The sequence below is a fragment of the Heptranchias perlo genome, chromosome 8, assembly GCF_035084215.1.
Source record: "Heptranchias perlo isolate sHepPer1 chromosome 8, sHepPer1.hap1, whole genome shotgun sequence".
NCBI classification, from domain to species: domain Eukaryota; kingdom Metazoa; phylum Chordata; class Chondrichthyes; order Hexanchiformes; family Hexanchidae; genus Heptranchias; species Heptranchias perlo.
In genome coordinates, this window is record NC_090332.1 from 35566712 (window position 1) to 35638800 (window position 72089).

Consider the following 72089-nt stretch of genomic DNA (forward strand, 5'->3'; position numbering starts at 1 on the left):
CTAGGACCCAGGGACAAATCCTTACTACAGTTGGAGTATAATGGAGAAGCAGCAGAAAGTAGGGACTCAGGAAATACTCCTGATGGGGAACACGATGAAGACCATGTGTGCTCAGTGCTACCCTGAAACATCACTCAGGGGGCAGTACATTGCTGACTCAAACCAGGCCCAAGATCAGTTACCTGGACCTACAGTACACACATTGGCCCCGATATTACCAGGGAGGCGGGTTGGCAGTGGGCGGGTGCAACTGGGCGGGTGGGTAACCCGCCCAGAAAATCGGTGCATTCCCCACGCGATCACGGGTAAATTGAAGCCACTTAACGTGGCTTCCGGGTTTCCCGTTGGAAACCTGCGCAGCAGGTGGACTGCGCACCCGTATCACAGGCTGTCAGCTGGAGGAGCCCTATTTAAAGGGGCAGTCCTCCAATGCTGCTCCTGCAGCAAACAACCAAAAGAGCAGCATGGAACAGCCCAGGGGAAAGGCTGCTCCCAGGTTTAATGATGCCTCACTCCAGGTCTTACTGGATGGGGTGAGGCGGAGGAGGGAGATCTTCTACCCAGCGAACGGGAGGAAGTGGCCTGCCTCTGCCACCAAGAAGGCATGGTTCGAGGTGGCATAGGAGGTCAGCAGCAGCAGCAATGTATCCCACGGCTGGATCCAGTGCAGGAAGCGCTTCAATGACCTAACTAGGTCAGCTAAAGTGAGTACACTTACTCATTCTCCGACACTCCGTCTTCCACATCACCGCCCCCACCCCACAACTCCTTCTGCACTGCCAACACTACTCTATCACATCACTCCTCACAACCACTCAAACTTCATCCTCCACTTAGCTGCACTTACTCACCTCCCCAGTACGCATCCCACCACTACCACTCAACCCAATCCTTATACAACGTCATGGCTCTGTCTCATACTCACCTTCTGATGCATCACTTTCACGGTCAGCCTCACCCAAACCAATGCATTCAGCGGTTGGCCACATCACCATCCCTCACTCACGCCTCTCTACTTTCTCCCCTTACAGGAGAAGAGAGCTCAGAATGCACAGGAGAGGGCGAAGAGCGGAGGGGGGCTGCAATATCAGGTCCTCCTCATGGACGCGGAGCAGGAGGCTCTCAAATTGAGCTGGACCCTCGAGTGCCTGTCCGTCAGGGACTCCGAGACTGCCACCCGACAAATGGCTGGTGACAGAACTTTAACATTCAGCACTCACAATAGCAAATCATGTTAACATGCCTTGCCATTTTCAGCACCTCAACATCTGTCATCAGGCTTAATATTGCCTTCTGTTCTCTTACAGGGCCTTAAGTGACTGCAGTGACGGCGGAAGGCGATTCCTCAGAGGCCGGCACAACTGAGCGAGCCATCCACCAGCGCAGATACACACATCTTGGTGGGTCCCCATCCTCGCTTAGTTGGGGTTGCACATGGTGAGTCACCACACACATGTGAGCACGAGCAGACACTGGTGGCAGGGGCAGCTGTGGAGAGTCCGTGTCGGTGGGAGCATTCTTCTCCAGGCTCTGCTCAGCTGGACACAGATGCTGAAACCTGGGGGCCATCCATGAAAAGGAGAATGATCGAGGGGCAGCGGCACATTTGCGAGGTGCTGGAACAGGTTCCACGTGCACTCTCTGCAATCGCGCAGAGGATGGAGGAGTCCAACTCCTGCATGAGTGGAATACTGTCACAGGGACATGAGGGCATCTCTGAGATAGTGTCGCGGGTAAGTGTGGGAATGTCTGCGATGGAGGGAAGGCTCGCCTCCATCAAGCTTCAAGCACGGCTCAATAATGAGGCCATTGAGGCCCTGACAACGGCCGTTCAGACTCAGGGTGAGCAACTTTCTGCCGCCTTAAACAAGCAGGCAGATACACTAGCACTGGCCTTACAAGGCTTCACACATGTCCTCTAAACTGTCGTCCAGCAGAGTGGTAGGAGTGATGTGGGCCTGGCCCAGGAGAGGAATGATGGCAAAAGGGGACAAGGGAGTGGGGACGCCACTCAAAGCGCTTCCACGTCTCACCCGTTGCCCCCCTCTCAACCAGTACCCGCAATGCTGCATCCTCACCAGGTGGTCGAATCTGCCCCTGCACAGGTGCAGGTGGAGCAGTCTTTGGAGAGGCTCTCATGGGCACCGAAACCCAGAGGGCGTCGTCCCAAAGCATCTAATCAGGGCATGACCAAGAGCAACCTGCCACTACCTCTGCTGCAGCCACAGAGGAAGCACCACGTAGGAGTAGTCGGAAGCGTAAGGCAAAGGTTTTGTGAGCACAAAGGGGATGCACAAGGGTGTTTGACGGTTTGTCATGTTTTTTATTTATATTTGATTTTTTTTCTACTCACCACTACTGCCACGTCTTGCCCATTCTTGACTGGCTTGTGCAATAAGTCCCTTTCATGAGGTTCACCATGAACACCCACACTTGATGCCACCCATTGGGTCACTCTACAGTGAGTGTAGGTGTAGTTGCATGACTATTTTGTGCAGGAGGCGGGGGAGGGGGCTGGTGTGGCCGCTCCTCTGTCCAGGTGGTGAGGACTGAACTGTTCACACTGTCTGATGTTAGGAGAACCGTTCACATATCAGCGGCTCCCTGGCCTCACGAGCAGCCAGGTGAACTGCGGTTCTGCCCATGGGTTTCTCCTCCTCCTCGGCCTCCTCTTCCTCGGCCTCCTCCTCCTCCTCAATATGGGTGACAGATGTGGATGGGGCATCCTCCAGTGGCACCCCTCTCTGTTGTGCCGAGTTGTGCAGGGCACAACAGACGACTATAATGCGTCCCACTCTGACTGGTGTGTAATGAAGCGCTCCCCCAGAACGATCAAGGCACCTGAAGCACATCTTGAGCAGCCCTATAGCATGCTCAATTGTAGACCTGGTAGCGATGTGGCTGTTATATCGACACTATTGCTCGGTGGTGGGGTTCCTCAGAGATGTTATGAGCCATGTGTGCAGGGGGTATCCCTTGTCCCCGAGGATCCAGCCCTTGCGGGTGTTGGGTACGTGGATGAGGGGCGGGATGTTGGACTCCCGGAGGATGAAGGAATTGTGGAAGCTGCCAGGGTATCTGCCGCACATGTGAAGGAATGTCTTATGATGGTCACAGATGAGCTGAGTGTTGATGGAGTGATAGCCTTTCCTGTTGATGAACAGTCCTGGCTCGTGTGGAGGTGCTCGTATTGCTATATGGGTGCAATCGATTACACCCAGCACCCGTGGGAAGCCAGCCACAGAGTGGAATCCGACTGCCCACTCCATCTGGCTGCGGTCATCCATGGGGAAGTTGATATAGTGTGAGGCCCTGCAAAACAAGCCGTCAGTGACCTGCCTTATGCACTTGTGTGCAGACGACTGAGAGACCCCGGCGATGTCCCCGGTGGCACCCTGGAAGGATCCGGAGGCGAAGAAGCTGAGGGCAGTGGTGACTTCGACAGGTGCAGGTACAAAGATGGTGCTAGGGCCAGCCGGGAGCAGCTTGGCTGCAGATGTCCGCGACCACCTGGCGACTGAGTCTGAGCCTCCGTATGCACTGCTCCTCAGTGAGGTCCAGGAAGCTGAGCCTCGGGCTGTAGACCCTGAGGCGAGGGTAGTGCCTCCTGCGACGCCACTCTCTCTGTTGTTGCCCTCCGTGCTGTTGTGCAGGTGCGTGTGGCGCAGCACTGTGTTGTGGAGCCTCACGTGGCGGAGGTGGATGGCGTGCCTGGCGAGGCTGGTGATGTTGCTCGTCCTCGAATGAAGTGATGAATGCAGCCATGGCACCCCCCATCCTGGTGTGAGTTTGAGGGGGTCCGCAAAGTAGGTAAATGTGTTTGCATTGCAGAGTTCAGGGTATAAATTAATAATTTTGATTGGAAAGACAATGGTGTTGCAGTCAAAACTTTGCCTGAAATGACAGAGTGCCCTGCTGCAATAAATGAGGATTTCCCCCCCACCTGTCAAAGAATCCTTTGCATCTCCCACTGGCTGCTGGATGAAACACGTCTGCTTCAACAGGGAGTGTTTCCCACAGCACGGGAAACACGCTGAGGATCCTTCAAAATTGCACCCTTCCCAAAATCTCCTGTCAATGAGGCCTGTCAAGGACCTCAACTATCTAAATAAGTATGTGAATTGTCATCCCGCCGGCTTTAATTGCCGGTGGGCGTCCTGCATGTGGGAGCTGCGCGCGCACCCGAACGCGTCATTGGGGAACCTGAAAGTGGCCGGGTTGGAGCCAGGCTCCGAACCCGCTCCGGAATTCCCGCATTTTACGAGCCCCCCCTGCCCCCAACGCACCCACTCGGCCATCCAAAAATCGGCCCCATTATTGCTATGTGATCTGAACTCTCCCTCATTGGTATCCAAATCATCCAAAAGTTTCTGGCCTATAAAAATTGCAACTATGAGCTATTGATACTTTTTTTGGGATCGGGAAAAGAGGATATGACTTACAATGTCATTTGAAACAGCAGACCAACTTGAGATTCTTTAGAGAACGCCACCCACCCAGATTCTTACTTGATTTGATGAAAAGGGAGAAGGTATGCCTTCTCTCATAGCTGCCACTAATCTGACTGCAGGAAGAAACCCTCGTAAGGTATTTAATGTAATGACATTAGCTTGTTGTTAAGAGAAAAGACAGTTAATTCGAGTCTTTCTATGAAATAAGGAGACTTAAGGGAAACCATGAATAATGACTGCTTTTGGGTTTTTATGACAAAGGACTATCCTCAAGTAGAGAAACATTGTGGGTAACTTTAACTTTTGGTGATAGTATAAATGGGGCGATATCAGATTGCCCACTTGTTATACACTTCTCACGATTTCTGTTTCCATATGTGGCGACAAGATTGATTGGCCTGCTTTGTGCTCATTATACTCCAACTGCTGTAGTGGGGTTCTGGGTTGTGCAACATGGCTCGGGGACTGTTTAAAGTGTGTGTGAAAGAATAGCTTTTGCACAGTTCATGATACCCGGACAATCCACTGGAGACATTCTCCTGTAGGCATGTTAGCATACTGGGTAATGTAGAGTGTGTGAGTGGAATGTGTGTAATGAGCTCAAGGACTGTGAGCATTCAGAGAAAGGATCTATGGTGCTTAAGGAGAGGCCCGCCCACACCTTACCAGTACCGGCTTTGGACTGGACTCAATAAATGTGTGTAACATCTATCTATTTCTTCCGTTTGTCTTCTACAGAGCATTTGAAACCAATAACCTTTAAATTTATTGAATGCACATTGTATCATTAAAAGCTTGCTTTATTTCACCATAGCTTAGCCTTGCCACTTTGTGCTATTTAATCAGTATAATGATGTACTCCAGGTTTATGGACAGTAAATTATCTCTAATAAAATGGTTCATTAAAAATATTGATATTTGGACTATTTCTTTACACCCTTGGTTATGTTTCCTTATCTATTTGCAACATAACAAAAATATAACAATAACAAATGTGCAAAAGGAATACCATATAAAAATTCAAAATTTATTAAATCCAGTCAGCAAGAATTCTACAGATGAATGCACCATTTTTGTTGTGAATATTTTAAATAAACTCGTACTTTTCAGTGGACAGCAGAATGATCTCCTCTGTGCCTTTATATTTCAGAGACTGCATTTATTAGTAAGGCTTAACCATACGATAAAATTTTAGTCACGATGTCCAGATCGCTACGATTATCATTGACTAGTTCATGGCTTGTCTGATAAACAGGTCAAGTTCTTTGCTTGTAAACAGCACCAAAATAGTTTCAGGGGAGTTTCTAATTGCAACTGATGAACAGTCCATCATATTAATCCTCTGCTATCAGCAGTGCATACTCGCCTGTGCAAGAATAGCCCTGATCTCAGCAGCTCTGCATTCAGCCTTGGATTTGTTTTTCGACGTATTTGGAAACACAGGCTTCTTTGCCTGAGCCTCTGTGGACAAGAGGCAGACATGTGCTGGCTTTATATGGTTTGACAGCATACAATCAACTCGGTTTCTGGGTCATTTTTATCAAGACAAAAACTCATCGCAGGTGGAGTTTCAAACCTTCTTTCCATGTTACATCAGCCACATATAAATTCGAATGAAAGATTTCACAACTTCATAAAATGATGAAAAAAACATACATGAATGGAAGCTGGTTTGTTTTAATTGCGTTCAGTAGACAGTTTGGCTGCACAGCATGTTACTGCTCCCATGCATTGTTTCTTCCATCTAATGGGAACACTTAAATTTCTGCCTACGTTGCCACGTACAATGAGTTTCCAAATCACAGCCCTGCCGCTGGGCAACGGCCAGGAACTTTCCTACAGGCAAAGTAGGAGGAATCAGCAGGTGGGTCACAGTATGTGGTCATGGAGAATTTGCATGAAATTTTTAATATGTGGAATGTGTCATTTCTACGGAGCAGCTGTTTTGAAACTGATTCAACAACAATGTCACTGGGACCATGACTCTAAAAGTGAAGAGTCTGCTACATTTTATGATGGATACATGAGCCTGGAAGTTACCTGCTGCTCACATGTCATTCCTTAGCGACCAGCTCAAGAATGGCTATAGTGGATACCTGAATGTGGTTTGACTGAAACTTGGCTTATGGGTGACGATACCTTGCCCCTCATTAAAGCTGCTCCATGTGGCTCTACTTTCCACCATCTGCCCTGCTCAAAACTGCATGGTGGCGGTGTGGCCCTTATCACCAAATCACATCTTGGTCACTCCCCCTACTCTTCTAGCAACTTTTCCTCCTTCAAGCACCTCACTTTGTTCCATCCCCCTCACCTCTCCTTCAAAATCCTTGCTGTCTACCGCTCTTCAAGCCCCAATCTGAATTTCTCACCGAGATATCCTCCCTCCTGCAATCTCTGCATTAAGTGACTCTTCAGCCTTCGCGATTTCAATCTTCATCTCCACTCCCCTTGCCCTCTTTTCTCTGAATTCACTGCGCCCCTATCCTCCCTACACCTCTCCCTCCACATAAACTCTCCTATCCATATTTATAGCCACTCCATTAACTTTGCCATCTTCAGATGAGGCTTAACTTGACAGTGAATTCAATTTGTAATAATAAATTTAAAGCAATGCCGAAAAGCTGGCCATTAAGTAATACTAAGTAGCCAAAACGTAGCAATAAAATGTGATGATTTCTGCAGCAGGCTTATAATTATGTTGTACTTTCAATATACAGCTTTGAGGTCGTCGGAAAGAAATGAGTTAAGAGTAGAAGACTGGAATGTGTTTTGATTTGAAATGTAGTAAAGTAAGAAAAAAGGACTTCCATTGATCACACCTCTTAAGACATCACAAATCACTTCACACACAATGAATATTTTGAAATGCAGTCAATGTTGCTATGTAGGTGAAGAACAAAAACATATTGCTTCAGATGTTAAGCTGTCAAGTTCTTGGCTTTATAGTACCACCTGCACCTGGCATCATACCTGGCACAAATGAAAATGGTTGTGGTTGTTGGAAGCCAATCATCTCAGCCCTGGCACATTGCTGCGGAAGTTCCACAGAGCAGCGTCCTAGGCCCAACTATCTTCAGCTGCTTCATCAATGACCTTCCCCCCCATCATAAGGTCAGAAGTGGGGCTATTTGCTGATGATTGCATAGTGTTCAGCTCCATTCGCAATTCCTCAGATAATGAAGCAGTCCACGTCCGCAAGCAGCAAGACCCGGACAACATCCAGGCTTGGGCTGGTAAGTGGCAAGTAACATTCATGCCACAGAAGTGCTAGGCAACGACCATCTCCAACAAGATTGCTTAACCATCTCCCTTTGACAGTCAATGGTATTACCATCGCTGAGTCCTCCATCATCAACATCCTGGGAGTCGCCATTGACCAGAAACTCAACTGGACTAGCCAAATAAAGGCCTGGCTACCACAGCAGGTCAGAGGTTGGGCATTCTGTGGCAAGTGGCTCAACTCGTGACTCCCCAAAGCCTCCCCAACTTGGAAACGAAAATCGGTCGGCGTGTAAGCGGGCAGGGTGTAAAACGGGTGCGGTGTAAAACGGGTGGGGTGTAAAACGGGCAGATTGTAAATCAGGCGGGGTGTAAAACGGGCAGGGTATAAAATGGGTGGGGTGTAAAACGGGCAGAGTGTAAATCAGGCGGGGTGTAAAACGGGCAGGGTATAAAATGGGTGGGGTGTAAAATGGGTGGGGTGTAAAACGGGCAGAGTGTAAATCGGGCGGGGTGTAAAACGTGCAGGGTGTAAAACGTGCAGAGTGTAAATCGGGTGGGGTGTAAAACGGGCAGGGTGTAAAACGGGTGCGGTGTAAATCAGGCAGGGTGTAAAAGGGGCAGAGTGTAAGTAGGGTGGGGTGTAAAATGGGCAGGGTGTAAATCGGGTGGGGTGTAAAACGGGCAGAGTGTAAATCGGGTGGGGTGTAAAACGGGCAGAGTGTAAATCGGGTGGGGTGTAAAACGGGCAGGGTATAAATCGGGTGGGGTGTAAAACGGGCAGAGTGTAAATCGGGTGGGGTGTAAAACGGGCAGGGTATAAATCGGGTGGGGTGTAAAACGGGCAGAGTGTAAATCGGGTGGGGTGTAAAACGGGCAGGGTGTAAATCGGGTGGGGTGTAAAACGGGCAGGGTGTAAATTGGGTGGGGTGTAAAACGGGCAGAGTGTAAATCGGGTGGGGTGTAAAACGGGCAGAGTGTAAATCGGGTGGGGTGTAAAACGGGCAGAGTGTAAATCGGGTGGGGTGTAAAACGGGCGGCCGATTCGCTCTTGCCCGTTTTGCGCTACCGCCCAAGACTAATTTCACCCCCAAAGGTGATCACTTTCCCAATTAATGCCAAGTAAGACAGATCACAGACTAATTAGATAGAGTAAGACAGATCACAGGCTAATTAAATAGAGTAAGACAGATCACTGGCTAATTAGATAGAGTAAGACAGATCACAGAGTAATTAAATAGATTAGACAGATCACAGAGTAATTAAATAGAGTAAGACAGATCACAGACTAATTAAATAGAGTAACACAGATCACTGGCTAATTAAATAGAGTAAGACAGATCACTGGCTAATTAAATAAAGAAAGACAGATCACAGACTAATTAAATAGAGTAAGACAGATCACAGACTAATTAGATGGAGTAAGACAGATCACAGAGTAATTAAATAGAGTAAGACAGATCACAGACTAATTAAATAGAGTAAGGCAGATCACAAACTAATTAAAGAGTAAAACAGATCACAGACTAATTAGATGGAGTAAGATGGATCACAAACCCAGTAAACAAGATGATCACAAACCTGTTAAACAGAATAAGTCAGAGCACAAGCCTATTAGGCAGATCACCAACTCAATAAACAGGGACAGATCACAAACCCATTATACAGTGTGATAGATCACAATCCCGCAAACACAGTGTGAGTCAGATACAAAAGCAACATAAAGGGTGCATCTTAGATTCATGAGGATGTTACCAAAGATGAGGAGTTCAAATTATGAAGAGACTTGAGAAGTTAGGGCTTTTTTCAAGATGGATGAAAAGCTTAAGTGGTGAATTGATTGAGACCTTCAAGATTCTGAATTCTTATGATAGGATAAATACTGAGATTATTACCATTGGTTGGCAAGATGGTAACGAGGGGGCTATGGGGAGGGAGCAGGACAGTGGGATTAGTTTTGGATTTCATTAACAAAAAACAAACAGAAAATAATGGACCAAATGGCCTCATACTGTATAATTTTGTGGCTCTCTGAGGGCATAAATTTAAAATAATATCAAAAATAATTAAACGGGTGGTGAGAAAAAATTCTCAGAGGATGATTATAAAGTGAAATTCTCTGCCCTATTGAAGCAGGGTCCATAAAAATTGTAAAAAGGAATTAGATATTTGAAAAAGAACATTAAATATTAAAGTCATTTTTCTCTTCATAGAAAGGATTTGGGAATGAGTTATGTTTAAGTGTGTTTTAAAATAAAGTGAATTCACAGCTGGGAAGACAGAGAAAAGGCCAAATAGATACATGCGCAGTCAGCTAGATCTGGCAAGAAAGCTTGGCACAGAGAGGAGAAACTCAGTCATCTCAAGCCCAGAGCCAGTCAAAATCAGAAGAAAACAATTAACCAACCCCACTAACAGTATGTGGCATGTTTCCATTATTTTTCTTGTTATTGTGAAGGGTTAGTTGTACATTCACTTGTTTGTAAAAATAAGCAGCTGAATGTCATATCTTTTAAATAACTGGAGTACCACAGATCGTATTATGGTATTGGCTAATAAAAGAATCAGCAATTATCCAACACCAATTTAATTCATAAATTTGAATCATTGTTAGACCAACTAGGCTGGATATCCTTCTTCCTGCTGGATAAGGGCTAGGATGGGACTTCCACTAGCTACCCTGAACCTGCCATCTTTCTGGGCCGGAGCTATTTATGTATGCAGGGTGGGCTTCTGGCAGGGCGCTTGCCAGCAAGAGGGAGCCTGCTGCTGTCAGGAAAGGAAATTGCAAGCAATTCAACAGCCGGATCACTGCTGCAGCACCACAAGGAGTGGAGGCCGAATATAAGGGGATAGAAGTATTGAAACCCAACAAAGGACAGAATTTGAGGCCTGAGGACAATGAGAGGTGCCCACTATTGGGCCCTCTACCATGAAGAGTGACATCAGCAGGCCTTCCACCACTGCCCCAGTGACTCCGCAACCTCTCTCCTGGCCGTCCCTAGGTTTGGCGGTGCTGACAACAGAAGGTAGGTAAATTAGCTTTCATTTACACGCAGTGAGGCGGTGAATGGGTGGTCAGTGGCTTTCCCTGCTGAGGCGGTGTGGGGGGTGGGGGAGGCAAATCCAGGTCGGGAACAGGATGTGGTGGTAGGTCTTCCTGCCCAGTTTTCCTTGTTTTGCGTAACAGTAGTATAAGGTCCAGCCCACTGTCTCTAGACATCAGTCAGAACAACTGTCAATTGTAGTTGTTAGACAGGTTTCACTGCAATTGTGCAGGATTAAGAAACCTCTGAAAATATTTAACCACGAATGTGGAAATGTGGGGGTAAATTTCCACGGGGTTCTCCGTAACTTTGGTGGAAGAGCCACGGGAATCCAAGCATTTGTCACCTCCACATTCGACAATTCCAATGCTCTCCTGGCCATCCTCCCGTCCTCCACGCTCTGTAAACTTTAGCTCATCCAAAATTTTGTTGCCTGTATCCTATCCTGCACCAAGTCTTGTTCACCCACCACCCCTCTTCTTGCTGACCTACATTGGCTCCTGGTCTCCCAACGCCTCCAATTTGAAATTCTCATTGTCATGTTTAATTCCCTTCATGACCTGGCCCCTCTCTATCTCTGTAAGCTTCTTCAACCCTACAAGCCCCTATCACCACCGCACCCCCCCACAACCCCAAGCACTCTCCTTTCCTCTGGCATCTTTTCCCACATTCTCTTTGTCCCACCCTCAGCGGCCGTGCCTTCAGCCATCAACACCCATGCTCTGGAATTTCTTCTCTAAACTCTTCCACCTCTCCCTCCACTTTTAAGACACTCCTTAAAACCCACTTCTTTGAGCAAGCTTTTGGTCACTCCTCCTAATATTGCTCAGTTCTTTGGCTCAGTATCCAATTTTGCCTCTGGAAAGCAACTTGGGACATTTTTCTACATTAAAAGCAAGATATAAATTCAAGTTGTTGTTGTTTCCCCTGTTTTCTCTGGGGTTTCCACTGCTCTTCTGCGACATAATGGCAGATGATCGGGAGAACCCCTGTGGAAATTCACCCCTCTATGAAGAGGTGGGGGAGACATCACGCACAATGTGAACTGTATCAGGATCAATCAGGAATCATAGGGTGTGAAATGGATCTTTGGCAGTAGAGCAAAATGGGCAATAACGAATTGGCAGCCCATTTTACACCTCGCCCATTGATATCAATGGGAAAAAAAATTGGACGGAATGTAAAAAGGGCTGCAGATTTGCTGTCGCCCATTGTGCAATCTCACCCCAATACGTTCTGGTGTTACAATCCAAATTTGGTGTCTTCATGGGTCAAATGGTCTTCCTCATCTGTATTTATCTTGTGATCCCAAAATGGAACTAGAGTTCCGATTCATTTCCTGACTTCCTACATTACAGCTTAAAGTCCTACCTCAGTACTCTCATAAAAGTCATTTTTCTTTCAAAATTGATTGCAGTGCTTCAGTGCACTCTGAATCCAAACCTCAGATTACAAATTCAGTGCTCAGCATTCAAATTCTTTCCCAATTACTTCTTCTACAGCAGAGCTTCTACTTCAAGCCAAAGCTTGAAACTGTTAGAGAAATAACACAAAAGCTAAACTCAACCAGCTGTGAGCTTTGTCTGGGTAAAATAAATAAATTCAAATACTCGACAAATTGAACCAATTTTAAAACTGTTTCAGAGCTCATCTATCATTCCGCTGAACATTCCCACTGGCACAGGTGAAGATTCTCGAACAGTTACAAAGAAATAGCAATAACAATAAGGAAAATATACTTTGCATCCAGAGCTCTACCTATTCACTCATTTTACTGTCTACCCCAATGATGCTATTTGGAAGTGTCCACACTGACACATATGAAATATTCAATACTACACATCCATAAATCTGATAAGATGAAGCAAAATTCATACAGTTCCATATAAAAGTGGAACAAATGGGAATTTTTGGGGACTAGGGGGGTTCCTTTTAACAGGGTTTTGCAACATTTATTAAAAATATACTCTCAATAACAGGCTGCCTAGTGTAGACTTATCATGTTTGATACTATGTTCTCCTCTCATTGTATTTTGCAGGAAGCAGCTCGAGAGAGTACAGCTCAGTCATGTGTGTCCCTATCGTTACTACGAGTGTTTTGTGTAATTAGAAAACCTGACAGAGACACAAAAATATACTCCAGATGGTTATACATAATTTTTTTATAAAGAAAATTATACACAGACAACAGTAACACACTGAGATTTTGTGTGAAAAATATTAAATAACATTTTTCCTTAACATTCTGATCTAATATGTTGCTAAGAAATTGCACCAGTACATATGGCACTGTGACCAGAATTTAAATCAAAACTAAAATTGCTTTTCATTGATTTTTTTTCAGCTACGAGCAGGTGCATGTTACTGTCTATTTACATAAGGAAAATGCACCCAGCTCCATCCATTTGGTTTTCCACACGCAAATCAATTATTGCACAATGAGCCTCAAAGGGCATGTAATGGATGAGACCATTTTTAATTTAACTCCCACAATTGTGTTTAACCCTCATAGAAAAATATAACCAGCATCAACAGGACCTGAACACACAAAATAATCATGTTTCTCTTTACAGGTCTTCCTTCATTAGCTTAGTGGAGATTAGTTGCAGCTATGTGCGTGCCGAGTTCCCTCACAGTGACCAATCTGCTTTGGCAACCTTTAGATGAGTTGAAAGGACATTCCTTGGGAAATCTCTAGACCATATCCCCACTCTCATTTTCTTCCCTTCATTTCCAGTTGTTTGTTGCTGTCTATGAACCTGCACAGACCACCAACTGTATAATTTCACAATCAATGACAGTGCAGTCTTTAAGGTTCTCTTTTATCTTCCTGCAGTTCCAGCATACTACAAGACGCTTCAAAGCATCAAGGGGAGATAAACATCTCCTTTCAAAAAAACTGCTGCAAAAAGCCAGCCAAGTCACTTTAGACAACTGTCTCCACCCCGACCAGCTTTGGTGTGAGAATTCGAGGAGTGACTCCGTTGTTTAGGTCTTCTTCAAACTCCAGCAACTGTCCCATGAAATTGAGGTTTGGGGAAATGATTGGTCTCTTTCCTTTAACAAATTTGTAAGCATCAGTCATGGTCATCCGTGTGTGCTTCATCAGATAGGCAATAACAATTGTAGCAGAACGAGAGACACCAGCTTGACAGTGAATGAGCAGCCCCTTACCGCACTGGTGTGCTTCCTCTGAAAGCAAAGGAAACAAAATATGTTACGCTTTGTTGGAAGGCCTTCCAACATGTTCTAATGAGACTGAAAATAATCAGAATTCAATTTGAGTGTCTGAAGACAGATTTTTAGAAATATTAGATTAATAATAACATGAAAATAGGAATGAGAAAGGTTACTAACTCTGTTTTTGCCTTTGTTATCTTGCTTAGTTGATTATTCCAAACAATTTCTATATATAATACTTTACATTTCAGTCTTAAATTTCTACTTCCATTTTTCTAACTAATTGTATAACTGTAAACAATTTTACAACACCAAGTTATAGTCCAGCAATTTTATTTTAAATTCACAAGCTTTCGGAGATTTTCTCCTTCCTCAGGAGCTCTTGAAACATTTGCCTGAGGAAGGAGAAAATCTCCGAAAGCTTGTGAATTTAAAATAAAATTGCTGGACTATAACTTGGTGTTGTAAAATTGTTTACAATTGTCAACCCCAGTCCATCACCGGCATCTCCACATCATAATTGTATAACTGTATTGTACAATTGTATAATTGTACAATTGTATAATTGTATAATTGTATAACATTATTTTGCAAATGTCTGTCTCTATTACTCACCCTATTCTTATGTCATCAGCAAATGTGCTGTTGGATGTGCTTTCCAGGCCATTTATGTACAACAAAAACAAAAGGCGTTCAAGCACCGGCCCTCATGGGGCTCCATACAGCACTTCCTCAGTCTGACATTACTCATCTGATAAGAACTGTCAGTTTCCGATTCATAACTGGTTTCTATCCCTATTCTACTCCGAATTCCTGTAGCTTTTAGTTTAATTAGAAGTTTATCATGTGGAACTTTGTCAAAAGTATCTGAAAGTGAAAATATGTTGAGCAGAAATATAGATGAAACAGCTTTTTGAACATGTAACAAAAAGCAGGGGGGCAAAATTGCTGTCAACAATATTTGTAACAAACACATTATCATGTTCATATGAAATTCCTGTGTTAAAATAGTGCACAGAGGAATTTCATTTGAATTCAGTAACATGTTCACTACAAATATCATGGTTGGCCTTTAATAAGCAAGAAGCTGTGATTTTTTTTCTTTTCACCAATTTCTCTGATTCCAAAATATGGCCCCTGCTCTCCAAATCATTAATTCCAAACCTCCGGATTTCAATAGTCCAATAACTATAATCCTTTGATCAGATAGCATTTTCTATTTGACATTCTGTTCACTTTATACAGCTTCAAATTCTGATATGTTTCACTTAATGGACTGAGCTTTTCATAATGTTATCCCAGTTCTTATATGAATTCTGTAATTACACTGTAATATGGAACATTGTGGACTTTTACAGACTCTTCTTGAGTTTAGGGGATCCCACTAAAATCTAAAAGTGTCCACCTGCCTTCCTCCACATATAAGTTACCTAAAGTTCAAATAATCTTTAACTCCTACCGAAGTTTATTTTTATAAACACACCTATTTGAAGCTTAGAACTGATAAAATTCAGTGATTCATCCAACCACAAAGAATAATTAACCAAAAATTTCCAGAAATCCCAAACTCAGATCGATAGGTAGATAGATCGGTAGACAGACAGTCAAAGCAATTTCTAAAAAGCCTAAACAAGAAGCTTCCTGTGCAGGTGTGCACAATGCAGTGAGCACTGACCCAATTAGGGTGCATTCATTTGTCTGTCGGTCCAGTCACATTACACTCTCAATGGTTTAATATAGTATCGGACTTGGATACCACTGTTCATTTTAAACCCCGTTACGTGTACAATCTTTCTCCTGAAAGTTGGTGAGTTCCAACTTCCCTACATGCAGCAGAGATGTTCATGACTGTGAAGATGACATTTCCTCTATCAGAATATATTGGCTCAACCTGAATGGATTGAAACTTTGATGCAGTTGTTGACTTTTTCTTTCTATTGGACTTGTTCTTTCTTTTATGGTTAAAGAAATGCCTAGTGCATATCAAAATGACAACTGAACTCACTCGTTCAACCTAAATCTCAACAGCATCTTAGGTTTTCTGATCACCTGTTAAGTAAAATCTTAATGTACAATAGTATTTCCACCAATCAAAAGAGGTTTATATGGACACTGTTGGATAATCTAAGACATTTGGTGCTTGCTGGGTTGAGTGAATGACAGATCAAACAGTCCACTTGAGCACAGTAAACATAATCAATCCTAGATTTTGTATGCAGCTGGCCAGTTGCTGACATAAATGGTCACAGGTGCAGGCTGATAAAAGCAATGGAAATGCAACAAATACTTTAAAGGAGCAATCTTCTGGATCGGTACTTCAGGACATTTAAAGCTTTATGATGAGAAGTGATAAAGCAGCTTGCCATAGGAGATGGACTGCAAACTCCAGAAACTTGAATTGAGTTGTAATTATTTTACGCACTTACTGCTGCATTGATTGTTAAAGAGTTTGTGCAGCAACTCTGTCTACAGTTATCCACAGGTGCAGGTTTTATTCTATAATGCTTCCCATTGAAATAAATGAAATAGTAAGGCATTCAGAAGATTTTCCATGCCCTGAAATGTCTTATGACTTTGAAAGCTTGATTTTAAAAAATCGAATTTGAAGGGAAAACATCTGTAAAATGTTGAAGAAACTAATAAAGAATATTTTCTAATGCACATCAAGATTGATGCAAGCCCTGCAAAACAACCCGACCAAACTACAATCCCTTGGATACTTTAAATATCTATGAGTATTACAGGATCAAAGCCAAACTAAAGGATTTAATGATTACCCGTGAGGGACTAGGCCGGTTAAACTTGATGAAGGCATTATTTGATTTCTGTCATTTTGCACAGATAGATGAAGGATAAGCACTATTCCATCCATAAGAAGGTGTATTCAGAGTGAAGCATTGCCAAATTGTAGGTCATCTTTTAAGAATCTGACTGAATATTAATCCGTTCCTTAACTCTGCCACTACACTGGTTTTCCAATTGGGCACTTGCCAAATATGTAACTCATAAAATGTCTCATTTTTATTAACAATAATTAAGCTGCATTTAAGAGCTGTAAAACATTGTAACTGTTGATATACCAAAACGTAAAAACAAGCTTAAAAATGGCAAATGTGGTACTGCTGAAATCCCTCACAGAATAGGGTGAGGCCAATTCTGGGCCATCTGGAGTAGAAAATGTGATCTGCAACACTACAGAAGGAATGATAGCTGCAGGCTAACTGCAAAACTAATCATTCCTGTAGTAAATATTTTGCTTGCTTTACAAGTCCCATTTCTAAAAATATCCACACTTCACTGGAGCATAGTAAAGAAATATTACAAAAACACGTTCTAGTATCCAATACAGTCTTTCAACAGATAGTGGAAATTATTAATAGCATGCATTAGAGTAAGTGCAAAATAATTTCAAATATACTATATATTATACGACTGGGCAGATTGTCCCAGTTCTCATCTGTGGCGAGATGCCTTATGTGCCATAAGATGTGGCAATGATTCGGAAAATCTACCCCAACATGTGTAAGCCACAAAAATTAATTGAAATTCTATCTAAATTATTTAGATTTTTTTTAAGATAAAAATGTTTGGGGAGCATTCTGACTGGGGGCGGGTTTCAGGAGGGCGGGAGGTGGGCGAGTGTCAAACACGACTGATACCATCAGCTTGAGGCCTGGGACATTTTAACTCCCGGGCCTCATTTATGTTGTGCCAGCCAGCTGCTCACCTGAAACAGGCAGCTGGCTGGCTTTGGGCATGTCAAAATTGTACGGTCCGCAGGCTGCCCGCCAGCACCAAGTTAAGTTATGGGACCGTTTTGCAGGAGGGAAATGGGAGAGCCTGGGGCAGCACAGGTCTAGACTTTCCTTGTGGAGCCTGGAGGAGCATGCCTGCTCCTCCTGGCCCCACTAAGAAAAGTGTATGGCTTACCTTAGAGGGCCTCCTCTTCTTCCTTGCTCAGTAGGTTGTTAAAATGTCATGGGGGTTGTAAGAACATTTGCACGTATTAATGAAGTTCCCACCTGAGTCAAGCAGACACCTCCACTGCCTAAAAAAGGGCCCAGTTCAGGTGGTGGTAGATGGGAATCGACCAGGAACTGGGCAGTAAATCTTTGCACAGCTATTTTAACTGTGTGCCTATCCCATTCCCGCTGGGCGGGGTGGGTTAAAATTCCCCCATTGTTGTCTGCCATTTGCTTCATCTAATAAAGTACAGTCTTAAAGACAAAGGAGTCAAAAAATGTGCCAGTAGAGTCTCATCAAAAAAAAACTGCTAATTAATGAAAATAAAAGTCAGTACAATCTCAAAAATACGATTAATTTGCCCATCTGTTTTATGTTTGCTGTTTTGGTTCATGCCACTTTTCAGGATTTTCTGATTATTTTTCCACGGAAAGAATTTGTGAAAGGGTTCGGTCTAAATGTTGGATTTTAAAACAAAGTAGATTTACACAGGTTTAAAGGGAAGGGCTCAGGCTGCAGGACTTTGGAGAATATGCATTAAAGCGAGATATGGGGTGGAACTTACAACTTCAGTGTGTGTAAAACGGGCGCTATCAGAACGGCAGCCTGTTATGAACCCCACCTGATTTTTCTTTCCACCAATGGATAGGAAATCGAACGGGGTGTATAACTGACGGCCGATCGGTTACCACCCGTTAAGCACATGCCGATGCTTAAAGCTCTGGCGATGGATACTGTTACCCAGGAGGATCAAGACCAAGAACTCCCAGCAAACATTCATATCAGAGGGAGTGAGACTGTCCTTTCCTATTAAGCTTTGCAATGAAACTAGTTCAAAAAGAAGGGGTGCGGTAGCAGCTTTGATTACCAGCTTGTCTGGCCAACCCCTGGACAAGGGTGGGGGGGGGCAGGAACTAAGCTCCAATTTCCTGTGGGCATGGGAAAGAGGGGATTAAAGACTCGTGATGGCAGTCAATTTATTAAAACAGAGCTATGAAAGATTTAGCCATGCTCCGAAAGCCAGAAATGCCGGAGGGTTAGATGGTTTATTCTATATTTTATATCATTATGCAAAAAAAAGTTGTACTGTTTGAAGTAAGTGAGTCCGATCATAACTTTATTGCGAAATAAAGCAGCTTATTGATTTGTATCAGGCCTCATCTCACCAAGTTGTCGCTGGGTCTGCTTTCAGAGAATGCGAAGAAGCATACGTGCAAAAGACGCAAGTCCAATCCAGATCACAAAGGGATATTATTGTTATGTCATAAGTGGATATAGGGCAGTGTTAGTCAACTCTCATAGAAGTAGGATATTCAGAACGTTTGCAGGAGAAATGGCGACACTGGACCTGAGAAGGTATATACGGCATACGTGAATTTGTAACCGTACGTGTTACAAAAGGAAACTTGTACTGCTGTATAAGCTGCTCCCTTCCATTTAAGAGGTCAGAAAAAAAGCAGAACCAAAGATGCAACTTAAAAATCAGCATTTTACAGGAAATTATATGTAGGTGGAAAATGTGGGGGGAAAAATTCCAGATTTGCTGTAATTGGAATTTTGGCCAAGTATCACACTTACAGTACATTTTGGTTCATTTATTCTCTAGATTTACAGGCCGAGAGTCTACAATCCCAGAATACTGATGGCTTGTAACTTATTTTGGCAGCAAATTAAGTTACACTAAAGTGTAATTTGTGAGCTGAAAACCTTCCAAACCGCCAACTGTACTAAACAGCACGTTATAATAAAAAGCTCTTAGTTTTAAGAGGGTAAAAAAACAGTAGATGCATAAAAAGTAATTACCAATGAATTCAAAGGCCTCTTCGAAGTATTGCCTGAGATTCTGCTTGTTGCTATCGGTGGCAGGTAGCCGTTTGTAATGGAAGATACCTTTTTCGTAATGATAAAGAGGCAGGTGGGTAGTTACATTGATGATGTAGCCGATATTCATCCGCTGCATTTTCTCTATATCCTGAGCATCCTGCTCGTTTCCTAGAAACAGGAAGGGTAGGATGGGGGTCAGCTCGGCATTTTCAATGTCAGGGGTGGTGGGGATGGACTGAGGTAGCTGTGCGGGAATCGCTGAGGCTCCCCCTGCGTCTGGGCACTCCTGAAGCTGCAGGGAGTTATCACAGAGATTCTCGTGGTGTTGTTTGAAACTGCTGTGCCCACCTGCAAAAAGAGAACAGTCAGCCACATGTAGAATTCTAGAACACTCCCAGTCTTCCGAAGTGTACTATGCTAAACTAAACAATTCACATTACTCTGAAGTAGGGTGGTCAGGCAATAATGTTTTACAATGAGACAAATGTCAAACAAATTTAGTAATTCTTGTGTTGAAATACCATGCACAGGGCATAGGAGTAAACACCACAGAAGGAGGTCATGTGGCATATCGTGCCTCCACCTGCTCTTTGCAAGAGCAAGCCAAAACTAATCCCACTGCCCTGCTCTCTCACCACAAACCCTATCTTCCTCTGCTTCAAATATTTATCCAGCTGCAACTATATGTTTCATTAATATTACTCGATTATTTCACCAAGATTTTTTAAATGGACTTTAGTGTACTACTCCTTTAAAAATAAACTGCTGCTAATAATTTGTCTTTTTCTTACTTTTAGTTATTTCACAATTAATCCCCAATAACTCAAGGTTCTTCAACTGGACAAAAAGGCACTGGAGCCAATTTGAACAGTGGCCGCCCAGTGTAAATGGAATGGTATTGACCTGAAAATGGCATTGGGTCACTTACTACCCTGTTTACCCTGGCGTTCTGGCCACTGCCATCTTGGTAAAGGGTCTTTAAGTGGGCAGCTGGAGAACCTTCCTGATTCAGGTGGGGGGCCACTTTTAATATGCAGAACAGGGTCCTGTGACATAGGTAGTATCCTGTTTGGAGGTATGACTGGGCACAGAATGCGCAGAGCATGCTCTGCTCATCAGGCCCAGCATTAAGTGGCCTAATCAGCTGCCCTTAAAGGGACCGCTGGAGCGGCTCAAAAAACAATCCAAAGCCATTTTCATCTTTTATTTTTGTGGGGCCAGGAGAAGCAGGAATGTTCCTCCTGACCCCACATAAATACTCTGGTCTCCTGCCAGCCTTTGTGCAACCCCCCTCGGGATCACCTCCAGCCTCTCCCTCGCCCCAGACCTGCATTGTCAGCTAACTCCGTGCAGGAGCCGGCTGATTTCCTGCCCTCCTCTTGCGTAAAATGTTAAAATCAGCCTACTGTACACACTGTAATATGGCAACATCCCTGGTGCAATACTCTACAAAGAAATATTGTACTAAGAACATAAGAAATAGGAACAGGAGTAGGCCATACGGCCCCTCAAGCCTGCTCCGCCATTCAATGTCTGATCTTTGATCTCAACTCCACTTTCCCGCCCGATCCCCATATCCCTTGATTCCCCTAGAGTCCAAAAATCTATTGATCTCAGCCTTGAATATTTTTTTAAATTCATTCATGGGATGTGGGCGTTGCTGGCAAGGCCAGCATTTATTGCCCATCTCTAATTGCCCTTGAGAAGGTGGTGGTGAGCCGCCTTCTTGAACCGCTGCAGTCCGTGTGGTGAAGGTTCTCCCACAGTGCTGTTAGGTAGGAAGGAGGTGGTGTTCCCATGTGCCTGCTGCCCTTGTACTCAACGACTGAGCATCCACAGCCCTCTGGGGTAGAGAATTCCAAAGATTCACAACTCTTTGAGTGAAGAAATTCCTCTTCATCTCAGTCTTAAATGGCTGACCCCTTATCCTGAGACTATGCCTCCTAGTTCTAGATTCTCCAGCCACGGGAAACAGCCTCTCAGCATCTAAATACTTTCTGTCTTTTGTATTGTGACAACACTCATTTACAACACAGTTTCTCTTGCAGAGTATAAATAACCAAATAATCAACCCATTTCCAGAACTTATAATAGCTCTTGGCTATTTAGTCGCAGTCAAGATCCTGATACTGCCATTATACTTTGAAGCTGGTTCAACGCTGGTTCTGAGCTCCAATTCTGCATAAGATCTTCAACGGGTTGAGCCAGTTAATCAAGGGTGGAAATCAACAGCTTTCTGCACCTGCGCACCTTGATGCATGGTATGAAATGCTGCACCATGATGTTACCATTGAGATTCTCCACCAACACTACAGTTTGAATCACTTCTTATTTCTAAATTGAATAAAATCCACCTAGGGTGAGTTTATTGTAACTCAACTCAAACCCTTTTTGTGCTACTATGTGGGTTACCAGTTACACTGAAGCTGTCAAATCCCTGTATTGGTACAGGATTGCCTCTTGGAAATGGCCTCATTTGGAAGAACTCGCCAGGTCAAGAAAACAGCATTTTGCTGCTCCCAAATGCGTTGTATAACATGGGCAGTGCTTGTAACACAGGTATTGCTTTCAGAACATAAAAAGGTAGCCAGTTCTGTGGTTTTAGGTTTCTTGGATAGCAATCTTGAGACTACACAGCAAAAATGTGACTTTTTCTGTACTATGTTTTTGCAAAATGAAGATCATTCCTGTGGTAGTAAAATTATACTTCAATTCAGGCAAGCTGCCACATGAGTTTTCCAACTGGTTCCTAGCACAGTTTTCACACATTGCTTAACACTTTTGCAGAATACCATGAACTATCTACAGAGTATGAACCGATACTTGTTGTATGTGAAGACACAGAGTAAAGAACTCTAGCGATTACCACATTTGCTGAATAGATAATCAGATGAATAGGAATTGTGATCCTTGATTGCATATAACATTTAAAAATAATACAAATACCTTGCTTCAATGTGTTAAAAAATGCAGTGGTTATATGCACCAGTTAAATATATTTAGAATGGGGGGAAAAGTGACAGAATCTTCTGCGCTCATCAATCTCGGTTTTAATCCTACTGAATGGATAATTTTGTAAGTATTACAGTACCAAGCACTTCCTAATTATTTGTAACACGGGTTCAATGTAGCCTGAATTGTCGTTAATATTCCTCAACCACTGCTTCTGTAGAGCACCCTCTATTCCACGAGTGCATCCCAAACTTCACACTGTCTATCCTTGTGGAGTTCTGTGTAATTAAGACACGCAAAATAAGTTCCTGTAATGTAACACGCTTAAGCCTCTGTTACCCTGTATCTAAGAATGTGTAAAATGCATAATTGAAGTTAGAAATAAAGGTGAAGTATAATTTATTTTAATCAAACAACCAACCAACCACTGAAATGCTTCTTTTTTCAGAAATGTCAGACTGAAGGGCAGCAGATGGACACCTGATGGATAATGGTGAGTTATGGCAGCTCTTTTGCAAACATGAAAGACTCATAATTCACAAGTTGCAGCCCCTGTTCCATTATTTGAAGGGGCTGCTCCTCAACTTCTGGCTCCACTTCGACCGCACCTGGAGTACTGTGAGCAGTTCTGGGCACCGCACCTTCGGAAGGACATATTGGCCTTGGAGGGAGTGCAGCGTAAGTTTACTAGAATGATACCCGGACTTCAAAGGTTAAGTTACGAGGAGAGATTACACAAATTGGGGTTGTATTCTCCAGAGTTTCGAAGGTTAAGGGGTGATCTGATCGAAGTTTATAAGATATTAAGGGGAACAGATAGGGTGGATAGAGAGAAACTATTTCCGTTGGTTGGGGATTCTAGGAGTAGGGGGCACAGTCTAAAAATTAGAGCCAGACCTTTCAGGAGCGAGATTAGAAAACATTTCTACACACAAAGGGTTGTAGAAGTTTGGAACTCTCTTCCGCAAACGGCAATTGATACTAGCTCAATTGCTAAATTTAAATCTGAGATAGATAGCTTTTTGGCAACCAAAGATATTAAGGGATATGGGCCAAAGGCAGGTATATGGAGTTAGATCACAGATCAGCCATGATCTTATCAAATGGCAGAGCAGGCACGAGGGGCTGAATGGCCTACTCCTCTTCCTATGTTCCTATGACTTCAGTCCCATACTCCTGATCTTAGGCCACCTGGTGCGGAGTGGGGGGGGGCGGGCAAGTCAGAGGACCTCCTCATGGGTCTGCTCCTGGACCTGGCCAAGATAGCCATCTACAGGTCCAGGGTGGACGCAGCCTGTGGGGCTAGTTGCTCTGGCTGCATGCATCTCTTCCGCGGACTTGTCAGTGCCCGGGTAGCCCTGGAGAAAGAGCATGTCCGACGGTACACTTGAGGCCTTCTGCGATCGGTGGGCACCGCAGGGATTGGAGAGCATAGTGGACATAGGTTATTTATTATTTAAGTTGTTAAATTTCCTTTGTTTTATGGTTTAGTTCTTTATTAGTTGTGTCCCTCTAAAAGAGGGCACTTTTGTTTGGTTTTTGTTTGATGACACTGGGGCAACCCAGTGTTTTCTTATGGGTTTTATTAGAAAAGGCACAATTCACAAGTGCTGCAACCGTGCATGAGTTATGACAGTAACTTGCACGAGTGAATGAATCCTCATGTCCATTTCAAGCTACTCTGGCTCAATTTACTAATGGCATTAATTGCAACTCCATTGTTACCACAGCCATTAACAATCTGAAAACATTTGAAGCATTCTTTATTAATAGTTTCTCCACAGATTCCATCGCTGGAGAAAGGCATGTCGATATGGGGAAGCCTAGCACTGAATAAGAAAGGAACCGTACATTCCTTCAGTTCAGGGAAGAGTAAAATAAGTCATAATTTTTTTTTAACAAGATTTTGGACATTTCAAGTCACGTAAACAATGCTTGTGCTTCGGCCAAGCTCTTGTTTTCACAGGTTTCTCACAAGGCTGCCTTTTATCAGCTTAGAGATATCACTACTCTTACAATTGTCTTGTACAAACTTTACTGTTCAAGGATAGTTAATCTTATTTAATCTCTTTGTTTCTGAAGTACAGTGGGTAAAATTTACCTCTTGTCAATTAATTTTCTTTATAAAGTTATACATGTACTATAGATTAATGTCATCATGGCCTTGGGGTAGAAGGACAGGCATTCCCCCAAGGCGAGTTCCAACCATACTGTCAGGAGGCCACACTGAGCGAAAGCTAGGCCCTCTGATATTGGAAAATCAGTCTCAAACATCTCTTAAAAGCCACATTTAAAGCAATTGTGGTAGAGGCCTGAGAATAGGCCATTTGCGACAACTCTGAGCCAGGCATTGTAAATAACCGTAGAAAAATAAAATAAAAAAGTTTGTTTCCTCTGAAATCATAAGAAAATGAGAATGGTAAATTTGAGAAATTAAGCAGTCTAATGCCATTAAATGTCCTTGCACTGTTTTTGCTGATGGGAATACATTTGCACACAGGAACAGGATGCCCAGGTACTTCAATTCTTGGACTTTTATTCTTTCAGAACCCACAGAACCATAAGAATTTACAGCAAAAAGGGGCCATTTGGTCCTTTATATATTTGCCAGTTATTTGCTATAGTAACCCAAAATTAACCATACTGTCCCGTGCTTTTCCTGTAGCCCTGTAGTTTTCTCTGCTTCAAACATTTATCCAATTTTTCCTTAAAAGATGCAATGGTCTTAGCCTTAAACACTACTGTGGCAAAGCATTCCATACTCCAACAACCCTCTGCATAAAGAAATTTCTTCTAATGATCCCATCTCCAACCTCTCTTTTCTCTCCAAGGTGCTTGAACATATCACCTTCTAGATCTGTAACCACCTCTCCCACAAGTCCAAGCTTGAATCCCTCAAATCAAGTTTCCACCCCTTCCACACCATCGAAACAACCCTAACCAAAGTCATGAATGACATTTTCTGCGGCTATGATCGTGGTACATTATCCCTTCTCACCTTTCTTGACTTCTCTGCAGCCTTCGATACGGTCAATCACAGAATCCTCCTCCAATGCCCCTTCTCCGTTGTCCAGCTCCATGTGGCTGACCCTTGCTTGGTCCACACTTACCTATCCAATCATAGTCGGAGCATCTCTGCTAACTGCTTCTCTTCCCACCCCTACATCACCTCTGGACCCATCCGTGCCCCCCCCTATTCTTCCTCGTCTACATGCTGTCCCTTGGCAACATTATCTCATGCCATGGGGTCAGATCCTACATGTTTTTTTTTTATTCGTTCATGGGATGTGGGCGTCGCTGGCGAGGCCGGCATTTATTGCCCATCCCTAATTGCCCTTGAGAAGGTGGTGGTGAGCCGCCTTCTTGAACCGCTGCAGTCCATGTGGTGACGGTTCTCCCACAGTGCTGTTAGGAAGGGAGTTCCAGGATTTTGACTCAGCAACGATGAATGTATGCAAATAACACCCAGCTCTACCTCTTCATCACCTACCCCGATTCCTCCACTGTCTCTGTGCTGTTAGACTGCTTGTCTGATGTCCAGTCTTAGATGAGCCATCATTTCCTTCAGCTAAAGATTGGGAAGAGCAAAGCCACCATCTTTGGTCCCTGTCACAAACTCCGTATCCTTTCCACCGATTCCATCGCTCTCCCTGGCAACTGTCTCAGCATTGAACCAGACTGATCACAACCCAGGCATCCTGTTTGCCCTGAGCTGAGCTTCTGACTTCATATCCTAACCATCATCATGACAGTCTACTTCTACTTCCATAATATTACCTGTTTCCGTATCTGCCTTAGCCAATCTGCCACTGAAACTCTCATCCATGCCTTTGTCACCTCCAGACTTGTTTACTCCAATACTTTACTGACCAGCCTCCCATAATCTGCCTTCCACCCTCCATAAACATCAGTTCATTCAAAACTTTGCTGCCTGTATCCTATCCCACACCTAGTCCTGCTCGCCTATCTCACCCATCCTCACTGACCTACAATGGCTTCCAGTCTCCCTGCCTCAAATTTAAAATTCTCATCCTTTTGTTTAAATCCCTCCATGGTTCACCCCTCCCGACCTCTGTAATCTCTTCCAGTGCTATAACCCCATTTGACTTTGGCTTCTTGTGCACGGCAGTCTGTTTCTATCTACTCTATCCCATCCCTTCGTAATTTTAAACACCTCTATCAAATCACCCTATAATCTCCGCTGTTCTAAGGATAGTAGCCTCAATTTTTCAAGTCTTTCTTCATATTTCTATTTTCTCATAGTAGGCAGCCTCCGAGTGTATCTGCGCTGTCCCCTTTTTTATGCAACTCCTTTGACCAAGCTTTTGGTCAGTCCTCCTAACCTCTCCTTCTTTGACTCAGCATCCACTTTCATTATGCCTCTGTGAAGTACCTTAGTACGTTTTTCTATATTAAATGTATTATATAAGTGCTAGTGCCTGTTGTTATCAACCTCTCTCCACACTCTCTGTGACAATTTTAAAATGATAACCTTTTGTCACATACTCCCCACCAGAGAGATAGTCATTCCCTATTCACTCCAGCAAAACCCTTCAAAATTTTAAAAACCTCTATTAAATCTCCTCTTGGCCTTCTCTGCTCCTAAGTAAGTCTACACTATATGCTCTCTACGGCTTTAATATCCTTTTCTACAATGGGGCACCCAAAACTGCACACATGTCTCTAACTGTGGCTTAACTAGTGTTTTATACAAACTTACACAGATAGAATTACATAGAATTTACAGTACAGAAATAGGCCATTCAGCCCAACCGGTCTATGCCGGTATTTATGCTCCACACAAGCCTCCTCCCACTCTATTTACTTCATCTCACCCTAACAACTCCTTCTATTCCTTTCTCCCTCATGTACTTATCTAGCTTTCCCTTAAATGCATCTATGCTAGTCGCCTCAACCACTCCATATGGTAGCATCACTTTATTGTCACTTCTTTACTCTGATTTATAAAACCCAAAATGTTGTTGACCTTTTTAACGGCTTTACCTACCTGCACTTGCACTTTCATGGAATTACAGATATATGCAAATAATTCTCAGCTTCAACTTCTTTTTTCTTTTTACAGTTAGAGTTCCAAGAGGGTTAAAATGCAATTAGTCAGGTATGGATTTAAGAAAGAGTTAATAATTTAACTAATCAACTGTGAAAGTATTCAGTAGGGAAATTATCAAATGTAGTGCTGTTTACAAAATGATTAAAGGTGACTGGAGTCCAGTTAGCACCCAGCCACATACTAGTTCAATATATGGATTTTAAAACTCCTCACCTCTCTGTCTTTCTTCCTCCCTCAGGTTTGTAAAACCCAAACTTAGCCTCACCTAAACACTACTTCTTGATTTACTTTTCTTTTCAATCTTGCTGGTGTTCTAAGCCATTCACTTTCATTTTTCATTTAGTAATAAAAAATCAAATCAATCACATAATGAAACAAAAGTGTAAAAGGTAAAAAGCCGACAAGAGAAAATGATAGTTCACCAAATATTTTCAATAGGAATATTAAGGAAGTAACATAAATGAATCACAGTCACAGGAGTAGGCCATTCAGCCCCTCAAGCCTATTCTGCCATTCAATCAGATCATGGCTGATCTATACCTAAACTCCATTTACCCACCTTCAATCCATATCCCTTGATACACTTATCTAACAAAAATCTATCAATCTCAGTCTTGATAATATCAATTGACCCAGCATCTACATCCTTTTGGTGAAGAGAATTCCAGTTTTCCATTGCCCTTCATGTGGAAAAGTGTTTCCTGATTTCACTTCTGAATGGCCTAACTCTAATTTAAAGATTGTGCCCCTTTATTCTTGATTCCTGCACCAGAGGAAAAAGTTTCTCTGTATCTATCCTATTGAGTCCCTTTGTCATTTTAAGCACCTCAATTAAATCACCCTTCAACCTTCTAAACTCAAACCAAGTTTACACAACCCTTTAAATTATCAAGATAAGATTTATGATCTGGGCTTTCAGATTATTTAAATGCTTCATTAAAAAAAGTAAAAGGTCATAAAGGTCTGAATCCTTTAACTCGAATCATAGAATGATACAACACAGATGGAGGTCATTCGGCCCACCGTGCCTGTGCCGGCTCTTTGAAAGAGCTATCTAATTAGTCCCACTCCCCTGCTCCTTCCCCTTAGCCCTATAAAAAATTTCCCTTCAAGTATTTATCCAATTCCCTTTTGAAAGTTACTATTGAATCCACTTCCACTACCCTTTAAACTTTATTGAGTGTTGAACAAGTCGATTCATTTTAAAAAATGCTTTTCTAAAATCATTCTGTCCATGTTGTTCTCAGAACAGCTTCATCTGTTTAAATCCCTAAAATACCTCCTTTTACAGCTTGCCATTTAATTACTGATCACAAAATCACTCCTGAAGAAAATGAAAGTACTTTGTCACCATTAAAGGGTGGGCTTTTTGTAAAGATACAATATATTAATATTACTACAATCAAAACCTCTAGTAAAAAGAAAACATTCTTCATCTTTTGTGACTTATCACCCCTTTCTACAATTCACTATCACTTTACAGTTTTTTTAAATGATTGCTGTTATGCATGTTTGAGGATAAGAATACAAAGGGTTGGAAATTGCTTTCAAAATAATGGTGAGCCAACAGCGTTCACCGTTATTAGTGGCAAAATCAAAGAGCAAGTTCCGGCGACTGCACAAACGTAGAAATCCAGAACTTGCTCTTCCTGGTTCACTGGTGATTGGGCAGCTTTGCCTTAAAGGGACATTGCCAGCTGCAATCAATGGAATCAATGGACCAACGTCAACTTGCTCTACTGCCTTGCTGGAAACTAACTAATATTGCCACAAAACAGGTACGCTTTGTTTTTTTAAGTCTAAATTAAATTTTAACAGCATGATAAGTCTCAGTGACTACAAACAACCTCTTTGGCACAAAATTAACTTTTAAAAATGTGGAGTTTCATTGCTCCCGATTTTAATAGTTTATGGACATATTAAAAAAAAATTAATTAAAAAAATTAAACATTTTTTTTACTTTATCATTCTGCCTCTTTTACCCAAGTCTTTTAATCTTATCCTCTCTTTAATTCGCTTTCTCTATGTCATTTTATAATACATTACCAGGCACATCTGGGTTTTTAGTCTGCGCTGTTTGTGAATGAATTGTACTTCCTGGTTCTCACAGCCAGGCTTGCTTCAAGCTGATTGGTTGAGGGGCCTTAGCGATCCTTTCACCACTCACACAGCCTGGGAAAGGGAGTTGCTGCCAAAAAGAATGTGGTAACTTAGTGGGTGAATTTAAATCTAATGAGCGGCAACCACTACTGGTTCACCGCTCGGAGCAATAATGGGCCACAGTGTTTTTAATTAATAAACCTAGGTGAAAAGTCAAGGAAGTAGAATAAAGATGAGATAATCAAGAAGTAATAGTTAGGTGAAGCTAAGCTTGGGCTTTAAAGTGCAGCTTGTAGGAAGGAAGACTGAGTAGAACTTTTGAGGGTAAAAGTTCTGCAGAGTATCAAGAAAACTCAGTCCCTTAAAATGTGAAACCAGCAACCTGCTGAGATACATCCAAAGAGATTACTTACCCATCACACTTTGCTCTATCTTGCAATATGGCGCAATTAACAAGTGAAAGGTCAATTTGTAATAACACCATTTTCTATTTTGTATACCAATTTTACACCCAACCAACTTTTATTGGCATATTTAACAACTGATCAGTAAATTGGTTTCAAGGCATTAATTTGTTTTTAACACTGTCTGCTCAATTTAAGCAAATGGATAAATGCAATGTTGTGTTGCTACTACTGCATTCTCTTAAGTGTTGTCCAATGTACTGGAATTGTCACACAAATTTCAGCACAGAAGAAGGTCATTCAGTTTACTGTGCCTCTGCCACTGCTGGCTTCACATAGGATCTTTCTGCTCTAATCCCATTTCCTTGGTCTTTCCTCAGATGTTTAATATTTTTCCTGTTCAAGCATTTATCTAATTCCCTTTTAAGTTCTGTGATTGACTCATCCTCAATAGTCCCTTGCAAGAAAAAAATTCTTGTAACCTCCCCCTTCATGCTTAGTAATAATCATTACTTTATACCAGTATTGTCCAATGTATTAGCCACCAGCCACATGTGGCTAATTGAAAATCCAGATGTGGTTAATTATATTTTTGATTAGTAAACAGAAAATGAGTAATAGGCACCGTCGTTGGGCATGTGATCTCAATACTTATATTCACATGGCATATGCATCTATACTTTAACCTGTTGTGCATTTGTTGGTAAAACGGTGAGATAAAAAGCAAAGTGTGCAAGTGTTTTTTGATTGTTGTGTGTGCTTTATTTCCTTGGTTACTGCTTATAGGTTATCTGCTAAAATGGTATGTAACACAGATTAAAAAACTATAGCACCATGAAGACACCAGCAAAAGTGCACAGAGAGGGAAGCACTGAATGTTTGTTGAGTAAATATGCACTTGTTAAGTACAGTTACCCGTGCATAATGTGTTTTCTACTAAAACTAGTGCAGGTGGCTAAGACGGTGTCATCATAGCCGCACCTGTGGGTAGTCAGTGATTTTTATTGAATGCTGCTTTATACCAACAGGAACATGCCATTTGCCCCTTTGAGCCTGCTTCACCTTTTTTGGTAAGCCCTGGCATCTCTCATTTTAATCCCAATTCTACAGATCCCTTAACACCCTTAGGTATTTACCTCCCTTTTAAACACTTTAATTGAGCTTGCATCTAGGACACTGAGTTTCAACTCCGATTTCAAATACTAATCTTTACAGTCCTTACCTCTTTTACACTCCCCTCTTCTGGTTAACTGCCCACATAAAATCATCATTAGGGCAATTACAATCCTAATACTGATATTTTGTTAAAAAACTATACTATGGGGTAGAAATTAATCTTGGCCCGTTTACGAGTCCAGACTCCGTGCGCCAAAGGGACCAAATTCCGATTACGCTTCACCTCATTAATGAATGAACGGAACTAAATTATACAAGATAGATTTAAGGTAGAGCAATTTATCAGCAAATCGTGTTCCTATAAAATCAGTGACACTATATGCACACAAAAACCACTTGAAATATATTTGAAATTTGCCCAGATTGTACCACAGCAGTAAAATAAAATATTACGTTCTGTTGTTTTAAAGACAAAAAAAATCATACAGGCATTTTTAATACAAAGTAAATTAAATTTAGCTCATTACTTCAGGTTACATCTGAATTTAATTTGGATTGGGATGTCTCTATTGATGAGGTTTGATTGCTACTGTGTTGACACTGATTTTCCTTATACATTATTTTTAATGGGGGTATTTGGGCAAGGTTCATTTTGTTCTCTTTTCTTTGGCCGCTTATAACTGAATGCCCCCTTTAGCTGGCCATGAGGAGGCACCAGGAGCTACTCACATGCAATTCTCCCATTCAGTTTTCTCTCCCCCTCCTCCCAGGTGGAAATGCCACAGCCTCTTTTCAGCAGCTCTTTCCTTGGCGTGGCTCAGATTGGGAACATGACTCTATCTTTACACATTAACACTTATCACCATTGTACTGTCCCATTAACATTGACCTTGAAAGGGAAATTATCCTTTCTTGACCAGCCTACCTAAGCTCCCAGCTATCGAAGACAACCCACATAATATTTTGGCTGTAACCCAAAGAGGTGGTTCCTCTATATAAATTGCACATCGTGTTTTCCTAAGCTCATGAGCCCAGTCTATTTTAGCAAATGAGGAACATGTTATTTGGAACATTGAATTAATTATTTTAGAGAATTTTTTTTTCAGTGACTAAAATTAAACACGTTAAAAAATACAGCTATTTGGTAACTATGACTGTAGACTGATGTCACAAAATTTTGACCCTGCCAAAATAACCTACTTGACAATGCTGTACTACTTTTTCCTTTGAACAGCTATATTTCAAATACCTCGAGTAATAAACAAAATGGATTAGCTCGCTTTGATCTTGGAAATTTTAATGAAGTCCTCTGAGCTAATGGCTGTCGATTTAAAAGCTGCTTTAATCTTTGGCACAAAGATTGTTAGTTCAGGCTCACACAACCAGCAACTTGTACCTCATGCACACTGTGATTAGAGGTCGAATTGGAGACCAGAACTGATCTTCCTTTTACAAAAAAAAAGCTAAATTTTGTGCACCAAAAGACCCACTAGCAGTGCTGTTTTGGATATATTTGTATGGATTGAAAATGGACTCCCTGGCCTCGATTTTCAAATGAAATTGCGGGTGCGTTGGGGGCTGCGAAAATCGGGAAAATCCTGAGCGGGTGAAGAAGACCCGCCAGCTTCCGGGTTTCCCACAGTCGCGCCTGTGTGCGTGCCGCTTCCCGAATGCGGAAGTCCAAATGTACCTCATTGAGGTACTTAAGGTACTTTATTTCTGACAAAGTAGATAGTTAAACCAATTTTAAACTTACCTGGGCGGCTTTCCCATGACTTCCGATTCTCACCTGGTGAAACCCTCTCTGATATCCCCCTCTCCCCCCGATGTCTCCCTCTCCAATCTTCCCCTCTCCCCCCGATCTCTCCCTCTCCCCCATCGATCTCCCCCTCTCCCCCACCGATCTCCCCCCACCCGATCTTCAGCGCCCTTCACTCTCTGTTCCAGCACCGGATGACGATTCTCTCTCTTTCTCTCCGCTCCCCCCCACCCCTCAGCGTTGCAGCTCCTGTCGGCAGCCAGCCTGTCAATCATGCTGATTGCTGGTCGCGGAACCCGGAAACAACTTTAATCACCATCAATTACATCGCGATTGCATCGGAAAAGGTAAGTTTTTTTCATTCGGGTTTACCACGAGCAACTTCACCACCCCCCCCTCCACCCCACCCCCCCCACCCCCCCCCGCTGCCATCCCGCCACCATTTTAAAATTGAGCACCCAGTTTAATACATTGAGCTTATTTGATGATCCTCCTGCATGATAATATCCTCTTTCTCCCACCAAAAGATGGGCCTACAATATCTGATATAATTAAAAAAAGAAAGAACTGCCTGTGATGTGCCACTAGTAAAAACGCAGGTTCACTAAGGTTAGATGATGACAGCAGGTCTCAATGTAAACACAGCATATGATAGGATACATCAATAAGCAAACACAGGCAAACATAAATCACACAACATTTTTTATTTTCTTAAAAGCAAATATAACTTTTACTTTCACTTTAAAGGGAATTTGTTATCTTTTAGCAATCTGGAGGTTGAATGTAGAAAGAAATAATTTGCTTTAGGCCGAACACTGACTGTATTTATATCTTTTGGCAACATATGTAGTGATGAACTCCAACCGCTTCAAATCAAAATCTATGTACATGTTTGGTTTTTGAATTTTGAAATTTATTTAATCTTTTTTGTAAGTTACTTCTTTCTTCTATTTCATCTATGCCTTCTCCTGCCTCACACCTTCCCTGGCTGAGAAAAAGGCTGCTCGCAAGCCTCTGCCACTACTGCACTATAGCCGTTTGCTAGTAGGTGCATTAGATTGGCCTGAAACAACTGGTTCTTCAACTCGCCAAGGCTTCTTTGGCAGCACCTCCCAAACCCGTGACCTCCACCACCTACAAAGATAAAGACAGCAGATGTATTGGAACATCATCTAGGCCACTGAGCTTACTTTCACACCAGCTACTATTACCATGACCTCTGCCACCAAGAAGCACTTGAGCAGCAATATCACGGGAACACCATCACCTCCAAGTTCTCCTTCCAGTCACAGACCATTTTGACTTGGACATATATTGCCATTCCTTAATCATCGCTGGGTCAAAATCCTGGGACTCCCTACCTAAATACATTGTGGGAGTTCGCTCACGACATGGACTGCAGCGGTTCAAGAAGAAGGAGCCACCACCACCTTCTCAGGGCAACTAGGGATGGGCAGTAAATGCCGAGAATGAATAATAATAAAAATTCCCTTCTCTATTGTAGGGAAGTACCTAGCTTCCCCTCATTGGCTGCCATAATGGCTCCGCTGAGATTAGGGGCACAATTTTAATATGCCAGCGGGAAGAGTCCGGGGCTGGAGGGGTGATTTGCGGGCGGCAAACCCAGAAGGGAAGTAGGTGGTTTGCGATCGAATGAGGCCAATCAAAGCCTCTTCCGGGTTTTGCACCCAGCAGCCAGCCTGATTGACAGGCTGGCTGCCGACAGGAGCTTCACATCAGGGTGGAGGGGGAGAGAGAGAGAGAGAGAAACCTCATCCGCGGTTAGGATAGAGGTGGGGGGTGGTGGAGAACAAAGGTCAGAGTGCAGATATCGGACATCGGGACCAGAGGGCAGACATCGGACATCGGGATCAGAGGGCAGACATCACCAGGCATGAATGGGAAGCCGTGGGAAAGCTGCCCGGGAAATGTTAACATCTTTTTAACTATACGATACACAAAAATAAACTACCTAAGTACCTCGATGAGGTACATTTGCTCCTTTAATTTCAGTCCGCCGGATTTAAGTGGGGGCGGGACTTCCTGGTGACTGCTATACGCACACATACAGATGTGTCTGAGTCTCATTCAAAAATGTGCAGGTTCCAGCCGGAATGTCTGCCTGCTCCCAAAAACAGCGATTTTGATTGTCCCCCAACCTCCAACCACCTGTTTTTCCCTTTTAAAATCGTACCCTATGAATCACCAACTAGGAAACCAATGTGCTACCAACAGGTGGCGCTTTGCTTTGGATTCTGATGCAATGTTGTGCTGTTCCTTAACAGTTAACACAAAATCATAAAATAATTAGGGATGAGAAAGGCCAATCAGCATATCTTAATTCATCCATCCAGAAAGATCCTAAAATTCCCTCACTGCAGCATCCAATTGCTTCTTAAATGATTCCAGGGTTTTTGGCTCCATCTGGATGTTTATTTTAAATGTAGATCATTCTCTGGGGGTAGTTTTGGCAATAGTGCAAAACGTGTGCTATCAGATCGGCCGCCTGTTATACACCTTGCCTGACTTTCCTTTCTAATGACTTCAATGGAAAGGAAAATCAGGTGAGGTATGTAATACACGGCCGATCTGATATCACTTGTTTTACACTATCGCTAAAGTTAAAATGACCCCCTCTACGTGAAGAAGAATCTCGTGATATCAGTCCTAAAATTACTGTTTGCTGGTTTGAACCTGAGACCCCCTGTCCTACTCTCACAATTTAAAGTAATATTCCGGATTTGTCTATTCCTTTCCCTTAACTATCTTGTATATCTCAAGAAGGTCACCTCTCAGGTGCCTCTTTGGACTGAAAAGCCCAACTTTCTCTAGTCTTAACAACTCAGACCCCTGACACTAAGGGCTCGATTTTAGCAGGCCTGCGGGTTCCCAGCGGGTGGTCCTCCGGGAGCGTGGAAAGCGCGGACGGCTAATTGCGTGCGTCCCCCGCGCGATCGCGGGATAATTGAACTGCTTAAGCCCTGCTTCCGGGTTCTCCGCTCCCCAGCTGCGTGCCGGCGGGCTGCGCATGCGCAGTACCGTCGACGCGATGCAGGAGCTCCACTTAAAGGGGCAGTCTCCCAAAGCCCCTCCTGCTGCAATCAGTAGGCTAGAGATGATGGCTCACCCGAGGGGAAAGGCTGCGCCACGTTTTTCAGACCTTGCGCTGCAGCTGATGCTGGAGGGCGTGAGGAGGAGGAGGGACACGCTCTTCCCCGCGGATGGACGCAAGTGCCCTGCCGCCGCCACCAGGAAGGCATGGGCAGAGGTGGCGGCGGAGGTCAGCAGCAGGGCCAACACCCCAAGGACATGGGAGCAGTGCCGCAAGCGGTTCAATGACCTCACTAGGTCCGGCAAGGTGAGTACACCAACGCACCCTCCCACAACCCGTCCCCACCATCACGCCAAACAGATCACAACCCCTCCTGCAGAGCCACCACAGCGCTCCCGCAGCAATCCTCACAGCCACTCACTCACCATCCTCGCCGTGCCCTCAAGTACCCACTGTCCCTGTCCCCACCCGAACACTACCACACACCCCAATCCCCATGCAATGGGATGGGCATGTGGCACACGCATCCTCCCATCCATCTGCCCCACGCTCAACCCACCCACACCGATGCTCGATGCGTGTCACTATGCAATACGCACCCACTCATGCATCTGTGTTTTGCCTTGACAGGAGAAAAGAAGCAAGAACAACAGGCAAAGGGCACGCACCGGAGGTGGCCCGCCGCACCTGGTAGACCTCACAGACGCAGAGGTGGAGGCGCTCAACCTCGCCCGCACGCCACATTGCCTGTCGGTCGCAGATGGCAAGTCTGTCGCTGCAGAAACGGCCGGTAAGGGAAAGCTGACACTCAACACCCATGATCGCGAGTGACCGTATCATCACCTGCCATCAGGCGCACCGTAACGTTGGTGCACATGCCTCATAGTGCCCTCTGTTCTCTTGCAGGGCCGTCTGCGAGCGCTGCGATTGAGGAGGGCGATTCCTCAGAGGACATGGCGGTCTCTGAGGGTGCATCGTCACATCTGAGCCAACCATCCACCAGCGCAGAGACACGCACCTCGGTGGGTCCCCCTCGCCAACTAGTTGGGGTAGCACTTGGTGATTCACCGCGCACGAGTGAGCATGAGCAGACCCTGGTGGCAGGGGCAGCCGCGGAGGGTCCGCGTCGGTGGGAGCACTCATCTCCAGGCTCTGCTCAGCCGGACCCAGATGCTGAACCCAGGGGGCCACCAGTGAAAAGGAGAGTCGTCGAGGGGCACCAGCTAATTGCTGAGGTACTGGGAGAGGTGCCGCGCGCATTGTCCACAATTGCGCAGGCGATGGAGGAGTCCAACTCCTGCATGATGGCATTGGTGGCGCAGGTACAGGAGGGTACCGGCGACATAGTGTCGCGGGTAGGTGCGGGAGCGTCTGCGGTGGAGGACAGGCTGGCCTCCCTCGAGCGTCACGCACAGCTCCACATCGAGTCCGTGCAGGCCCTGACAACGGCTGTACAGATTCAGGGTGAGCAACATTCCGCCGCCATAAACAGGCTGACGGATACACTAGGGGTGGCCTTGCAAGGCCTCACACATGCCATCCAAACTGCCGTCCAGCAGGGTGGAAGGGGTGATGTGGGCCGCGGCCACGAGAGGGATGATGGTGACCGGGGACATGGAAGCGGGGACGCTTCTCAAGGCGCCCCCACGTCCCACCCGTTGCCCCCCTCAACCAGTACCCGCAATGGTGCCTCCTCTCCAGATGGCCGAGTCTGCCCCTGCACAGGTGCAGGAGGAGCAGTCTGTGGAGGTGCCCTCACGGGCACCGAAACCCAGGGGCCGTCCGCCCAAAGCATCTACCCGGTCAGGGCGAGAACAGGAGCAACCTGCCACTATCTCTGCTGGAGCCACAGGGGTAGCACCACGTAGGGGTACCCGCAAAAGAAATCCAAAGGCGTTATAAGCACAAAGGGAATGCACCAGGGTGTCTGTTAATTTGTACACTTTTTGTTTATATTATCTCACATTGTACATATTAAACACTATATTCTCACCACTCCTGCCACCTCTCGTCCATTCTTCCGCGGCCTGTGCAATAGGTGCGTTCCGTGCAGCCCATCATGACGGCGAACACCTGCTGCCGCCCATTGGGCACACTGCTGTGGGTGCAGGAGTACTGGCAACAGTCTTCAGTGGAGGGGGCTGGTATGGCCCCTCGCATGTGCAGGTGAGGAGATGCGAGCGCCTCGCACTGTCTGACTCTAGGAGAACCGTTGACGTATGAGTGCCTCCCTGGCCCGGCGAGCATCTCGGTGAGTCGTGGTTCGGCGCATGGGTCGTCCACCATCCTCTGGCGCGTCCGCGTCCTCCTCCTCCTCCTCCTGCTCCTCCTCCTCATCGCCGTCCTCAATGTGGGTGGCGGGTATGGATTGGGCCTTCTCCAGCGGCACCCCTCTCTGTAGTGCCATGTTATGCAGGGCACAGCAGACAACTATGATTCGTCCCACTCTGAATGGTGTGTATTGGAGCGCTCCCCCAGAACGATCAAGGCACCTGAAGCGCATCTTGAGCAGCCCTATGGTCTGCTCAACTGTAGATATGGTAGCAGTGTGGCTGCCATTGTACCGACGCTCCGGCTCGGTGATGGGGTTCCTCAGAGGCGTCATGAGCCACGTGTGTAGGGGATACCCCTTGTCGCCGAGGAGCCAGCCGTTGCCGGCGTTGGGTGCCTGGAGGATGGGCGGGACGGTGGACTCCCTGAGGACGAAGGCATCGTGGCAGCTGCCGGGGTATCTGGCGCACACGTGTAGGAATCTCTGGCGGTGGTCACAGATGAGCTGGGCGTTCATGGAGTGATACCCCTTCCTGTTGATGAACAGCCCTGGCTCATGCGGAGGTGCCCGTATTGCGATGTGGGTGCAGTCGATTACACCCTGTACCCGTGGGAAGCCAGCCATGGCATGGAATCCAACCGCCCTCTCCATCTGGCTGCGCTCGTCCATGGCGAAGTTGATGTAGTTCGAGGCCCTGCGGAACAACCCATCGGTGACCTGCCTTATGCACTTGTGTGCAGACGACTGACAGACCCCGGTGATGTCCCCGGTGGCACCCTGGAAGGATCCGGATGCAAAGAAGTTGAGGGCAGTGGTGACTTTGACGGGAGCAGCTCGTCGTTAAGGAGGCTGCAGATGTCGGCGACTACCTGGCGATTGACTCTGAGCCGACGTATGCACTGCTCCTCGGAGAGGTCCATGAAGCTGAGCCTCGGTCTGTACACCCTGTGCGGAGGGTAGTGCCTCCTGCGACGCATCTCTCTCTGTGGTTGCCCTCCCTCCTGCTGTGCAGGTGGGTGTGCCACAGCACCGTGTTGGGGGGCTCCACGTCTCCGAGGCGAACGGCGTGGACTGTGAGGCTGCTGGGGCTGGTCATGCTGTTCGTCCTCCTAGGATGTCAACGCACCACCCATCTGGCAGGTGTTGGTCTGAGGGGTTGTGCAGGGTAGGTAGGTGGTTCCTCGCACTGGGGCTGCGGTTTCACGTCGGTCTGTCCTCTGGTGGAGGGCAGGGGTTGCCCTACGTGACGCGGTGGCCTCCTGCGTGGGTGAGGGCTCTCCCACCCGCTGTGGAGTGCACCTTGGCAGCTGCCACAGGCTGCTGGCTGGAACACAACCGGTTGAAGGGAGACTGTTTCCCCCAGTGTGTGGAACACTCTGCGTTGAAGCTAAAATCCCACACTTCCTGTTTTGACAGCTGATTCAGCTCATTTAATGACCTCAACAAGCAAGGTAAGTACACTCAAGTGGAACCCCGCTGGCTTTAATTGCCTGCGGGATTCCCACCAGCGGGGCCTGCGCACGCAGCCCCGCACGTCAGCGCGGCACCCGGAAGTGGCCGGGATCTCGGCGCGATCCGCTCCCGCACGTGGAAATTGACATTTTGGAGCCCGCCCCGCCGATAACGCACAGGAAACCCGACGCTAAAATCGAGCCCTAACAGTCAGACTCGTGGCTCTAATCTGCATTGCCTCCAGCGCTTGAATACCCTTCTTGAGTTTTGGTGACCAGAACTTGATGCAATACTCAAGTTGTGGTGTGACCAGAGCAATCTAGAGTTTGATCACAACCTCCTCTGACTTGCATTCTATTGTTTCAGCTATATAGTTCAACATTCCACTGGGTTTGTTGATTGCTGCTCTACATTAGTTGCACACGTTTTGCCTCGACTTTACTAAGACTCCTAGGTCTCATTTAGTTTCATCCTTGGCTATTTCAGTACCATTCATGGAGTACATGTGTCGTCTATTTTCCCTTCCTACGTGCAGTTCTTTACACTAGTTTGTATTAAAATTCATCTTCTGTTGTTCTGCCCACTCACATATTTTGTCTAACTCATTCTGTAATTTCTGAGATGCCTCCCAAAGGGAGCTCATAATCTTTCATTTAAAAACATTACTTGTCCTTCACAAACATTGTAGAATATTTTATAAACTTCGTATTGACCCCAACTTTATACTCAGTTATACAAATTTGACAGCTCCATGTCAAGGATCACACTGTTTAAACCTTCACCATAATCGGGACTCATATTTTCCAGCAAGTTTCAGGTAGCAGCAAGAGGGTTTCATCGTGATTGTGACATCTGAATAATGTGTAAACAGGATATTAAAAGGGATATAATCAGGAGTTTTTAACAGTGAAAGTCCTATAATTACTGAATGTTCTCGTTTGTAAGAGTTTATTCAAACACCTAATCCATTGATACTGCACCGTCAGTTCATTCAGAAAGGAAGCAGAGTTTAAAAATAAAATCTCTTCTGAATCGAAGCAGCTCTTCTGTGAATTTCACTGCTGTGCTTATGAAGTAAAATGTTAACAACTGGATAAATTATTCTAATCTGCATTTTGCCTTTACTCAGCAATGCTGTAACTTGTAAGCACAACTCATAACTTCTACATTGGCAGAAGGAAAACATGCTGGGCCCAAAGTTCTACAATTTTTGATGGGCAAATAATGGTGTAGTTCCAGCATAGAAAGCTGGATTTTGGGGTGTAAGTCAGATAAGTCAGAGTTACGCCCATTTTAAAATGCAGTGAAACCCGCAAATTCCGGACACCTTAGGGACGGACATCAGCTGTCCTTTTATTGCAGGTGTCCTTATTTTGAAAATGATCACTGTATGTACTGTAAACATTTTCAGTAGAATGGGGAGTTCTTTACCCAGCATCCATAGCGGCAGAGAAACCACTCTATCCCTGGGATAGAGCTGTGTAAGCATTCAATCCCAGAGATAGAGCGGTTTCTCTGCCGCTATGGATGCTGTGTAAGTGGCTCCCCATTCCACAAAACTGGTTTCTTTCACAAGACCCATTGCCACCTCACGCTGACCTGCATGTCTCACATTTTAAGTTGTAAAAGGGCGTGGTACATTGAAGGTCTATCTGTAGTTTGTAATTTGCGAGTGTCTGTGGTTTCTGAGAGCCTCTTGTATTTTTTTACCATGTAAGTTATTTGGGTCTCTCAATTAGTGCCCTTTTTTGCAGGCATTCATTTTTTGGGAGTGTCCGTCTATACAGGTTTCATTGTATTTGCTAAATACCAGCGGGACTGATCACCGGAAGAAGATGCATCTACCCATATATGCAAATGAGAGGATAATGACGACAAAAGTTGTTCCAGAAAACCCATTTATTCTAGCATGACTTGTCAAACTAGGAAGTGGTTGAGTTCACAGGCTTTGACTGTCCATGACTTTTGTCTGAAATATCGGAGGAGATTTTCAACTGTTAACTACCCTTTTCTTAACTGAAAAATAGGCAACCAGCTGTTACAGATCTGGTGAGGGGTGGTTCTCGTGCAATCATTTGCCCTTTATTTGGTCGCCCAACATTCCCATGCAAAACTTGCGGGAGGCTGTTTAAATTTACAAATCAGGGTCCTACGCTTGTTGCAACTTTCAATGTGAACTGGGTGAAGTATGCGTGGTGCATGCCAGACCCACTTGCTCCAGGTGTTGACAGTCCTTAAAGAGGTAAGTTTTTTGTTTTATCTAAGATTTTGTGGGGCCAGGAGAAGCAGGAATGTTCGAGGCCTGAATGTCAGTTTGTCAAAGCATCCACTTTGGATGCACTGACTAGTCTGGGGGCCTCTCTGTTAGAGGGGTTGGATGGAGATGTCAGTGTTGTCACCACCTGTCCCAGGTAGTTCTGAACTGTGTCGAACCTTTCTCTGATATCCGTCTCTGGTCCTCCAAGACCTCCACATAAGTGTGATGCTCATCTAGCAGTCTTCTTTTTGGGGCAGGACCACAGAGATTTGAGCCAGTAGGCTCGGGAATCCCGTGGCTGAAATCTGCATACTCTCCACTCCTCATTCTACTTTCACCTCTGATTCCTCTGGGTGATGAATGAAGGCATTGCAAGTAAGGTCGGGTATGCAGGCTGTTCTGCTGAGTTCATTAAATTTCTTCCTGTATTGTAAATGAATCATGGGGTTTAAGGAGGTGGCATTCACTGCCATGGCCACTTCCCTCCACAACGAGCATTACCACAAGTCTGGTGGGTCGCTGATCGCGAACCATATAGGCCATCCCCTCCTGCTTTGTATCTCTTTTAGGAGGACGTGCAGGTCCAGCACCCTAAAGTTTGCCACACATTTCTTCAACCATTTCTAGCTAACATTCTCGTCATCCAGGTTGCCTGCTCCCTCTAATACTGTCATTATCCCTTTAAGGAGCAGCAGGATTAAGCTACCTTAAACCTGGGTATAAGCCAGGTTATATCAGCCACTGAGGGTCCATTTGGGGCATAACTCCTGCTCTTGCAGAAGTTTTCCACCGTTCCCCCCCCCCACTACCACCACCCCGACTCCCTTAGCATACCTGGGGCATTGCAGGATGTATTTAGACATATTTAATTTAGTTGATTCCGCAATTTACAGCAGCGTTTGCACCAAGACCTCATAGCAGACGATGTTCTGCCACTCCTCATTCTGCCGGTAGAATTTTGTGTTTATTGAATAAACCTATCCAAGTTTTGATGGTACGCAGTTCTAAAATAAAATACAATTATGCATGACTTCTAGATTAATGAATCTATCCTGGTTGAATGCAAGAAATCATGAATTTAAATCCAGAATATCTATAGAGCAGTAATTAATTGATTGATATATAAACCCACTATCACGGTACTTCTTTGGAACCACAGTTTTTGTTTCCTGGAACTCACTTTAATGACTCTTGATGAAACAGAAGTTATTTTTAAAACACAAGTTGTGTGCTCAGACCTTTTTACTATAAATTACAGCTGATGAATTTAGAAACCCCAGAAAGAGGAATACTCTCTCAGCCATGGGTTACAAATTCTCTCACGTAAACTTTTGTACACATCAAATGGAATCAAAAGCTGACAGCTATTGTCAGACATAGCATATGGCCTTTTCCAAAATATACAAAGAATTTGCATACGATAATGATCAGTTAGACAAATATGCCTAGCACCACCTGCTAGGATTACATCATCTACCACCACTTGCAGTACAGGCTAAATAAAGTAGTATCCCTTGTATTGTTAGTATTCAAGGAGTTGATGTCATGCCAACTGATGTCATTGTTATTATCCAGATCCACCGCATTTCCATAGCGACAAGGCAGGTGGAGGGCTTCAAGTCATTGTCGGAAGTAAAGGAGGTGTAAATTACTGAAAAAGACCAAGCCCATCTGTTTAGTAAACCACCCTCCTTTGCAAACAAGTTTCCTAATAATCCACAAAGGAGATGAAGCTGCACTATCCCCTCCTTTCTTGGCATGTACAAGTCAAATTGGGCACAATATCCAATTCGCCTACCATGATGTTCAGTGTATGTACAGTTCTCCCTTTCAATTGTATCTGGTTTATTATAATTTAAACGGCAGAGCAGCACTAAAAGAGCATCGTAGGGATTTCATTTTTATTTTTAAAAAGTTATTTATCCCTAAATCAAAACATTTTAGAGTGTTATTTTAAACTGCACCATTTAAAAAGTTGATTGGTCAATATTCCAGTCTTCATTTTGTGATGCCATTACTGAAATGGCAAGACTTCACATAATTAAATATGGTATATGAAGAAAAGTAGAAGTATAGACAGAAAGTTGGATGATTGATAGGACAATAACAACAACTCCTCCAATGCCTCTCTTCTGCTGTCCAATTCAGTGGGGTTGGCTTTGCATGATTCCACTCTTACCAACTGATCGTAGCCGGAGTATCTCCAGCAATGACTTCTCTTTCTGCCCCACACTAAGCTCCAAAGTCCCCAGATGCAATTTATTGTGGGTAAGTGCATTTTGGACTAAGAGTATGCACTCAATGGAAACAGAAACATCTAAAGGTTCAAATTCATCATTAAATCAAAGTGCCAGTGTAAGTAGGTAAAGCAACAAAAAAAAGGCCAATAGCATTCTGGGTTTTGATAGGACGATAGGGAAAGACGACTTCCTCTGGATGGGGAGTTAGTGACAAGGGGCCATTGATTTAAAATTGTAACTAAGAGAGTGAGTAGAGGATTAGAAGAATACTGTGTACAGTTCTGGTCACCCTATTATAGAAAGGATGTTATTAAACTAGAAAGAGTGCAGAAAAGATTTACTAGGATGCTACTGGGACTTGATGGTTTGACTTATAGGGAGAGGTTGGATAGACTGAGACTTTTTTCCCTGGAGAGTAGGAGGTTTAGAGGTGATCTTATAGAGGTCTATAAAATAATGAGGGGCATAGATAAGGTAGATAGTCATAATCTTTTCCCAAAGGTAGGGGAGTCTATAACGAGGGGGCATAGATTTAAGGTGAGAGGGGAGAGATACAAAAGGGTCCAGAGGGACAATTTTTTCACTCAAAGGGTGGTGAGTGTCTGGAACGAGCTGCCAGAGGCAGTAGTAGAGGCGGGTACAATTTTGTCTTTTAAAAAGCATTTGGACAGTTACATGGGTAAGATGGGTATAGAGGGATATGGGCCAAGTGCAGGCAACTGCGACTAGCTTGGTGGTATAAACTTGGCGACATGGACATGTTGGGCCGAAGGGCCTGTTTCCATGTTGTAAACTTCTATGATTCTATGATTCTAAGAAAGTTCTTTATACAAAGAGTTATTAAAGCATGGAATGCTTTGCTACAGGTCGTGACTGAGGCATATTTTAAGAGAAAAGTGGATACATTGCAATAGTGACTGTACTTCAAAATTATTTCTTTGGCTGTAAAGCACTTTGGGACGTCCTGAGGGTGTGACTGACTCGATATAAATCAAGTTCTTTCTTTTTTATATTTGATCCATAGCAAGATATGGAGCCAAGGGGAATTAGTTGTGGATTGCTCTAGCAAAGAGCCGGCACAGGCAAGATGGGCCAAATGTCTTCCCTGTTGTCAAATTGTATAGTTCAATATTATAAAAAATCTGGGCCTGAAGAAGGAGGAAGGGATTTCACAACAAAGATAATATCAGACCTTCTGATAGTCTGAACCCAGTGCTCTGGGACTTTCAATTTAAAAAAACGCTTTCTGCTGCTTAGGGAATTTTCACGTAAGCCAAGTTACTGGAGCAATCTGCGTGGATAAAAACTACTGTGGTCAGAAATCGCCATTGGTCAATTGTATTGTAGCAGAAATGCCTTTTTTTAAGATGTAAGTTTGCTTTATAAAAGTAATGAGTAGCGGGTGATCTTCAACAGAATAAGGCCACAGGGTCAACAATTGTAGCAGTATGCACTCCTATATTAATGCAGAAGGTAAAATAGTTTTTAAGGCACTTTATCTTGGTGATCCAGTTGTTATAAGTTCAGACTGGATATAATAACAAGTAGTGCCAAGGACCCTACAAGAAGTGAGTGTTCTCAGGGAGGGCTTTACAAATTAATTACAGAAATGTTTGTGTGTTGTCAGTGGTGTAGGCTACTGAAAGTTTTCAGTGGACCTTGTGAGGATTTTTTACTGAGTTTGAGCCATGCATAAAATATATATGTTATGGCCTTCAGGATCCAGGCAGGTGGTTATAATGAATAAGAGATAAATTATGGAGTACTCTCATTTTAAAGGGGCACTGACTTTTAAAAAAAACTGTTTGGCAAATCTTTACTTCATTGTTTGCAAAAAAATGTCCACAAAACTGGACAAAATACTTGCCAAGCACTTTTTCAAAAGGCAGTAGCCCTTTAAACCCAGTCTTAGATAGAACAGTAAGAACCTCCTGGTTCAACTTGGAAGCCAGCATGTTAAAACTACAGCAATCAACAAATGAGGTACAGGAATGGTCATAACCTATTATTAAAATAACAAATATCTATATTCTTGTTCCGCTGGCAAAATTTTACCAGATTTCAAGATGCTTCACAAATCAATTTTACATATAATATCGCAGCTTTCTGATAAACTTAATGGCTTCAGTAGCAAATAAAAGTATTGGTATTCCTACTGCTATCATTAAGTATACTAGCAGACATCCCATGCACTGCACACGGTAAGTCAGGGAATGTTACTGCTTTATAAAGACAGGATACTATACCAAGTAATAAGCAATGTATGTTCTGATGCTAATATGGATGCACGGACCCCTTCAAGGTGGCAAGATGTAATTGCTCTATATTTTTTAATTCAACACTCGGAGCAATTAGAGATCATAGTATCTTTCTTTGTCAATACAATTTTTAAGTGCGGCACAAAATTTGCAGATAAAGAAGTGCAACACTCAAGTATGATGCCCGAAGTGTGATGGACATACATACTGTGTGTGTATATATATATATATATATATACACACACAGGAGCAGATCTCCACTGGTGTTGCTCATGGTATGTCAGAGCTCATGCTGATGGAAGAAGCGGGTTGTCAGCATGTGAAAGAAGGAGAGGGGTGCTAGAGTTTCTTAGTTTGTAAGAGATCTTCCTACAGACAGAAGTATTATTTTTGATTGTTACCTGGAAAATAAATAGTGTTTTCTTTACTCAGTGCAGGTGGATAAATAAATATATAAATAAATACTACAGTTACTTAAGTAAATCCCTGCTTTATGGATTTTAATTCTCAGTAATTTTCCAATCAAAATCCAAAATCAAATCCCTGCATGCTCTGTGAATGGTTAGTCTTACTGACCATCATAAAAAAAATTCTGGAAGTTCCACACAAGTGCATGCTTGGATTTGTAGTATACTGAACTAAGTTTCCTTAGCTAACAGTCTGGGAAACTATCAAATCAAGGCTTAGGTTTCTCACATAGGGACAGACCTCCAACAAAAAACTTTGCTACAGGCATTTCAAACACAGAAAATTCTGTTGTATAGGTAAGTTTAACCATTTTCTTTTAATTTTTTTTTGTCTATTCCACACAAACTTTATTTCCAGCAGAAAGTGTTCAGCTTAGTGAATAACCCAAGATGGCAGTGAAAAAGCCTCCAATATTTTTATAAAAGTGATTTGGTTGGTTCAGCCTCTTCTTTTTATTGGTAGCTGTTGCTGGCTAACTATTTTTGATGGATGGTTTTCATTCTTGTTGTTGGTTGGTACATTTTTTGCCTGTTGTGATTTCTTGCTGGCTTATGAATGTAAAATTTGAATCAAACAGCTTAAAGTGTGACACAAAATGTGCCTATAGAACTATGGCATCTAAGCATGAAATGTGACAGACAAAATGCATATACATGCACTGTTTTCAGATGTACCCAAATGCAAGTGAATCTGAAACTACAGCTTCAAACTTTTAATGCACATTGATGATGTTATACTTTTAAATCATCAGCAGCATCTACAGAAAATGTTGATATTATTTACATCGAGTTACACCGAAGCTGCAGCACAGAAGCAGGCCATTCAGCCCATCTGGTCTATGCGGCGTTTATGCTCCACACGAGCCTCCTCCCTCCATCTATAATGGAGGATATATTTTTGATAATTATATAGTGTGCATTTTATTTATATGAAAAACCAAAACTATTATTTTAAATAACTTAGTATCATAATAGCATTTTGATAGTTCTAGGGAACCGTTCGCTGACACAACAATGTGTCTAATACCATTTCAGTGTGTGCACTACAGGTGCCAGAAACTAGGATTTAATGACAAAATGGGACATGACAATTACTTTCGAGTACAAACAGTCCCTAAGGTACCCAGTTAATTTCCTGTTACCTCCTATTGTTCTATAACATCAAGGTCATTTTAGCATTAAAACCAGCAATCGTGTGCTCAAACTTCTGGCAGAAAACATTTAAAGGTCCCCCTCAATTCCTGCAATGTGTGACACAATACTGGACAGCCTAAAGAAACTTTCTGTTTTACTGACCTATGCACACTGGACTTTTTTTGGAAGAAGCTATCATTTATGATTTTACTTGATGCAGCAGCATATAAAATGTAATTATACTTGAACTTGGAGCAAAGGGATGACAACTGAGCTGAAGAATTGAGTTAAGTTACTTCATATATTTATTGAGCTACATTTAAAAATAGATACTGAATCCAAAAGCACTGTTGAAGCCTGTTTAATTCGACAACTTTAATAGTTTCTGAGATCGTCAGGATTGACCAAGAAAAAGTCAAATGCATACACAAATCAGATGTAAGCAAATCCCTTGTAAAGTCCTGATACAAGCAAATTGTCAGAAGTCCTTCCTGACTCAGTAGGTTATATGCAAAATCAGTTAACAACGGCCTTTTTCCTGTTCAACCTATTCCATCGATCTAAACTGTCTATCAGTTAATAAAATGAGAGCTTGTGCAATCTGAATTGGTATCAGCACCTTTACTCCACCACCCTCCCTTCCCAAACAATCATCAATTTAAACAGTAATTCAATTCCAAAAGCAACGCTGTGTCCTCCTGATCAATTTATATCCAGATACCTCTGCAACACTGAAGCAGTAATAGCCCTGACAGGCAATACCAAACTTGGAGTGGACAGCGTTCAGTCCCAGATTCTGGACTTAGACAGGACATCTCTAAGCAACGGTGTATACAAACATAAACGGAGATTGGATACTGGGGCAGTCATTTAGATTATATATAAATATACACTGATCGTTTGAAGAGCAAGGCTGAAACAAATGCAATGCTGAATCACAGAATTAGAATTCTTCCATACTTATGCCACATAATTTTTTTAAATCATAGAATTTTACAGCACATAGGAGGCCATTTGGCCCGTCGCACCTGCATTGGATCTTTTAAAGTGCTTTCCACTTACTTCCATTTCCCTCCCCTTTCCTCATATAGCCTTTTAAATTTTATGTAACTTGAGCCATAAAATATCTTCCTCATAGTTCTTGAAACCTGTTTTCTTTACAATTTGTTTACCAACAGTCTCTTGTTGTCTTGCTTTTTTTTTGTAACTAACATTTTCAATTTGCAGGCCATGCTGACCTCTGAACTCCTTGAGTATCAGACACAGGGAGGATGATTACGCCAGTAAGTCCATGGGGTCTATTTTGGTCTTTACCACCGGGCTTTAAGTATCGCCTGGGTGGATTGCAGAAAGTCTGGCAGGGAACATCGCATGGCCCTTACAGATCTCACAGGATTTTCTTTCTATTCATTTCGATGAAAGGACAATTAGACGAGGTCTGTCACCGACGCATGATCCTCCTCGCCACATTTACCTTTCTGTGCTCCACCTTGCCGTTACTTAACGCCCAAGTGGTAAAGACCAAAATCTACCCCATGTCTTCTGTATAATGGGCTGGCTGTGAGATGGAAAAGCACAATTGTATCTCCCTTAACTTGTGAATTTGAGAGGGGGGTAAGAGCGGACTCCAAAAGAGGGAAAAACCAGTGCCCCTCTCTTTCAGGTCATAAATTGTAAATGCTGATTTATCTTTTGATGGTTAGAGGGAAAAGCTCATTGGGATGACAATAACAGTAATTCTACACCTAATATCCACAGTGTGAAAGACCCCTTTAGGTTTCACAACTGCACCTGCATTTGCCCAGGTTCATCACTTACGATTTCAAATGGATTAAACCATTGAATATTAAATATCCATTCCCTCCAATTAGATTTTGGCCACTAATGTGCAATACTTTAAACATTTTTAACTCAGGTCTACTCAACACGAGAGCCACTATTTATTATGGATGGGGTAATTAACAGAAAAAAAGACCACAAATGTAGAACTCAGTTATCTGTCCTTTGAAGATTTCGGAAGGTGCACTTGATTGATCCCTCATCTGCTCTGAGTTAGTTATCTCAGCTAAGGCTGGGGAATGTCCCAGCCAGGAAGGAGGTCAAATTGATTACAGTCCAGATTGCTACCTAATCACTCATAATAACAGGAGTTGGCCATTCAGCCCCTCGAGCCTGCTCCACCATTCATTAAGATCATGGCTGATCTGTATCTTAACTCCATTTATCCGCCTTAGCTCCATATCCCTTGATACCCTTACCTAACAAAAATCTATCGATCTCAGTCTTGAATGCTCCAATTTTCCCAGCATCCACAGACTTTTGGCAGAGAAAAACTCCAGATTTCTATTACCCTTTGTGTGACAACGTGCTTCCTGATTTCCCTCCTAAATAGCCTAGCTCTAATTTTAAGATTATGTTCTCTCATTCCTGATTTCCCCCACCAGAGGAAATAGTTTCTCTGTATCTACCGTTTTGACATTTTAAACACCTCAATTAGATCACCCCTCAATCTTCCATACTCAAGGGAATACAAGCCAAGTTTACGCAACCTGTTCTCATAATTTAACCCTTTAAACCCCGGTATTATTCTGGTGAATCTGCGCTGCACCCCCAGCAAGGTCAATGTATCCTTTCTGAGCTATGGTGCCCAAAACTGAACGCAGTACTCCAGATGGGATCTTATCAAGGCTCTATACAACTGAAGCATAACTTCCTCCCCTTTCTATTTTAGCCCTCTTGAGATAAAGCCCAAAATTCCATTAGCCTTTTTGATTGTTTTTTGTACCTGTCTACTAGCTTTAAATTACTTGTGTACTTGGATTCCCAAATCTCTTTTCTCCTCTACAGATCCTAGTTTATCAGAAAATACTCCAATTTATTTTTTTTAGATCCAAAGTGTATGCCTCACACTTCCCCACATTGACCTCCATCTGCCATAGTTTTGCTCATTTGCTTAGCCTGTCTATGTCCTTTTGTAACTTCTTGCTCCAATCGACACAATTTACTGTGCCTCCTAAGTTAGTGCCATCAGCTTAGATATACAATGCTCTATTCCTTTATCCAAGTCGTTAATATATGTATATGGTGAAAAGCTGAGGCCCCAGTAAAGATCGCTGGGGAATTCCACTTGTCACATCCCTCTAATCAGAGAACGTTCCCTTTACCCTTACTCTCTGTCCCCAGCTCCCAACCAATTACTGACCCATATCACAAGGTTAGCTCCAATTCCATGCACTCTCATTTTTGCTAATAATGTCTTGTGCGGAACCTTTTCAAATGCCTTCTGAAAGTCCACATTGGCAACATCCATGGACACTCCCCTATCCACCATGCTAGTGATGTTCTCAAAAAATGCAACTAGATTATTCAGACATGATCTACTCTTTACAGATCCATTCTGACTCTCTTTGATCAGCTGGTATTTGTCCAAGTGCTCAGTCACTCTATCTCTGATGATCGATTCCAGTAATTTCCCCCAACTGACGTTAAACTGAAGGGTCTGTAGTTACCTGTTACCTGTTTTATCCCTCCCTCCCTTCTTAAATAATGGAGTGACATTTGCTATTTTCCAATCCAAAGCAGAATTCCTGAATTTAGAAAGCCTTGGAAAATTATGACTAATGCATCTGCAATTTCCTCACCTATTTCTTTTAATACCCTGGGGTAGAAACCATCAGGTCCTGGAGCTTTGTTTATCTTAAGTCCCATTATTTTCTCCAATACCATTTTGTAAACTTATATTAAATATACTAAGTTCCTCCCCTTGATTTATTTTAGGTTCCCTTGTACCACTGATATTTTGTTCTCTTCCTCCACTGTGAAAACAGATATAAAGTACTCATTTAACAAGGCTGTCATTTCCTTATTATCCATTATAGTCTCATCTGCATTCACCTTTAATAGGCTCATATTCCCCCATTACCACTCTCTTTCTCTTAATATATTTATAAACACTTTTACTATTAGCTTTGATATCCCTGCAAGTTTTTTCTATTCCCTTTTTACATCTCTCATAACTTTCTTTGTATCACTTTGTTGCTTTCTATAGCTTTCCCAGTCTGCTTAATTTGCACTTTTCTTGCATTTGTGTAAGCCTATTCTTTTAGCTTGATACTGTTTCTTATATCATTTGTTGAGCATGGTTATTTAACTACACAAGTGGAGCCTTCTAATGAAAATAGCCCCATTTTCTCCATTCTCTCCTCTTAACTAAAACCTCTAATCCCTGGAATCATCTTCGTGAATCTCTTCTGCAAACTCTGCATGGCCTTGACACCTTTCCTAAAGTAGGCATTTAAAACTGGACATAATATTCTAACCGATGGCTAAACCAATGGTGTGTATAGGTATACCATGACCAGTTCATTCTATTTCTGAGTAGATCCTTTATAATTCACAAAGTAATCTCGTTGCTCTTGGTGTAACTGCTTTAATACTGCACTATTATCCAATCATGCATTTTCTAATTTGTTCTCTCCCGTCCTACATCATTTGCACATTTTCCACCATGAGGCCTCTTTCTTCCATGCAGGCCTACTGACAGTGAAGGTCACAGATTTCTCCAATCATGCTCTGCAGATAACCAACAGGAGGAGGCATGCTGTAGTGGGATTAGATGGGCAATATAATGTTTTCATTGCCCTTGAAGCAAACACTGCTAGCAAAAGTGCTCCACCTAGCAGCCTGGCTAAGACTGGCAGAATTCAATCCCAACTGTTGCGGGCACATTTGAGTGACAAGCTGCCTTAGAACTCAAACCCACATCAATCTATTTGGAAGGTCAATGCTGCAGCTGCTAAGCTGTTCTGCATTTTGTATTGTAAAGGACATCAATACTGCTACTGCTCACCCCTTACATGATAATTAACTGCAATGAAATCGAAAAATGCATTTACTGCATTGCATTCGAAACCAAACAATATAACGAAGTCAAATGTCCCTAATGATGCTGCATCGGAGATTATGTTTGCCATGCAACCAAGACCTTAAGAACTTGTTAATATCTGCAGACCATGAATCATCATTAATGGACTTTTTTAAATCACTTTTTGTGCTAGAAAAGCAGTAATGCACAGTAGCCAGGGTGACGTGCTACACATACTATATTCGGTTTTCAGGATGTTTTCGTGCATTTCCTGGAATATGACATTTCATAACACGGGCATTCACTCAAGTTTCAAAAATAATACAAGTCACCTTCTTTATTTCAAACCCAATCGCTTTATGTAGTAAAAGTTCGGGCAAAGGGTTCACTGATGTATAACTGAAGTGAATAAAATTCATAGTATACTGGAGATTTTGAAAGAATTGATTTAGTTTCACAAGGTGTGGTGTTTACAAGTTACTATCAACTCCTCATGTAACTTTCTGCAAGTATAAAACAATTACATTTTAAAAAATTAAAAACCCGTTACATTTGTATTTTCTATATTGTACTGTACCCTACCACAATAACATCGATTTTAACGCCTGAAACCTCCGATTGTTAAACCTTCGTTTATCTAAATATTAAATAAAAACATTCAAAAGAAATACCTTTTAAAACCAGTGGATCCTTGCCTTCTCGTTTCAACGATTCCAACACTATATGAAGTGGCTGAGAGGGCATCACCCGGTTGGGCTCATTAGTGTTCTCATCATAAACTATTATCTCCTTGGAGAAAATCCTTTTATAGGAGTCCTTGCCTCCCCTGCAAGAGATGAGATCCAAGACTGTGATCTTGCCCTGCTGCAGCCTCCTCCTGCTGATCTTGTCCGAGCAGTTTATGTGGACTGCTCCCTGGATATGGCTTTTGTTATACTCCATGAAGGGGCGGCAGTCTATGATCACAGGACCTTGGCTGTGCGACTGGGGGCCCTTGCTGCATTTGGTCAGTTTCTTGGCTAATTCGGTGGGGTAAATCGTGCGGACGCTGGTGATCTGCTTGGTGGCCCCACTTGATGGAGGAGACAGGGGTCCTCCAGGTCCACCAGCAGATGCAGAAGCCGGGGGGTTCAGAGTGCCACCGTTCTCATTGCTGTTGCTGCTGTTGTTGCTTACCATCTGGTTACTGGCACAGGAGGCACAGTTTGCGGAAGTCCCGATTTTAGAAGCAGGGGCTGGGACCAGGTTGCCGCCGGCCACTGTTCCTTGGCTCTGGTCGCCACCGTTGCCCTTATTGTCGTAGGTGGTCACAGTGCAGCAACTAGCGCTGCTGCATCCGCAGGACAGGGAGCGCACCGAGCCGTTGGATGATGGCATATACGTAAAGTTACCGCTTCGGAACGAGACCACAGCCGTTGGGCTGAGGGTGGTGTTCTGGATTTTCGGATTGCCGGCGGTCGGAGTAGTAGTCGCTATTGTAGAAGCCACGTAGGTGTTATCCAAGCGGAGATCGAGTTCCTGCGGTCTGACCGGCCTCGGCAATGCCACCACACCAACAATTCGTTCGTCTAGAGGGGATGGAGGCATCAGGATGATGTTGATGAGCGCTGCTGTCGATCCGTGGAGTAAATGGACTGAAACGGGATCAAATGTACTGTCAGCATCAGAGCAGAGCGGGGGGGGGGAAATAAATTAAAAGGCACGCAATGGTTATTTCTGCTGCAAATAGAAGGGGATCGCAACTAAAAATAAACTAGAGGGATGGGCGCATTCGTTTGGCAACCGGTGGACCGACTTTAAATAAACTCGTCGTTTATTATCCTAATAAAGTGTTAAGATGGATCAGTTTAAAGTCAAAGCGAGTCGGAATCACACACACGCACACTTAAAACACAGCGGGAGCAGCGGGAGAGAGAAGCGAGAAGCGGCACGTTCAGTCTGCAGCAGCTACTCTGAAGCTTCAGCTACGTGAAGAAGGCGCAATTCATAAAATTTACTTACATCACAAACTTATGCCGCTAGGCTTCGCCGACATGCGCCGCTGTCTTATTATTTACTTTTTAAAATTATTTATTTATTAATGATTGCAAGACTTTTTACTCATTCAGCGCATACGCGCGAGCACTGCCACTTTAATTCGGCTGCACTTGTACAGCGCGTTAATTTAAGCTGACAGGAAAGGCGGGAACTGGCGCATGATTGACAGGGAATCCAGCCAATGGAAAAGCGGACCTCCGCGCTTTGATCCGCCCACTAATGTATTAGCCAATCGCCGACTGCAAGAGGCGGGCACCAAGGAAACGGGGGGCGGGAGGGCGAACGCTTTGTCGCAAGCATGACATCATTGGCAGCCAATGGGCTGGCGGGCAACAGAGACGGGCCCGGAATGAAGTAGCTGCTCGGTATTTACAGTGTATTCAGCAGCAGGCAGCGGAGCAATTAAAGTGATAGCGGGCAGGCGCGCTGGGCAGGTGTATTTTTGAAGTACATTACTTTTAATTTAGTTTCTCTCTTTTTTAATTGTTTGGTCATGCACATTAGAAAAAGATTAAATCATTCAGTGCAGACCCCAATACGTAACACGATCCGCATCAGTGTTTCTTTATTTGGGGAAAAAAACTGCAAGGCAAAGTTGTCCCGGAGCCATCTCATTGCATTTCCCGAGCCTCGTACGCCTGGGACGGACTGGTTTTTCTTTGTAGTCAGTAGTAACACCACAAAAGTGCACCAGACGTCAGCGGCATACGGTGGAGCATATGGTGCTGCATGAAAAAGCCCGCCAACCTTGCGCTGAGAACGTAAACTGGCCTGACACGAATGCACGAGATTAATCTGGAGTATTGTATGACAAAAAAAAATTACTTCTCTTGATGTGGCGAAGGGTATGTTTCTGGCCAGGTTATTTATGAGGAACTGAAATCTTTAAAAATCATTTTTATTATTGGCCGAATGAGGTGAGAAATCTTGTGACGAGAGAACAGAGACACAGCTGATAGAGAATCATTCCATGAATGGTCGAGTAGATAACGAAGAAAATGTCACACAGAATCCAACACGTGGGGTGATGTCATAATTTAAAGCAAGGTTAATCATAATATCTGAGATCATTTGCACGAGATTATTTCGACATGATTAAGTGTTCTTTCCACTATAAATAGATCAAATATTTATCTAAACTCCATCAACTATGGATGCACTAGGGGGCAGATTTTCTTGTTACTGCGCTTGGACGTATGGTGGAAAATTGGGTGGGGTGGATCACATGCCAGAAACCTTTTTGGTCCATTTAAATTATGGATGGAAAATTGGGCAGGTTTCTTCATCGGGTGGGTGTGATCCTCCCCAATCGATTTTCCTCTTTGCAGGGCGCCCAGGTGTAATAACTGGAAAATAACCCCTTGAAGATCGACGGTGACCCACAAATCACACTCCACACACATCACTAAGATTTCCTGCACTGCCACCCCTTTGTGCCTAATTTAAAAGCACAATTTAAATTAACGTGTCAGCATTGGCTCAGTGGTAGCACTCTAGCCTCTGAGTCAGAAGGTTGTGGGTTCATAGACCCACTCTAGAGATTTGAGTTTGTAATCCAGGCTGAAACTTGAGTGGAGTGCTGCACTGTCTTTCAGATGAGACATTAAAATGAGGCCTCATCTGCCCTCTCAGGTGGTTATAAAAGATCCCATGGCACTATTTGAAGAAGAGCAGGTTGATTCTCCCCAGTGTCCTGGCCAATATTTATCCCTCAACCAACATCACTAAAACAAATTAGCTGGTCATTATCTCATTGCTGACTGTGGGCCCTTGCTGTATGCAAATTGGCTGGCATGTTTCCTACATTACAACAGTGACTATGCTTCAAAAGTACTTAATTTGCTGTAAAATGTTTTGAGATGTTCTGAAAGGTGCTTATGAGAAAGACATATGTAAGATAAAGACCAAATTAATAGATTAGAAAAAAGCTAATTTTGAGGGGATGAGAATGGAACTCGGGACGGTAAACTGGAAAACAATTTTGACAGACAAAAGAGATAGAACAGCAGTGGGAAATATTTAAAATGATGATGAATAGAATTCAGGAGAAATGTATTCCTCTAAAAGGCAAGAACAAACTAGCCAATAATGAAACACCATGGATTAATAAAGAGATAGGGATAAAATTGAAATTAAAGAAAAAGGCATACTCTTCCTAGATATTAAAGGAGGATGACAAAAGGGAATACAAAGAGGTTAGGAAAGAAGTCAAAAAAACAATTAGGAAAGCAAAGAGGAACTACGAAATTAAATTATCAAGGAATATAAAAAGAACTAGTAAAGTATTCTCTTGACACATAAATAACAAAAGAAAAATCAGAATAGGGATAGGGCCACTAAGGGATGCACAAGATAAACTCACAAACAATGACAGCAAAATGGCAGAAATGTTGAATAGTTACTTTGCCTCAGTGTTTACCAGGGATACGAACAAGGTGGGCATAACATTAGAAGAAGAGATTAAAAAGGATATAAAAAGATTTAAGATGGAAAGGGGGGGAGATAATTGATAAACTAATTAAACTTAGTCTGGATGGATTGCATCCATGAATATTAAAAGAAGTTAGGGAGGAAATAGCAGAGGCACTATTACATATATATAAAAATTCATTAGAAAAGGGAATAGGGATAGAAGACTGGCGGACAGCTAATGTTATTCCTATATTTAAAAAGGGAGTTAGAACAAGTCCAGGGAATTATAGACCAGTTAGCTTAACGTCAGCGGTAGTAATTTTTCTATTACACCTTTACTCAAAGGTGTAATAGAAAAATATTTAGAGAACGAAAATAACAATAAACGGTCAGCACGAATTTCAGAAAGTCATGCTTGACCAACCTTATTGAATTCTTTGAAGAAGTAACAGAAAGAGGGGACAAGGGTAATGTAGTACATGTAATATATTTGGATTTTCAAAGGGCCTTCGATAAGTTACCGCATTGTAGACTCATGACTAAGGTCAGAGCATGTGGAGTCAAGGAACAGGTAGCAGAATGGATAGCAAGTTGGCTACAAAACAGAAAACAGTGAGTAGGGGTTATGGGTAGCTACTCAAACTGACAAAAGTGGGAAGTGGTATTCCACTGGGATCGCTGCTAGGACCACTGTTTTTCACAATTCACATTAATGATTTGGATTTGGGAATCGAAAGTACAATTTCAAAATTTGCGGACGACATCAAATTGGGGGGTGTAGTTAATACAAAGGAAGAATGCGTCAAAATGCAAGAGGACATCAATAAACTTGCAGAATGGGCGTGTAATTGGTAAATGAATTTTAGTATATTTAAGTGTGAGGTGGTGCATATTGGTAGGAAGAATTAGGAGGCCACATACTGCCTGGATAATAAGACTCTAAATGGGATAGAGGACCAAATGGATCTAGTGGTACAGATACACAAATCACTAAAAGTAGTGATGCAGGTTAATAAGGCCATAAAAAAGGCAAATCAAGCACTTGGGTTCATTTCTAGAGGGATGGAATTGAAAAGCAGAGAAGTTATGTTAAATTTGTACAGAACCTTGGTTAGACCACACTTGGAGTACTGTGCACAGTTTCAGTCTCCATATTACAGAAAGGATATAGAGGCATTGGAGAGGGTGCAAAAAAAATTCACAAGGATGATACTCGAACTGAGAGGTTATACTTATCAGGAAAAGCTGAACAGCCTGGGCTCTTTTCTCTAGAAAAGAGAAGGCTGAGGGGTGACCTGATAGAGGTCTTTAAGATAATGAAAGGGTTTGATAGGGTAGATGTAGAGAAAATGTTTCCACTTATGGGGGAGTCCAAACCTAGAGGTAATAAATATAAAATAGTCGCTAATAAATCCAATAGGGAATTCAGGAGAAACTTCTTTACCCAAAGAGTGATAAGAATGTGGAATGCGCTCCCACAAGGAGCAGTTGAAGCAAATAGCATTGATGCATTTAAGGGGAAACTAGATAAGCACATGGGGAAGAAAGGAATAGAAGGGTATGCTGATTGGGTTAGATGAAGTAGGGAGGGAGGAGGCTTGTGTGGGACATAAATGCTGGCATAGACCAGTTGGGCTGAATGGCTTCTTTCTGTGCTGTAGTTTCAATGTAACTCGATGTAATTATATAAATGCAAGTACTTTCATTAGTTCTTTAAAAATATGGATAATGTGAGCTTGAACTCCTACTAGCACCGAGCTCCCTAAATCTTTTATAATAAAAACTACAAACATAAATGAGGAAGAAAATTATGGCCAGGAATTTCCTCAGAGTTTCTCTTGCCATAATTTCACCCGAAATGCGATTGATACCCTCTTTATGCCCATGAATGGGGTTTCCGCTGCATTTCTGGCAAAGATACGCCAGTGGAGTGGGAGTAACTCAAGAAATTCCTGGCGTATGTTTACAAATTATAGTCTTTTCAAAAATTATTTTTATGCCAACTTTACCTTGTGTATTACAGCGTTGTAATGTTAATGAACCATTTTTTCATATTTTACTAATCTATTTTGTATTTGTTACTTGTCATTTTACTGTAGTTCACACAGTTGTGAATTTTTTCTATGCAATGACATTGTAACTTAGTTACCAGCAGTTGTAGAGGAATGGTGTAGGCAAAGTCAACGAGATGGTTATTTTTACAGTGGCTCAAATATGTATTACACTGCTGTTTTAGTCCCAAGATATGCGTCCAAATCTGGCATAGTGAAGGGAAAAATATCATCGTGTATGTTAGCAATAATTTTCATAAAGCATGCCGTGGCTACAGTTCTGTGCGGCAGTACATTCTAATCGGGACATATGGTGGCTCAGCTTACAAGTACAGATCTTTGCTGTTCTTTTTTTAATAGAACAGTCAACTTGATACCTCTGGTGCCAGGTAATGTTGAAAGCCACATAGTCATATATGGCATATTTTCACTTTGTCGTGCCAAGGCAATGAAACTGATCCAATTGAATATATGTTATATACATACATACATACACAAAGTTTAAACTGTGGGCCTAAAGTTAAATTTTGTCTGGCCACAGGTGCAGCCTAAAATAAGACTCACAGCTTAATTTGTGCAAACACATCTACCAATTTGTGGAGGCTTCCCTGTGCTCAGTCTGATTCAGAAGACAAATGTGGCCACTTGAAAGTATAACATCAAATTTTAATCACGTATGCAACTTTTTAAATGTAAATCATACCAGCAGCTATCCTTTTTAAAGGAACCTCCTGCTTAGATATAATGTTACCTGAAAAGCTTTTATCATCTAGTTTCTTTCTTGTCAGTAAGAAAATAGATATTAACACAGTGACATCCTCCACTGCCACCTTGCACTTATGTTGGTGCATTAATTTGGTCTATTTTAGGCTGTTCCAAATTTTGCGCATTCATTCCCAGACGTCTGGTGGGATAAAAACTGGCCTCTAACCCTTGTAGAACAGCAGGAGGTTTTCTGCTTCAAATCCAAAAATAGTTCCAGACTTGTTCACCTCCCATGCCATTGCTCACAGACAAAAATAATTTTAAAAATGTCTCTTTCTGTATTTGTCTTTCTGTTTCCCTCTCTGTCTTTTCTCTTTTTTTTTCTGTCTCCCTTTTTAATCTCTCTCCATGTTGCACTTATTTGCTTTTTTACTTCTTGTCTTTGAGGAATGTAATTCCTGACTAAATCTTTCTATTCCTAAGCATAGTCTTTAATCAAATAAATGCAAAAATCAGAGAAAACTCTAAACTCTGACATTGAGAAGCAATACCAATAAGATTGAAGCTATTATCATTCCTGCAGTTTATGATGTGTCATAATACTTCCCCCTTTTAAAAATTTGTTTTGATATACTTCAATCTGTTTTTTTCCCCATTTTATTTCACTGCGTCGATTGACTGATGGCGAGTAAGGAGAACTGTGAACTCAGTGAGTCCAAATATCACTAGATTTTTGATCATGGTTGTGTGGAGTGGCCAGTCTTTCTTTCAGTTTAGATAGTTAGAGGTAGACCTAGGCTTATGGTGCAGAGCTGAGGAAAGCACAAGTAGTGAACTACAACCTCATGAGTTGATCCAGAACTGTGGGAGGCAGGAGTCGAACCACAGCATTGAGGAATGCTTTGGAAGGAAACAAGCAGCACAGCAAGGGCAGGCTGGAGATGGCATTGAAGTGGAGGGAAGGATGGAATCAGCTGCATGTGCATTCCTTTGGTCTGATGTGCATGAATTTTTCATGTTGTGTATTGGGACATTGTACCGGGTTCTGGACTTCTGCATTGCGGGTATGTGTTGTGCTATCTGTTAGCAGGAAAAGGTGTCCCTGAGGCAAGGTGTTACGCTTGTGTGTTGGGGCAAGATATTGGAGTGAAAAAGGATAGGATGGGGAAGTTTGTGATTTTGTTTTCAAATGAATTATTGATTTTTTAATGTATTAATCCGATAAAGTTTATTTTTAGGGATATAGTAGGATGTGTGAGAAGCTGTCATGATAGCTGTATGCACAGAAATTTTTTCGGTACATTGTGATTGATGGTTTGTTTGACGACAGCAAACATTAACTGCACTACATCTGATTGGTCCCTAGGTCTGATTGATGGGACACTGGTCCCTAGTTCTGCAATCTGATTGGTGGATAAGAAAGGATTCCACGACACACAACACTACATTTACAAGACTCAAGAGAGTAAGAGTAGATTTTCCTCTTTGGGCACTCAGTAGACACAGATTACCTGAGGTGCAGTGCCCTTATAAGAGGAGGGGAGTGCTGAGAATTCTGTCGTGGGCCATTTGCATGGTCCCTCTTGCATTCCAGGCACAAATCTACCCCAAGGAGAGCAGCAACCAGAAGGTCGCACAGCCATAAGGTTGTCTTGCGGAGAGAAGAAAGCATCTAGGGAAGAATTCCTGGGCTCTTCTCTAATCTTCGGCTGCCCACGAGGCTCCATGGAGGTCCCGGCGCAAGCTCCACTGCCAGGTTTCTTCAGGTGCTGTTCTGCTGTGGCACCCCAACATCTGGTGAAGAGCAGGGCAAGGTGAGAGACTGGGAACAGCCCCTCCCATCTCAGTTCCAGGCAGCACAATGAGGGCGGAGACCTGATGTAATAGGTCTCCACCCCTTTTTCCTCTTTAACTTTTTAATGATATATAATTTAAATTTCCTATTGTGTGTAAACATCTACAGTAGAAACTCCTGGTCTGGTCAGTAGGAAAAGAAATCAAAAGCATGACCTATAATATTTGTCATCTTTTTATTATATTTTAGGAAGAAAATATCGAGGTGGTTTGAAGCCTCTGGACCTGTCCAAGTTCAGTAAGTATTTTACTGCGAAGTTATTCCTGAATTCAATCTGATATAAAAGGGATTCATTCAGATTTAATTCTACTTTTTAAATTGACCCATTGCAATCTCAGTTGGATTCTACAGAATATGTGCATGACTAGTGCAGCTCCAAAGTTTAATTGAGTGCAGGCATGTAGTTGATTAAACCTGAACATGTACCATTGGAAACTGGGAAAGCAATTTAGATCCAAAAGCAAAGTTAGGAAATTCAAGGATTAAGATTCTGACAATGAAGATAGGATTCAGAAATCTGTGCAGCGAACTTTTGAGTTCACAGTTGGGATTTAGAGACCAGAGTAATGAAATTCTGAATCCAGTTGGGATTTGGATATGCGATTCATGAAGTTCCGAGATCAGACTAATGAGGTTCTGAATCATGTTGGGATTGAAGTTTTTCTGAAGCTTAGCCTGGCATTCCCTCAGTATACTGAAGCTAACTGTACACTTAGCATAAACAAAGGAACATAAGCAAAGTCATGCATGAGAAAAGGCCATCAGCCCTTCAAAGCTCATTCCTAAAGTGTATTAAGGTTTGGAATTTTCTCCGTTATACTGCCCGAATAATGGTGGTGAAGGAGGGAAAATGGACCAGAGAGCCTTACCACTGGATCCCCACCCTAGAAACAACTACTGAAAATTTCCCTACGTCAACACAGCAGGGATTTCAGTCGCTAATCATTGACCGCTTTGCTGTATGCAAATTATGACAAGCAACAGCGGGACTAGGGAAACAAAACCAAATGATTTCCTTGCCTCTTTCCTTCCTTGCTGATACGAGGTGACTGTACATGGTGGGGTGCTCCGTTTTGTCCCCATTACTTGCTATATATAGGCATCGGCTGATTCTGAGAACTTGATATGTCTGATAAAATCTTCGAGGTGCTTCAGCCCCGTTTAATTGTGCCTTAACCTCCTTTTGGTGATGCATTTGGTGTCCTGCTGCCACACCGCTGTGATTTGCTGGATGGCAATGGTGGGCGGAGATCCCGTTGCGAGCCCACTCTTCATTTTTAACATAGGAACAGGAGAAGGCCATTCAACCCCTCGAGCCTGTTTCGCCATTCAATTAGATCATGGCTGATCTGTATCGTAACTCCATCTACCTACCTTGGTTCCATAAGCCTTAATACCGTTAACTAACAAAAAACTATCAATTTAAGTTTTGAAATTTTCAATTGGCCTTGCTTCAACAGATTTCTGGGGGAGAGTTCCAGATCTCCACTACCCTTTGTCATCTTGACATCACCCCTGAATGGCCTAGCTTTAATTTTAAGGTTATGCTCCCTTGTTCTGGATTCCCCTAAATGAGCCCCGACCCAGGAAAAAAGGTCAGAGCTGGGGTGGCGAGTGGAAGTCTTGCTCCCACCCATCTCTGGTGGTGAAACCAACCCAGAGGGAAATCCAGATGTAACTCTTCTATCACAGTATTTAAATGTATTTTGAATAATCCCAATGTTTTTTCCTCATTTGGCAGATTATTCCAAGCATTTATCAATCTGAGTTTAAAAAAAAACATTTATTGCTTTTGGAGTGATTACCAGGTTGGTGTTGCATGATGTTGCCTTATCAAATCTGTCTTGAAAATACTAATTCATGTTATTTTTTGCTAATCCCTAAGTTCAATTTGGACAAACTTATAACCATCGAGTGTCTGTAGTGCCCTCCCTGTAGAGGAGGCACTCACTGAAGTTCATTGTCCTTCTCTGTTCCAACAGAGACACCCTTGTTTATCTTAGCGTGATGCATTGTGTGCACAGGGTGGCAAAGGAAATCATGATCCATTTGCATTTAGGGTTGTACTTGTTTTTGTTGAACTGTTATTTATCAAAAATCAATAGCAATGTTAAATTAATACAGTGCATCATTTAACAAAGTTTTACAAATAAAGAAATATATAAATAATCAGAGCCACCCGCCATTGGAAACTCCATACAAAAGAACATTAACAATAAGTATGTACATCTTTCATCATGGGTTCTGAGAGATCCAGCACCAAACTAGCAAGAACATATGCATATTCCAGCCCCGATTTCCCAAGTTTCCACCTGTGGTGTGGAGCCTCACTGATGGCTGGTGCTAGTTGGAAAATCCTGCCACGACCTTGTGCACCCAATTCACCGCAATTTTGGTGAAAATAAAGAGGTCTTTCTGCAGGCAAGCGCAACCCACATTACCCTGTGTTAGTTATGTAAATTGAATTTTATGAGTTCAGTGAGGCTCTGACCACATAGCCACATGACAGCAAAACAGGCCTGGACTGTGTTGGAGTGTTTTTTTTAAAGCTAATTTGCTTTGTTTGATTGAATATTAAAGAATATTTTTCTGGCAGAGAACACTTCTCTGCTTCTGCATTGAACATTTTGAATACTTTTTTTTCCACCAGATTTTTGCCATTTTGTAGAAGTCTTCATTTTGCAAAGACACATTTTTCTGGAGTTGTGCCAATTACTGCTGCAGTCCAAGTTGCATTTAAGACAATTGGGATTGTGGGAGCCATTTTGGCTATTCCCATCGTACTGCATGAGATGAATGAGGAGGACCATTTTATGACAACAAAACATCTTCAGATCCAAAGTCACCTTGGGGTTTGTTCGCTGCTGCTGATACCCAAAGGACATGTTAATAGAGCACACTGGCTCCTACATTGTTATGTCAGAGGATATCTCCCCTTCACATGAGTTATGCCATCTGCTGCAGGATTATCTGCAGACAATATCAAGAGCTGACAAAACTCTTCATGTAGTTGTGAAGGTCTCTACAGCTCCTATGACAAAGGATTCTTCCAATCCATTGCAGGAGACATCTGCCAGATAAGCAAGTCCACAGTTCATTCCTGTAAAAAGCAGGTAACTGACCTATTGGAAAGCTACTGGATAGTGCACTGAACTGTTACTGCCTGCCATGCTTCCCAAGAGTCCAGGGTGCTAGGGTGTTATAGATAAGGCCATCAAGGCTCCACATACCATCTGCAATACATTCATCATTATGTATCAATACATATTGAGGTACTAAATGAGTTCTTTGCATCTGTTTTCATGGAAGAAGAGGATGCTGCCAATGTAGCAGTAAAGGAGGATGTGGTAGAGATATTGGATAGGATAAAAATAGATAAAGAGGTGGTACTTAAAAGGATAGCAGTCCTCAAAATAGAAAAGTCACCCTGTCCGGATGGGTTGCATCCTAGGTTGCTGAAGGAAGTAAGGGTGGAAATTGCAGAGGCTCTGGCCACAATCTTCCAATCCTGCTTAGAGTGGTGCCAGAGGACTGGAGGATTGCAAATGTTGCACCTCTGTTCAAAAAAGGGGAGAGGGATAAACTCGGCAACTACAGGCCAGTCAGTCTATTGTCAATGATGGGGAAACTTTTAGAGACAATAATCAGAGACAAAATTGATTGGCACTTGGAAAAGTATGGGTTAATAAATGAAAGCCAGCATGGATTTGTTAAAGGCAAATTGTGTTTGACTGACTTGAATGAGTTCTTTGATGAAGTAACGGATGAGGGTAGTGCGGTTGATATTGTGTATATGGACTTTCAAAAGGTGTTTGATAAACATAATAGACTTGTTAGCAAAATTGAAGCCCATGGGATTAAAGGGACTGTGGCAACATGGATATGAAATTGGCTAAGCGACAGAAAGCAGAGAGTAGTGGTGAGCGGTTGCTTTTCAGACTGGACGGAGGTATACAGTGGTGTTCCCCAGGGGTCGTGTTAGGACCACTGCTTTTTTTGATACATATTAATGACCTGGACTTGGGTATAGAGGGTTTAATTTCAAAGTTTGCAGATGACTTGAAACTTTGAAATGTAGTAAACAATGAGGAGGATAGTAACAGACTTCAGGAGGACATAGACATACTGGTGAAATAGGCAGACACTTGGCAGATTAAATTCAACGCAGAGAAGTGTGAAGTAATACATTTCTGTAGGAAGAATGAGGAGACGCAATGTAAGCTAAATGGTAGAATTTTAATGGGGTGCAGGAACAGGGGTGCAAGAACACCTGGGGGTGCACATAGAAAAATTTTTGAAGGTGGCAAGACAAGTTGAAAAGACTATTAAAAAAGGCATGCGGGATCCTTAGCTTTATAGATAGAGACATAGGGCTCAATTTTAAAATGGTGACGGATTGGCAGCAGTGGGTGGGGGGGGTGAAGGTGTGCGTGGCAAACCCAAATAAACAAACCTTACCGTTTCCGACGCAATGGCATTGTAATTGATGGTGATTAACGTGCTCTTCGGGTTTCGCGCCCGGCAGCCAGCCTGATTGACCCGCTGGCCGCCGTCAGGAGCTGCAATGCGAGGTGGGGGGGGGGGGGGAGGGAAAGAGACAGAGCAAGACGTCATCCGGAGCTGGAACAGAAGATCGGTGGGGTGGGGGGGAGAGTGGAAGATCGGGGGGGAGGAGTGGAAGATTGGGGGGGGAGAGGGGAAGGTCGGGGGGGAGGGGAAGATCGGGGGGACATCGGTGGGGGGTAAAGAAGGGGAGATCGGGAGGACCACGGGGGGGGTGAAGAAGGGGAAATTGGGGGGACATCGGTGGTGGGGGTGAAGAAAGGGAGATCGGGGAGTGAAGAAGGGGAGATCGGAGAGGGAGACATCGGACATTGGAGCAGGGTAGAAAGGTAGGTTGATTTTGTGTTTTAACTTCGTGTAATGATTTTTTATGTAATTTATTTTGTTTCTTTTTGCCTGATACGGCACTTCATGCCTGGTTTCACCAGGCGTGAATCAGAAGCCGTGGGAAAGTCGCTCAGATAAGTTAAAAATCGTTCTAACCATGTAATCTGTCACAAGTAAAGTGCCTTAAGTACCTCAATGAGGTACATTTGGCTCTTTAACTATCATTCCGCCGGCAATTAAAGCGGATTCGGGATGCCTGCGCGCACACAGGTGTGTCCGTGGGGAACTCGGACCCAGGCGGGATTTCCCTGATTTTCGGAGCCCTCCCCGACCCCAACGCACCCATAATTTCCCAGGAAAATCGAGCCCATAGACCACAAAAGCACGGGAGTTATGCTAAACCTGTATAAAACATTGGTTAGGCCCCAGCTGGAGTACCACACTTTAGGAAGGATGTCACGACCTTGAATGGTGCCAGGGATGAAGGTCTTCAGTTACGTGGAGAGACTGGAGAACCGAGGGTTGTCCCTCCTTAGAGCATAAAATCATACAGTTTGTATTTTGGAAAACATGCCAACGAGAAGAGGTTAAGAGGCTGAGTTTATAGTTTCAGATTTAAGAGGAGATTTGATAGAGGTGTTCAAAATCTTGAAGGGTTTTGATAGAGTAAATAAGGAGAAACTGTTTCTAGTTTTTATGCAACGAGTTGTTCTGATCTGGAATGCACTGCCTGAAAGGGTGGTGGAAGCAGATTCAATAGCAACTTTCAAAAGGGAATTGGATAAATAATTGAAGGGGAAAAATTTGCAGGGCTATGGGGAAAGAGCAGGGCTGTGGGTCTAATTTGATAGCTCTTCCAAAGAGCTGGCACTGACACGATGGGCCGAATGGCCTTCTGTGCTGTGTCATTCCATGATTCTATCAACAGGATTGGGCACCACATCATAAATATGAACATCATTTCAGAACACAGAAATATCATCCTGCATGAGGCAGTAGTAGAGGCGGGTACAATTTTGTCTTTTAAAAAGCATTTGGACAGTTACATGGGGAAGATGGGTATCGAGGGATATGGGCCAAGTGCAGGCAATTGGGACTAGCTTAGTGGTATAAACTGGGCGACATGGACATGTTGGGCCGAAGGGCCTGTTTCCATGTTGTGACTTCTATGATTCTATGATTCTATGTTAATGTCCCTTATCCAGAGAGCAACCGTGATGCTTCATTCTGCAGCAGTCCACAATGCCTGAATTATTTAATGAACCTCAAACAATGAAAGAATGGCCCTTGGAGTCCAGAGTTACCTTTGCACCCATACTGATGACCACAATCAGAAATGACCACACAGCAGTGGAGCATAGATACCATCAGGCCCATGCCACCATGTAAATAACTGTGGAGCACACAACAGGGATGTTTAAGCAACTATTCCATTGTTTGGGCCACTCAGACAGGTGCTGCTCTATTGTATAGTCAAAGTCCTCATGGTGCTCAATTTTGCTGTCTGAAGAAAAGCAATCGTGCAGCGGGGTGAGGATGAGGCCCATGGCTCTGCTACGGCACAGGAAGTGGATAAGGGAGAGGAACTGGGCGGCACAGATAGAAAGGATGCCCTGGCAAGGAGAATGTAGACAATTACCTCCAGTAATTGACACTTCCTGTCAATGACCAACTTTCATTTTCCATAAGAACACCCACACATTGTAGCTCCAAGGACATAGTGCCTATTCCCTGCACTCAAGCTGCCCTCCATCTTCTGTTGCCAGTCCGGCAGCTGGCCAGATTGAGAGGCTGACTGCTACCGGGCGGGAAGGCCTGCCGTAGAAAGCAGCAGCCAGGGACCACTGGGGCTGGTCCCCAGCAATCAAGAAGATTGGGGGTCGGCGGGGGGACTCGGAGCGCAGGAGTGGGGGGTAGCATCGCGTTGGGGGGGGGAGAAATCACTGGGGGGAGACATCACGGGTGGGGGGTCAGCCAATCACAGGGGGGAGACATCCCAGTGGGTGGGGGGGGGAAGAGTCGGCCAATTCCAGGGGGGTGGGGGTGGGGTCGGAAGATTACTGTAGATTTGCTTGAGGGGCTGGGGGAAGCATTCTTGCTCCTCCTAGCCCACAAGCAGTTCTGGAAAAGCGATTAGCTGCTGGATCTAGCAGCTTCGGCCTCCCATCAGCTGCCGGTTTTCCCGAGCCCTGGGAAATCCAGCCTGCTGCCGTTAAATTCAAATGGCTGCCAAAATATAATAATCACTGACCCGCCTCTCCAGAGCGGGTTACTCGGCTGCCTCCAAACTTGCCATAGTAAAACCGGAAGTAGGGCATTCGGGACAGGTTGGGTTTCACATTTTTAGCAATTTAACCCCCCCCCCCCCAATCCTCTCCCACCTGTCATGGGGTAGGGGGTTAAAATTTCCTCCCACATCTCATCAGACAAGGCACAGAGACAGGACAACCCATGATCTGTGTGGAATTAATCCGTAGATTATCTTTCATGTTGGTAACACTCTTTCTAAATGATCTCCCAGCCATTCAAATCTCGCAGGAACAGTTTCTTTTGAATGGGTGTTTAAGGACTCAATGGCAGCAGCATAGCACTCCTGAGAGAATGTTGTTCTGCAATTGTTCTATCCCTGCTTTGGTGTTCTCTGAAGAAGGCCTTGAATAGGCCACCTGCTCAATGATACTCTGCTTTGAAGTAAATCACTCTGACAGGACTGCAGTGATGATGGAGGTGCACTGCTGTACATCCTTCAGTGGTTGCTACAGGCTGCTCGTGATGCTTCTGCGCCATGAGCAAGTGAGTGAGAAATATTCAAATATGAGATGGATAAAGTACAAAATAAATGTATTCCCATAAGGTGAAAAGGGGTGCATCAAAGTATTGAGTTTGATGCATAAAAAAGCTTAAAATGAAAGCACAGGATAAAGTTAGAGCTTGCAATAATAAAGATGAAGAAGAATAAAGAAGGAGTGAAAAGTATAGTGGAGAGATGCAAAGGAAGAGTAGAAGGGCTAAAAGGGAATACGAAAAAGACTTGCAGATAATATAAAAGGAAATGAAACAAAAAAGTGAAAGAATAGTTACAGAAAGGGCATGGCCATTCAGTGATGAACAAGGGAGTACAACATTGTAGAGGATGAAAGTATGTCAAAGATATTAAATAAATATTTTGCATTTTTTTTTACAAATGGTGGTGGAAGTGAGAAGATAGGTCTACTGGAAGAGGATATGAAATGTTAATGGAACTAACTGTAGAAAAAGATTGGTTCTGAAAAATTGGCAGAACACAGGTTGGATAAGTCACTGGGCCTTAATGGCATTCACCCTATGCTGTTGAAAGAAGTCATAGAGGAGATAACAGAGGCTCTGGCCACAATTTTTCAATCCTCATTAAATATGTAAATTGTTCATCAACTGGAGAGCAGCCTATGTAATGCCCTTGTTCAAAAAGGGAGAGAAGGATAAACTTGGTAAATAAAGACGTTAGTCTAACATCAGTTGTGGGCAAATTTTTAGAATCCATAATTTGAGATAAAATTAGTGAGCATTTAGAAATGCCGAGGTCAATCAACGGCAGCCAGCATGGAATTGTTAAATACAAGTTGTGCTTGACAAATTGAACAGAGTTTTTTAAAGAACTGACCAATTGGATAGATAAAAAGAAAGCAGTTGATATAGTGTGTATGGATTTTCACAAGGCGTTTGTATAAGATGTCTCGGGCATTATCTTGTTCTCATATGGCATCCATGCACTTCCATAATGGTCACTGAATAGCAATTAGGAGCAGGAACCCAGGTTGATTTTTTCTCCCTTCCCAGCTCAAGGATACTGAGGCCAGTTGTAGCACCCATACTGTTGCCCTGACTAAGATCAACTAACTCACCACAGCCAGTCAATTTAACCTGGGACCTTCCTGGTTTCAAAGGCTTAGTACCACACTAGGTGGTGCATTTCCCCACTGACTCATTAAGGGAGATGATACTAACTTAAATTTAAATGTTCTGTTCTATCCCCACCCACCTTGGAACAATGGGAGAAAACCTGCTGAGATGGTATGTTGTTTAGGCCACAGTTTAATTTTGCTCTGACTATCTGATTTTAATCAGGTTTTCACTGGTGCATTTACAATGCATCCTTGCTGTGTGGTGGGTATGTTAGCAATCCAAGGCCAAGGAAACATCTTCCGCCTATTCAGTCACTTCCCTGTCCCCAGCTCTGCTGCTATTAGGAAACACTTGGTATAATAAGTAACTTTAGAGAAGTTCTGTCTGCAACTGAAAGCTAGTCTATTACTGAACTGCAAATTATAGGGTACTCATTTTTACTATTTTTGCACAATACAATTTAAAGTATTTGCATAAAGTAGGTAGTAGCAGTTCCTGTTCAAACATATTTCATTTTGTCTTTTAAACCCTTCCCATACAATAGGTAGATAACCACAGTCTATTCAATGCTTTGAGGACGACAGAATGTTATGATATAAAATCACAAATAAAACCAAAAAGCATAAAATCCACAGGGGGTCATTTTAACTTTGGGCAATAGTGTAAAATTGGTGATTTCGAATTAGCCGCCCGTTATACTCCCGCCTGATTTTCCCTTCCACTGACTTCAATGGAAAGGAGAATCGGACGTGGTGTATAATGGGCAGCTAATTTGATAGTAGCCATTTTGCACTATCGCTAAACGTTAAAATGGCCCTCAAACATTTTTAAATCATTAGTCTCATCCATGCGTTCAGGAAAAGGTACAATTAAAATAACTTTCTGGAGGAAGTTGTTACTCATCTAAGACTTGATGGGGCAGAAATTCAACTTCCACTCAAAGCAGGCGTGAAGTGGGCAGGGTGATCACTGCGCCTGCCTGCTGACATGGGCGAGAGGCAGGAAGCAAATACAGGCTCAGGTTCATGCCTCGTTTGACTGTGATGCGCAAGCTGTCAGCACTACTCATAGAATCATAGAATCATAGAAGTTTACAACATGGAAACAGTCCCTTCGGCCCAACATGTCCATGTCGTCCAGTTTATACCACTAAGCTAGTCCCAATTGCCTGCACT

At 43.1% G+C, this 72089-nt stretch overlaps 1 protein-coding gene across 2 annotated transcripts; it reads right to left on the bottom strand.

The window, feature by feature from the left end:
• Window positions 1-12861: 12861 nt before the first annotated feature.
• On the bottom strand, window positions 12862-55210 carry dusp10 (dual specificity phosphatase 10). 2 transcript variants are annotated; one of them, XM_067988962.1, is made up of 4 exons: window positions 55084-55210; window positions 53754-54716; window positions 19664-19852; window positions 12862-13909 (listed from the first exon to the last, which is right to left on the bottom strand). In XM_067988962.1, exons 2-4 carry the CDS (start codon window positions 54667-54669, stop codon window positions 13644-13646), a joined length of 1371 nt encoding a protein of 456 aa, XP_067845063.1. In that variant the 5' UTR covers window positions 54670-54716; window positions 55084-55210; the 3' UTR covers window positions 12862-13643. The 2 variants fall into 2 exon arrangements, with proteins under 2 accessions (XP_067845063.1, XP_067845062.1); XM_067988961.1 differs by having other exon boundaries at window positions 19664-20032.
• Window positions 55211-72089: the final 16879 nt, after the last annotated feature.

What these genes read in the sequence shown, in the direction of transcription:
- dusp10 (XM_067988961.1), bottom strand. Translation starts at nt 54,669, where the DNA reads ATGCCTCCATCCCCTCTAGACGAACGAATTGTTGGTGTGGTGGCATTG. An exon ending in GGATCCACTGGTTTTAAAAG is followed by an intron (nt 20,033 to 53,753) that starts GTATTTCTTTTG and finishes CTCTTTTTGCAG; the next exon opens with GTGGGCACAGCAGTTTCAAA. An exon ending in AGAGGCCTTTGAATTCATTG is followed by an intron (nt 13,910 to 19,663) that starts GTAATTACTTTT and finishes CTTTGCTTTCAG; the next exon opens with AGGAAGCACACCAGTGCGGT.